Source organism: Maniola jurtina, chromosome 10 (assembly GCF_905333055.1).
Source record: "Maniola jurtina chromosome 10, ilManJurt1.1, whole genome shotgun sequence".
Classification (NCBI taxonomy): Eukaryota; Metazoa; Arthropoda; class Insecta; order Lepidoptera; family Nymphalidae; genus Maniola; species Maniola jurtina.
This window is the reverse complement of record NC_060038.1, coordinates 1,909,612-1,973,123: the sequence shown is the minus strand read 5'-3', so window position 1 is coordinate 1,973,123 and position 63,512 is coordinate 1,909,612. Positions and strand designations below refer to the sequence as shown.

General features: G+C 38.4%; 1 protein-coding gene across 1 annotated transcript; it reads left to right on the top strand.

Moving 5' to 3' along the window:
* The first annotated feature begins 20,864 nt into the window (after nt 1-20,864).
* On the top strand, nt 20,865-48,966 carry LOC123868846 (rootletin). The gene is made up of 38 exons (XM_045911491.1): nt 20,865-20,985; nt 21,179-21,286; nt 22,175-22,360; nt 22,959-23,173; nt 23,892-24,057; nt 24,487-24,696; nt 25,141-25,317; nt 26,236-26,372; nt 26,810-26,924; nt 27,121-27,226; nt 28,998-29,128; nt 29,334-29,485; nt 30,390-30,535; nt 31,297-31,427; nt 31,657-31,853; nt 32,391-32,556; nt 33,110-33,299; nt 33,946-34,115; nt 34,446-34,638; nt 34,812-34,995; nt 35,343-35,518; nt 35,973-36,158; nt 36,581-36,761; nt 37,226-37,391; nt 37,719-37,832; nt 38,116-38,323; nt 38,454-38,563; nt 38,929-39,105; nt 39,516-39,623; nt 39,702-39,786; nt 40,251-40,345; nt 41,041-41,269; nt 41,437-41,581; nt 42,116-42,375; nt 44,182-44,327; nt 45,541-45,711; nt 46,342-46,476; nt 48,857-48,966. Exons 1-38 carry the CDS (start codon nt 20,902-20,904, stop codon nt 48,962-48,964), a joined length of 5,964 nt encoding a protein of 1,987 aa, XP_045767447.1. The 5' UTR covers nt 20,865-20,901; the 3' UTR covers nt 48,965-48,966.
* Nucleotides 48,967-63,512: the final 14,546 nt, after the last annotated feature.

Below are 63,512 nucleotides of genomic sequence, written 5' to 3'. Positions count from 1 at the left end.
AATAAACGAGCCTCAATAGCTCAACCGGTACAGGAGTGGACTGAAAACCGAAAGGTCGACGGTTCAAACCCCGCCCGTTGCACTATTGTCGTACCTACTCCTAGCACAAGCCTGACGCTTAGTTGGAGAGGAAAGGGGAATATTAGTCATTTAACATGGCCAATATTCTTTTAAAAAAAATAAAAAATATAAACGGAGTTCCGAATCAGCTTAAATTATTAGGTTCCAACAGGACCTAAAATAAAATTTGCCCATTGTAAACTTTACTCATTGACTTTACCCCTTGGATGAAAGCTTTACCCATTGTAGGCATGGCCACGATTTAGAAAATTTTATTATTAACTAGCTGATACCCGCGACTTCGTTCGCGTGGATGTAGGTTTTTAAAATTCCCGTGGGAACTCTTTGATTTTCCGGGATAAAAAGTAGCCTATGTGCTAATCCAGGGTATAATCTATCTTCATTCTAAATTTCAGCCCAATCCGTCCAGTAGTTTTTGCGTGAAGGAGTAACAAACATACACACACACACACACACACACACACACACACACACACACACACACACACACACACACACACACACACACACACACACACACACATACACTTTATCTTAACTTTCTCCTTTATAATATTAGTGTGATTTTTTGTTATAGCGACAATAGAAATATAGGTACATTCTATGAAAATAATTTTCTACCTATCACGATTCACGAGATATAGCCCGCTGACAGAGTGACGGACGGACTGACAGCGAAGGTTTAGTAATACAGTACCATTGGCACTCTTCGGGTTCGGAACCCTTAACACCATTTTTTCCTTATCAGTGAGATAAATAAATAAGCTTAGCGAAGTCCGGTAAGACGGCGCAAAGTCCACCAGCGGCGTCTCAACTGCCAAACTGACAGAAATCAGAATAAAATTATAGAAGTGAAAGAAGCATGAAATTAACACCGCGCTGATGGGCAGTGAGTAGTGACCTATAGAAGTTGCCTTATTTGTATTGTGTTCCAGTTTAACTCACATTTATTTCGATTTTAGAAATTGTTCTTTCAAAATTTTTTGTACATTTCTACAAGAGCGAGTTACTCAAAATCGGCGACACGTGCACGTCGGAAAATGCACAAGATACCATTTCTATTTAATTTATTTACTTATTTAAACATCTTAGGGCCTTTGCACATCACGTTTTTTCACGCCGTGACCCGCATTTTAGAAACGCGCGTTAATATCGCGTTTGTATCGATTCAAACGCGCGACAACGGCGCGTCTGTATCGCTACACACGCGCGTCTGTATCGATTCAAACGCGTGTTAGAATTTGTACAGGTGTGCAAAGGTCCACATGCTGCGTCTGACTCACGTGCGTATCGCGACTGTATCGCTACAAACGCGCGTCAACGGTGCGTTTAAAAAACGTGGTGTGCAAAGGCTCTTACATAGAGTAAAAATACACGATATACACTTAAAAAACAAAGAGCGACCTTACCACAATTTCTATTACCTTATTTAAAATTCTGTGGGCGAGTCTGTCTGTTTTGCGATTAATGATGAAATAAATTAACTTCTTGAATAAGACGGATATCCCTAATAGATGTAATAATATGAGTAAACCTGATTGTAATATGAACTAGTAAGGCTGACCAAATGCCAAACAAAGACAGACAAACCAGTTCTTTACTAAGTAGTAAGTATTTACTTACTAAGTGCTTACTACTACCAATATTACTTACTACTTTTTAGACGACCTCCCTAGCACAGTGGTAGCCCTGTAGTCTTATTAGTAGGAGGTCCCTGGTTCGATTCCCGGCAGGGGTTTAGAATTTTATAATTTCTAAATCTCTGGTCTGGTCTGGTGGGAGGCTTCGGCCGTGGCTAGTTACACTCTACTGGCAAAGCCGTGCCGCCAAGCGATTTAGCGTTCCGGTACGATGCCGTGTAAAAACCAAAGGGGCTTGGGGGGTGGTTAGCCCGTTTCCATGTTTGACTGCATCATCACTTACCACCAAGTGAGATTGCAGTCAAGGGTGAACTTGTATCTGAATAAAAAAATACAAAAAGTACTAGATGATGCCTGCGACTTCGTCCGCGTGAATTTAGTTTGTAGAATATCCCGTGGTAACTCTTTGATTTTCTGGGATAAAAAGTAGCCTATGTCCGTCTCCGGGATGTAAGATAACTCTGCACCAAATTTTATCGAAATCGCTTAAACTGTTGGGTTAGATACATTACATAAGCATAAAGCAGGGAGAGAAATCAAGAATCCGGGTCAAGCTTTAGCCACGACCGTAGTCACGTAGACACCAGACAAGACAAACATGCGTTCACGGTCAAACTAGATAAATATAGTATACTTAATTATTATGCTATGTTATCTATTATCCAACGGACATATTAATTTGCCTATTATTTTTCCTATTTCAATGTATAAAGCTGACATAACCTCGCTTTGGAATAATGGAAACAAATATTATAATACTTATATTTAAAAAATATTAAAAAACTCAAGCATTGCCATATTTTTTTTTTCAAAAAAATTATATCACTCGGGAGAATATTAGGATTCTAACAAACCCATGATAACATATATCTAAATCTGTTCATGTGTCCATGAACAAATTAATTACTATTTTTAATTTTCAAAGTAAGATACCCTGGTGAAAGGGCTTTAGATACCTGTAAGTACATTCTAAAACAGATTATTATTTATTTTAATACATAATAGTTTTTGATTTATCGCGCAAAATGTAGAAAAAATACCCGAGTACGGAACCCTCGGTGCGCGAGTCTCACTCGCACTTTTGTTTTTTGTTTGGTACTAGGTAATTGCCATGTTATTTTATCAACGCGTAATATTTACCTAATTACGGAGAGTAGTGAGTATAATTATATTTTTGATGCAATATAACTTATCAGTAAGCAGTAGCATTGACCAGTCCAGAGTCCAAACAGATTCATCTGAACCACCAGTCTGAACTTTGTACTCTCAAATTGATACCGGAGGTCCAAAACACGCATTCCTCATGTAAGGCCAAGTGTCCACTGGCAACAAAACTTGCAGAAGTTAGCTCTGGCAAATCTCTGCACATTACTTGCACTGCGTAGAAAGGACTTCCGCAATGGTTCATATTTTTTAATGCAGTACCTATTCGGCTGAAGGGCACAATTTGCATAATACAGAGTGTAACCAGGACGCTAGCAAAAACGAAGACAGGTGATAGTACTGATGATTACTGATAAGATACCATAAATTTAAAACATCCGACTGACGCTAGAGGTCAACGAACGATCTGTAAATAGGTCACTCGAAGTCAATGCCGCGTCGTAGGTGGGGCATTGGCCCGAGTTTTGCACGCTACACAATGAGGGTTTGAAAAATATTAAAATCACTAAAACTAAAAGCTAAGACAAATGGTTATTGGCACAATAATAACGCTAAGTTTTTGCATTCTGCTTTCACACTGTATTATGTTTTGAAGTAATTACGTTCAGTAATTCAGAAGTTATAAGGCTCTGAGAGACGGACGGACGGGACGATTGCATATACTGAATATTTATACCATTGGTTCGGAATGTCCTTGCTACCGAGAACAATCAGCCAGAAACTCGGCAGTAGTACTTAGTAGGTAGGTAAACAATAAGACCACCGCGTCATATTTTTGGGTAGATCATTGACCTAAAATTATATTTATCTATGGAATATTTTCCAACATTTTTCTTATCGTAGTTCGTAACATTCATGCGTAATTTATTGTATAAATCGGGCCCTCTAGTACCAAACTTGTGAATACATGATTAAAGTAAATAAATGAATTTAATAATAACAGTTTCCACTAAAGCGAAGATGGGCAGAGATATGTTAGTATAGCTAGTAGTTATGTATTAGCAGCCCAATCAATTTCAAAGATCTCTCAAACATCTGATTTGTCTACTGAACAAATCTACAATCCGCTTTGGTGCATACTGAGCCTAAGGTTGCCCGTCCACTGAAGTGGATTGGGGCGGAGATATGTTCAGCAGAACAATCAGATTATTAAATTAAAAGGTGGCGTAATAAAATTATCTGAATATTCTCATTGGTCGGACTAAGGTAAAGCAAATCTACGCTCCGCTCCGTTTCAGTAGACATGCACACTAAAGGGACACAAAGTTACGGGACTACCTATATATAGCCCAACCATATTGCATAACGATTAGCAACATAAGTCCAACACGCAGATACTTACTACTTATCGTGAAAGAGTTTTTGATACTTGAACGTAGTTAACTTAACTCATTTGAATATGTATTAAATAACCAATCAAATTCTATAAAATTTTGAAGGCACGTTCTAAAACAAAATATTTGCGCAGTTTTCCAGACTTGTAAAATGTGTAGTTTCAAACTTGCACCAGCTGAAAGATTCTGGGGAGGGCACTAGGGTTACTTGTCATAAATTATTATTGTGAGATGGAAATAATAACCGGATCTTATCCTTCAATATAATATTTTTACACTTATATCTAAATTTTTATTTTTCGGAGCAGCCTCCATACAAACGACGTTTGATTCTTATTTGAACACTAGTTTATTCCATGGGTTGATAGATCAAAATTCAAAATATTTTTATTCAATTAAACTTTTACAAGTACTTTTGAATCATCAAGAGCATCTACCACAGTCAGTCAGTTTTTCTTTTTATATAAATACTAGAGGATGCCCGCGACTTCGTCCGCGTGGATTTATGTTTTTAAAGATCCCGTGGGAACTCTTTTATTTTCCGGGATAAAAAGGTGATAAAAAGTAGTGTCCTCCTATGTCCTCTCCCGGGATGTATCCCAAGTCTGTACCAAATTTCATTGAAATCGGTTTAGCGGTTGGGCCTTGAAAACGTAGCAGACAGACAGACATACAGACAGACAGACAGACACACTTTCGCATTTATAATCTTAGTATGGATATAGATTAGTATGGATTTAGACTAGATGACAGAATTTAATCAATTGAGATCACTCTCCGAATTCGGAAGAAACTCCTCATAATATAGATTCATCTAATTTACCCACTAACACCGTAAACAAGCGTAATCTTCGCATGATAACATTTAATATTGTTTATAATAATTATTGTATTGATTCGACTAATTAGAGACGCCGCAATTTACTACCTCTCTCATTAGGTATGTGGAAGTACCTACCATATCATGACCTGGTCACGTGCCACAAGCGTGGTCTGATGGAAAGGCATATTAAGTAAATAAGTTTATTAATAAAATAGATGTAATTAAAGTAATTATAGATCGTTTATTTATTAACGTAGTGCGTCACTAGATATCTATATTTGCGAATAGATATAAGGTTTAAAAGGTAGGTAAAGGACGCAAAACAACAAATTGTATCAAGTACTTAGTTAGGTTCGTATGTATACTAATTTAATTTGGTATTTGAATACAAGTGTAAATTAAAAATTTATAACACCCCCGACAAGTAAAGGTTACAGTTACTAGAAAAGAGCTGATAACTTTCAAACGGCTAAACCGATTTTCTTGGATTATAGCTAAGAACACTCTCGATCAAGCCACCTTTCAAATAAAACTAAATTAAAATCGGTTCATTAGTTTAGGAGCTACGATGCCACAGATACACACGTCTATCTTATAACGCCCCTCTTTTTGGGTCGGGGGTTAAAAATAGATGGTATTGGTCTCTGCTGCCTAAATTAGATTAGTTTTTCTTAATTTGAATGCTTTACATGTTATTAAAACTATTGATTTGAATAAAAACCGGCCAAGTACGAATCGGACTCGCCCGTCGAGAGTTCCGTGGCTAAACCTACGCGCGCCGACTCGAAGTTCAACCCACCATATCCTTACCGGCCTCACCCTTACTTTTTGTAATTGTAATTTTAAATTCTGTCATTTGCAATAAGGCTGAGCAAGCATTATTTAAAACGTGTTTAGAACCATCCCAAAGTTTTTTGGAGTTAGTGGAAAAAACAGGAGTTATGGACGGACTTATAGTCGCACCATAATCACCTGAGTAGTTATTAGGTATAGGGTCCTTTTGTTTCATTTTGGTAAGGACCCTGAATACAAGAAGAAAGGATAGGTATAGGTAGCTAGAAGAAAAACAAGCAAATGTAGACAGTGATTTTATTACCTATTTTCTCTACAAATCAACGTAAATAATCTTATTTAATGTTCTGCGTGCCTCATAAAAATAAAATTGATCCGAACACAGCTATAGCGGCGTTATTGCAATTTTACTGGGCGATTTTGCAATGAGTCTTTTTTTTTATTTGATCACAAAAATATATCAGTAGGACTTTAGACCATTTACCTATAGGTAGGTAAGTAGGTAGGTAGGCACTATTCTATACTCCAGGGCAAGGGGTTCTAATCAAACATTCCTCAGTTGAGATTTTGGCGGGTTCATCCCTTCTCTGAGTTCTCGCTAATTTTAGCATCAAGTATTTTACCTGAAAATTAATTCTCAGCTAAATGGTTAATGTTCTTTGTTTAATAATGAGTTAAATAAAGAACATTAACAATTAATTAATAATTTTTATATTGGATTTGCCTAAGTAGATATATGCCTATAATAGGCACATATTTACCTATTTCTTTTTACTGACGTCTCTTGTAAATAATAATAACTCAAAATTTAAAAAACCCCGACATCAAAACCTCTATAAGAAAACTAGAAAAGAGCTTTCAAACGGCTGAACCGATTTTCTTCGATTATAGCTAAGAACACTTTCGATCAAGCCACTTTTCAAACAAAAAAAAGCTAAATTAAAATCGGTTCATTCGTTTAGGAGCTACGATGCCATAGACAGATACACACGTCAAACTTATAACACCCCTCGTTTTCGGTCGGGGGTTAAAAAATTTCTATATTTTTTACCCGACATCATTGGAACAGCTAGGTAGGTAGGTACTATAACTTACCAAAGTAGTAAGTACAACTTTAGTAGTAAAGTCGTAGAGTAGTAGTTACTAGAAACAAAACAAACAAAACTTGCGCTCCACGTAACCTATCAATATCGACGCTATTCTAGTAATCGAGAGAACGATTACACACCAATTGAATAATCGAGATCGGCGGTAAGCACCAGTTGGCACAATCGATAGAGACGACTCCAATTTTTATAAGTTTGCTACGTGGAATTCGCTAAACAAAAAAAAAATTTAGGGAATTTGGACCTTATTCCGAGGACACAACGCATATGGATTTAAGGGTGTCACAGTTTGAGGGTAGGTCGGCTCGGTCGCTGAACAAAGATGGCGCCTCTGACACGTGACATAAAATGTTCTTTATGGGCGGGAAGTTCGCGAGGCGGGATGGGACATGCGAGAACGACATGAACCAAGGAAATACGGCCTTTAACGATTTTAACGAACAATTTCTATTCATGACAGTTTTATGTTGAGGATTTCGGCATAAGGAAATAGGAAATGAAAGCGAAACATTTCGCCTCTTCGCAGTTTACCGTCCAAAGTGGATAATAATAGCTCTGGGTAATGAAATGCGGGCGAATTCGATATAGCGACTCTTTTCTGATTTTCTGGTGTAGCAGCGTGGGTGCGACATCAGCACGCTCGGATATCGAAATTCCGCGTTCCGCGCCGCCTCCGCTTTCGCACATGTCCGCAGAAAATTATGCAGAGCCGACAGATTTTTTACTTCCAGTATTAATGCAACATAGGTCCATCATTTTGGTGCATCCGGGTCGGTAAAATGCTCGGCAGCTACCTGGACATGCAGGCAGTGACGCGGTAAACCATAGATAATACACTAACACCAGTATTCACAAACGTTACTATGAGGTCTCATATTGCACTCGAACGCACAGTGTAGGTTCCACCAATCAGATTACTGTATCACGTCAATTTACAATGATCTGATTGGTGGGACCTACACTATGCGTTCGAGCGCACTGTGAGACCTCATAGTAATGATTGTGAATTCGGCCATAATAACGGTAAACCAAATAAATATGTACCTTCTTCCGCTGCCGTGCTTACCGCACCAATCAGAAACGCTCCATAGAAAATATAGGGCCTTAGGGTCGACTTTACCCGCATTTCATCACCCAGAGCTATTTTATTAGCCACTTTGGACGAAGAGGCGAAATGTTTTGCTTTCATTTCGAATTGTTATTGTAAATACGGCAATTACGATTATTCGAAGTGAAAGGAGATAATAGTTGCTGGTTGTTTTTAAACAATGTGTTCACTTTGCTATTTTTAGGGTTCCGTAACTGTGACGGAAAAAAATAAACCTTATAGGCACCGAGAACCCAAGACCCTTTTTGTCAAGAAGGTATCCGGTATCACGCTGAAATTAACATCAAAAAACTACTTTGGTTTACGGTCCTAGAGTTTCTTAGTCAATAGTCGTCGTATGCAAGTCCGACTCACACTTGGCTGGTTGTTTTGAGCTCCGTACCTCAAAAGGAAAAAAGGAACGCTTAGGATCATTTCGCTGTCTGTCTGCTTGTCGTGTCTGTCCATTCGAGGGAATCAAAACCCATACTTTACTAGGTACTTTCCGTTGACCTAGAATCATGAAAGGTACCTAGATGTAATATATATAGTACAAGTAAAAGAAAAATACGAAAACCATGAATTTATGGTTATTTTACATACAAAAAAAATGTGGTCACGAACAAGAAATTGGTATCTATACTAAATTACATAATAGATGGCGCTGTCAATAATTAACTTGCAGTGTTGTTTAGAAAAGTATATCTTGTACGAAGGTGCGGAACTCTTCGTGTGCGAGTGCGATTCACACTTGGCTGTTTTTTTATCTTTGTACTTTTAATACATATCTTCATCACCCGCTGACCTTATAATAATGAATCTTTTCAAAATATTGTGGCCATGTTTATCTACTCCTACTCACACTTAATTACTTAACTACTTACTTTACTGGCTCAGTGACCCAAACACGATCTTGGCCTCTGACACTAGAAGATGCTTCATGCTTATCCTTCTCCATGTTGCAGCCATCGGCTCTTCCAAGAGCTTGTAGGTCTTTCATCCATCTTCATCCATACAGCATCCAAGTCTCACTAGTAATGTCGCTATAACGCCCCAAAATTTATTAATGTGTGACGATTAAGTGGCTACTTAAATTGATATTTTTCGGTAGGGTATTAGACTGTTGAGCACACAAGCTTACCTGCCTATCCGTTTTCTAAAATGCGAGTTATGTATTTGGGACATCACGGCAATGCGTTCCCCAATTTCTTTTTGGTAAATGCTCCCTCATCATTTTCATAATCCGCCGGTTTATCATTTAATCGTAAATGATAAACTGTTTATACTGCGACCCAGTTTGTTTATTCCCCGTGAATCGTCACGCAACGTTGGGATACAAGTGAACAGTATTAGTGCAAATTTGGGCGAACTAATTCGAAAGTTGGTCGGGTGGAAATGCGGAGTTCTGTATGAGCAATCTGGGTAATCTCTGCAATCAGTTGTAACAGCTCTACGAATTGCCTAATTATTGTGTTGCTGCCTAACTTTTCGGAGTCACGTGCGTTTTACGTTAAAATATCACCGGTTTTAACGGTTAAAACATCGTGAGATGCCTGAGACTTCTACATGACGTTTTCAAAGGTCTCAGAAGTTACTGTAGCCCGAACCATAGTAAGCATAACCCTCTCATTCGGAGAGGAGACAGGTGCTTAGTTAGCCTCTCAGAATGAGAGGAGATTCGTGCTTAGTAGTAAGCTGGCGATGGGTTGGTCATGATGAGTTGTATAAGGCTGAGATCTACTTTTATAGCGAACTTTGACTTTACTTAGACTCGTGACGTTAAAACGAGACAAATTTATATCTCTCACATAAATCTGTCTCGTTTTAAGTAAATCTTAAGTCTAAGCAAAGTCAAAGTGCGCCCTATAAAGTTCACGCTAAGGTTCTAAGCATATCTATGGATTTTTATGAAAACTGACTGTACGCTGTTAGATACCTAATTAATCGAGAAAATAAGAATTTCTACACACGTATCAAGATATGGTAGATGTTTACTTATTATTTTGGTTTAAACAATAAAAAATGGTAGTTTACCGATAAGATTGGACAGTGTCAATGACCGCGGGAAGATTTTAATGAAGCAGGCTCGCGAATTTCTAAATCTGCTATGATAAGACAAATTAATTATTGTGACATAAGTTTGGGTACTTGTGTATTGTGACATAAGTTTGGGTAATTGTGTATTGTGACATAAGTTCGGGTACTTGTGTATTATGAGTATGACATAACCTTGGCTACTTGTGTATTGTGACATAAGTTCGGGTATGTGTATTATGAGTATGACATAAGCTTGGGTACTTGTGATGTCAAGTTTGAGTATTGTATATTGGGTAAAGTGATGATAGCCTAGTTCTCAGAAGAACTATCGTTCCGAGGCCTCGTTGTTAAGATGTCGCGTCGGCATCCTACTCGGGGGGACTCGGGGTTCGATCCTGCACACGCACCTCTAACTTTGCAAAGTTAAGTACCTATGTGCGTTTTAAACAAATTAATATTACTTAATAACACGTCTCGGAAAACATCGTGAAACCTGCATACCTGAGAGCTATGCATGATGTTCTGAAAGGTGTGTGAAGTCTCCCAATTCGTACTTCGTCAGCGTGGTAGAACTTCTCATTTTAAGAAGAGACCAGTGTTAAGTAGCCAGCGGTGTTGATCATGACTAGGTAACTTAAAAGTTAAGTGATAGTTAAGTTTTGGACCCCACCGAGAAGTGACACCGGTGAACTTAAATGCGATAGTTAAGTTTGTTCGTTCAACTCACCTGATGGAATGCATTCCTGGTCAATTTTTCAAGACAGAACATTTTCAAACAAACCATGGTCTCGTACCACATAGGTAGGTGATTATTGTCATGTCCAGTAGTCCCCTGGAACTATCGTTTTCCCTCACCACCGAGGGGCCTGGTGCACTTTGACCGCCCGTTGTGCCAGATCCTTTTTTCCACGCACATGCAAACTATCATATGCATAATGCATAACTTTCTGCTATATTTCCATAAGATTACAACATGGGGTTATTCAAAGGGCGGACCAACAAATTCCCGAAAGACCGGCAACGCATTGGCGGTTCTTCTGGTACTGTAAATGTTCATGAGCAGTGGTAATCACTTAATATCAGGTGACCCGCCTGCTCGTTTGCTCGCTATTTTTTTTTAACTCGTGTGGTTCGTCCATCGTGTAGTCTCCTGAGCCCTGACGCTGTAATATCTCTGATACAAATGAGAATAAAATAAGGAATGCTATTTTCGCAAAATCTGATTTGCGAGTCCATCACAACAACGTTGCTTACGTCAGTCAATACGCAGGAACCACGATGCGTGAGGTCGTCGTCCGATACGCGATCCGTATACTGATAACTGCAAGTCTGATAGCGTTAGAAGGCGCCAGCTTACCCAGTCTATGATAGATACCTAGAAGTGTTCCTAAGAAAGAAATAAGTGATCCTATTAATATCACACTAATATTATAAAGGTGAAAGTTTGTGTGTATGTATGTGTGTGTGTATGTTTGTTACTCTTTCAAGCAAAAACTACTGGACGGATTTGGCTGAAATTTGAAATGAAGATAGATAATATCCTGGATTAGTACATAGGCTACTTTTTATCCCGGAAAACCAAACAGTTCTCTCGGGATTTCGAAAAACCTAAATCCACGTGGACGAATTCGCGGGCGTCAGCTAGTAATATCATAATGGTGAAAGTTTGTGTGTATGTATGTGTGTGTGTATGTTTGTTACTCTTTCAAGCAAAAACTACTGAACGGATTTGGCTGAAATTTGAAATGAAGATAGATAATATCCTGGATTAGTACATAGGCTACTTTTTATCCCAGAAAATCAAAAAGTTTCCGCGGGATTTTGAAAAACGTAAATCCACGTGGACGAAGTCGTGGGTATCAGCTAGTATTTTCTATAAAATAGAGTTTTCTTTAGTTTCTCTTAAAAGGTAAAGAAGTGTTAAAGTATTGTAAATTATAATTACTGAAACTACATTTTATTATGTGAGATAATTGTATTTTATACCAGAGCCATGTTTTCTAATACATTTTTATTTTGGAACTCTACATTCGAATATTGACATCTCGACATGACAATCATATTATTCTTTATTTTTATTCTTTTCTATGATACTAAACGAACCTCATTTTAACACACCTCCTTGAGTTTAGTATCATTTACATAATATTTATATTCAAGTAACCAAATTATAATTAACTATTACATTCATTATTTAAGTAACTTATTTAACAATATAAATTATAAAGCATGTTTAACAATATTGAACAAAAATGTCTTCTTCTAACAATAATTAAATAAGCATACCTACATTAAAATAATAATCAATACATCTTAATAAAATTAATCAATAAATGTTAATTAAATCTCTTAGATAACGAAATTTATTTTTTCCTAAAGCCTTTGTTAATATATCTGCTAACTGATCATCGGTATTTATCTTTGTTACACATACAATACCTTTTTTTTCGTAATCGTTTATAAAATGATAACTAACATCAATATGTTTAGAATTTACAAAATTTACCGTGTTTTGAAAGAGCTATGGCGCCGCTATTATCTTCATAAATCTTAATTGGATTTTTTTATATTTATATCTAAATCTTTTAGAACTCCTATTACTGGTAAAATCTCCGTAACACAATCAGCTAAAGCATAATATTCTGCGTGTGTTGATGCACGTGAAACAATTTTCTGTTTCTGTGTTTTCCACATCACTTGATTATTGTAAACTCTTAATATCATTCCGGTAGTTGATTTACGATCATTTTTATCAGCTGCCCAATCAGCATCCGCAAAAGCATCAAAACATTCATCATAATCAGCATTGTAGTTTAGTTTTAAATCACGAGTGTAGTATAAATATTTTAAGACTCGTAATGCGTATTTGTAATGTGTTTCGTTGTAACCATTTTGAAAACGACTAAGATAATTTACGCTATATGAAATATCTGGGCGCGTTTCACTAGCTATATACATAAGGGCTCCAATCAAATTTCTATACTTCAAATTATTATTGTTATCATTATTTATGTCTCCAAGTTCAATTGACAAGTTTTGTTCCATGGGTGTTTCATATTTCTTTGAATCCTTTATTTTATACTTTTCTGCTAAACTTTCTATATACTTACATTGACTCAAAGTCATTTTATTCATTTTCGGATTATAATCAATATCAATTCCCAAATATTGTTTCACTTTTCCTAAGTCTTTCATACGAAATCTCTTACTGAGCATTTGCTTAATATTTTTAATCGTATTTTCATTTTTAGCACATATTAAAATATCATCCACATATAGACATACATATACTTTTTCATTATTAATACATCCTGTGTATAAACAATAATCATAGTTTGACCTTTCAAAATTTATGCTCAACATAAAATCATTATAACATTCGTACCAATCTCTCGGGCTCTCTCTTAACCCATATAAAGCTTTTCTTAGCTTGCAGACTTTATTTCCAATTTCATAACCATCTGGTGGGTAAATATAAACTTCAGATTTAATAATTCCATTTAAAAAGGCTGTTTCAACATCCATACTTTCTAAATGCCAACCTCTTACACATGCAATTGACATTAAAACTTTCATAGTTATCATTCTAGCTACAGGTGAATATATTTCTTCATTTTCATCATAGATTTGTTGAAAACCTTTTGCTACAACACGTGCTTTATATCTTTCATTTGATTTTATTCTAAAAATCCATTTTACTTCAATCACATTTTTATCCATTGGTTCGTCGACAATTTCCCACGTCTCATTGAGTTTCAAACTATTTATCTCTTCATCCATTGCATTTTTCCATTTTTTCGCTTCTGAACTTTTCATTGCTTCTTCGTAAGTTTCTGGTATACTAGCATTGCATACATTCACATAAACAATTTTTCAGGCAATCTTCTTTCTCTTTTAGGTCGACTTGTTTCTCTCACCTTCTCAACTCTCAGTTTAATTCTCTCACCTACTTTATCATCTTCAATAGTATCATAAAATTCTTCATTATCATTATCACTTGTATCTCTTAATTTACTATTTTCATAGTTCTGTATTCCTTTATTATTAGTTTCATCATTAATCTTTTTTCCTTCGGATTTTTCTTCTTCAATTTCAGTCAACTTCTTTTTTTTTGACTATTTTCAGGTTTCATCTTCGTAAATTCTTTAATAACTTCTTCATGCAAAATATTTTCTTCATCATTATCTTTTTCCTTTTCTTTATACATTACTTGTTCTTCATCGAACCTGACATCCCTAGATACAATTATTTTGTTACTTTCTGGTTCCCATAGTCTATATCCATTATGTTCATATCCAACAAATCGCATTTCTTTTGCTCTACTGTTTTGTTTCAATACTGACTTAAAAGGCAATCTTGTTGACTTACCTTTCATACAAGATTCACACGGAGTTCGACTATACGGCAGTTGCAGCAGTTTCAGCTGATTCCTGTTAGCATGGCCCAACCGCTGATGCCATAAGTCATTTGACAACAAACATATATCAGTTTTAGGTTTCATTTCAATAACATACTTTCTACCTTTCAGTTTACCTACAACTTCCCTATTTGTATCACTAATTGTTACACCATCATTATAAAATTGAACTTGCAACCCTTTTTCTAGCAATTTCCTTACAGATAATAGATTGTGGGAGATCATTATTTTTGGGCCTTTTCTGAAAGTGCCGGCCAACGAAAAAAAATGGTACGGATCGTTTGAACTAGCCATTTGGAGTAATAGTTAATATGGCAGAAAAGTTGTAGGATTGCTCTGAACCAAGTTATACAAGGTCGAAGATTCGTAATTTTCATACATTTTATTGATTTCTAAAAGTGCTGGGAAACATAAAATAATGTTAGATATTGCTAGAACTAATGATTTGAAGCAATTGTCATTATGACCCGAAGGCTGTGGGGCCATTATATGTCGTGTTATACAAGTTATACAAAAAATTAATTTACTTTGTATAATTAATTGCAACTGATTTCATAATTTTGTTACTGTTCTGATTGTTTTATACGAATTTGAATACACGTACAATTATTTTGACTCCCACGAAGTGCTGGATCAGCTGCAATGTGGACAAAATTCGTTTATACATACTTGGATTGTATGCGGCCTTGTAATACTAGGTGATCTCATCCAGTCATCTCCCAAACTTCTGCCACTGGGATATCTCCGGCGAACTCAAAGCAACCTGCGTCGATTCTTCAGTGAATCTAGGAAAGTCATTGAACGGAGGATGTCGACTTCCATAGACTGGAAATGAGCTCTTCTTCTATTATAATTATTGTGTGTGATAACAAGTTCTGCTAAACTGTTTTGCGCATTGACCAGTTCATGGATTTTGTCAAGGAAATCACGTCTGTAGTACACGTTATTGTCTATCAGAACATGATAGCTGTTTAGCGATGTTACCGCGATCCTGAAATAATTGATCACGTCACTTAATGCCCGGTCACTCTGATCAATCCTGAGCAAACGAAAATCTCTTTTAAAGCAATTGTTCATCACTTCCACCATCCAGCGGCAAATGGTAACAAGCTTAGATTTATTGGTTTGGTCAGTAATTATCTGGGTTTCATTTAAATGTTTTGTTTCTAGCATTTGTGTCACATAACCGCATGCCTCAAGAAAGAAAGGCTATCTATAAAGGGCATGTACAGACAGATACAGGCATGTACATATATCTTCAGAAAAGCACTAATTACTTTTTTCAGTGAAAATCATACCCTAACCACAAGTTCCGAAACCACTAAAAGCCTTTATATTTGTTGCGATGGAACAATAATCTACACGCTGCAGCAACTTTTAATGCCTAGATTTTAAATGATACCTTAAATGATATAGAAGATTTTTACTGGATTTTTATCTTAGTCCATGGTTTTAGAGATACCATAAACAATCTTAAAGTAATCTTTCTTTCTTGAGGTGTGCGGTTATGTGGCACAAATGCCAGTAACAAAACATCAGTAAAAACCCAGCTTACTACTGACGAAGCCAAGAAATCTAGACTTTTTACCATTTGATGATTAACGACCGCTTTGGAAGAGATTTACTCAGGGTTATTCAGGATTTGTAACCGGACATTAAGTAACATGATCGATTATTTCAGGATTTTGTCAGCATTGCTGAACGGCTATCATGTTCTAATAGACAACAACGTGCATGCACGTGATTTTCTTGACGTAATCCATGAACGGCCAGTGAGCAAAACAGTTCAGCAGAACTTGTTATCACAAACAATATGTAATTATAATAGAAGGAGAGCTCATTTCCAGGCTATCGAAGCCAACATCCTCCGTTCAATGACTTTCCTAGATTCACAGAAGAATTGACGCAGGTTGCTTCAATGGGCAGCTATCGACTGAAGCAAGCCCGTAGTTACTATGGTGAACAGTACGTATAACCAAATGGTGCATTCATCACAGAGCTCGCCGGAGATATCCCAATTCCCAGTGGCAGAAGTTTGGGAGATGGCTGGATGAGATCACCTAGTATTACAAGGCCGCATACAATCCAAGTATGTATAAACGAATTTTGTCCACATTGCAGCTGATCCAGCACTTCGTGGGAGTCAAAATAATTGTACGTGTATTCAAATTCGTATAAAACAATCAGAAAAGTAACAAAATCATAAAATCGGTTGCAATTAATTATACAAAGTATATTAATTTTTTGTATAACTTGTATAACACGACATATAATGGCCCCACAGCCTTCGGGTCATAATGACAATTGCTTCAAATCATTAGTTCTAGCAATATCTAACATTATTTTATGTTTCCCAACACTTTTAGAAATCAATAAAATGTATGAAAATTACGAATCTTCGACCTTGTATAACTTGGTTCAGAGCAATCCTACAACTTTTCTGCCATATTAACTATTACTCCAAATGGCTAGTTCAAACGATCCGTACCGTTTTTTTTCGTTGGCCGGCACTTTCAGAAAAGGCCCAAAAATGTATGGAGCTAGAATGATCTCCTTTGATATAATTAACCCTTCAATATTTATTGTTATTTTATTATTATAAACTACTGTAAGTTTACCTTTCTTAAAACATGTTAGGTATTGTCCATTAGCAACATAAATCTTCATTTCCTTGTGCAGTTGTACGATATTTGTCATGTATTGTTCATATTCAGCCATTATCAAATGTTCTGTTGCGCCAGAATCTACTACAAAACGTACACTATCGTCAGTACCTTGTCTCGTTTCATTTGCTTGTTCTCGTTTGAATGTTGTGAATGTCATCTGAGTTTCATCCTCTTGTGTGTTAGCTACCCGGCTAGAATGCCATGATGCATCATAGAAGTTTCCGCCTTGACCTTGACTGTGACCTCTATTGTGACCTTGACGTCTTCTTACATAACGACCTCTATAAGTGCCTCGTGTTGATGTTGGTATATCCGTTTTGCATTGGAATGATTTGTGGCCTTTTCTACCACATTTGTAGCAGGTCATGAAACTTACTTGATCGTTGTCTACAGATGTACCAGTATTATGTGTTCCTTTAAGTTTTAGTTCAGCGTCTAATAACCTTGATTTCACAAAGTCAACTGTTAATACAGTGTCAATAGTTTCCAGTGTTGTTATTACCGTATCATATTCTGTTGGCAAGGTAAGCAACAGATGACATACCTTGTCATTGTCTTTTAATGTTGCTCCTGTAGACTCTAGACTTGCTATAATATTGTCGAATTTTAAGAAATGATCTTGTAGTTTTTCACAGAATGTCGCTTTCATTGATAATAATTTCTTTCTTAAGTACAGTTGATTGAACACGCTCTTTCTTTCAAATACTTCTTCCAGTTGTCTTATCATGTCCACTGCAGTACTACATTTTTTAATTATTTCAATATATTTGTCGTTCACACATTGCGCAAGTAGACTGCGCGCTTTAATGTCTGCTTGCAATTCTTCTTTCGTTATTGGTGTTTTTAATTCGAGTCCTCGCTCTTCCAGTAAAAGTTTTATTCTAAATTTCCATGTTGAGAAATTTCCGCCATCATTCAATTTGGGAAGCAACGCATTTGCAGCTGTACTCGCTGTAGCCGTCGACATCTCGTGTCCTTTACTTGATTTTTAATTTTTTAAATTTATAATCACTCTCATCCTTAGTTTTTTTGACGATCTGCTACCATGTTAAAGTATTGTAAATTATAATTACTGAAACTACATTTTATTATGTGAGATAATTGTATTTTATACCAGAGCCATGTTTTCTAATACATTTTTATTTTGGAACTCTACATTCGAATATTGACATCTCGACATGACAATCATATTATTCTTTATTTTTTAACCCCCGACCCAAAAAGAGGGGTGTTATAAGTTTGAAGTGTGTATCTGTGTATCTGTGTATCTGTCTGTGGCATCGTAGCTCCTAAACTAGTGAACCGATTTTAATTTAGTTTTTTTTGTTTGAAAGGTGGCTTGATCGAGAGTGTTCTTAGCTATAATCCAAGAAAATCGGTTCAGCCGTTTGAAAGTTATGAGCTCTTTTCTAGTTACTTCACTTGTCGGGGGTGTTATAAATTTTTAATTTACACTTGTATTCTTTTCTATGATACTAAACGAACCTCATTTTAACAAGAAGTACCTATTGCTTCTCGCCGAGATGCGCAAGGATTGACTTGTTACCGCAAACTGACAATGAAATTATGATACGAAGAAAACCTTACCTAACACCAGGAAGCACCGGGCAAATGGAGTCGCTTACGCCGTTCTCCAAGTAGGTCTCCGCGGTTTGTGTACCTTTTAAATAAACTAAGTAAAACTAAGGATTTCATCTGTGTTGGTGTTAGCTGGCGGGCGTGCTCTGTCTCTTTGGAGTGTTTTTTTTTTTTGTTAAAACTGACTGCTAAGCGCTCTAAGGGGGTGCCGTGCGTGTGTCGGCGAGCGCCGGCACAGACGGGGTCCATACTTGTATAGTTTAACTAACTTGTTACAAATAACTACAAACTTGACATTGGCTAATCTTTGTAAAGCCAGACGAGAGAGGAAAAAAAGGAAAACTAAAGTAGTTATACCATCAGGTGTGACTGCAATTTGCAGTCAAGCGCTGGCAATGGTTTAGTTTAACTTTTGTTAAATCTTGATAAAAAAATTGATTTACCCGTATCTCTACGGTTGCCTACTATGCATTGATTTTAGTGCATGTCTATGACACATAGCCCTTATCATCAGTATCAGTGAGCAAGGTGCACGGAGTATGGGGTTGAACCGTGTACAATATGGGGTGCTTACTCAAGCGGAACCCTTAAAAATACGGGAAAAAGCGTAAAATATTTAACAGTATCGCAACCCCTGTCTAGCATAGCGCACCACTAAAATGTATCTATCAATAATAAAATTAATCTGAATGATAAGATGTAACGTGATATTGATTTAACTTTTTGTTGCTAACTATGAAATGGTAGGCGCTTGAGTGTTAGTGTAAAATGTGTAGTGTTCAGTGACAAACAGAAATAATGAAGTTGTAAAATATTCTTTTTGGTACCTAGTCTTTCTACAGCAGGTGAGAAGTTTTCAAACATTTAACTACTAAGTGATGATATTATGCTGAAGTGTTTTACGTAGCTAGTAGGTATAGGTACCTAATGGGTAGGTACTAGCTATACCTAGAGAGTAGAGGCACTGCTGTTCCTTTAAACCCTGAACTATCTCCTACCTGCAAGATTGATACGAGAAAATTTAAAGACTTAGGAGAAAGACGTTTTCAGGAAATATACCTACCTACTTAAATCTTCCACAGCTCCATAATTTGTATTCGTGGCACTCGAAATGGACGATATACCTACTTAGTAAAATTATTTTGGACTCACTCATTAGATTTGTATTATTCGTCAAGGGAGTTTTAAATGCAATTTGTAGATTTTACCTATTACGAATGATATATTCCAAGATATTCAGTAGGTAACTAACGACGAAATCTCGACTTTGGTGTCACCTCTAACTTATCTAAAAATACTAGGTACTTAAGTAGGTATAAGCCCCTAATAAAATAAATAAGTGCTTAAACCTACCTCAAATTGTTTATAAGATAGACCGTAGCTGTAGGTACATAATCAAAGGTGGGTGGGCCTTTTGGTATCTGAATAGGTATTTTTAAATTGTTACTTTATAAACATAGCAACAATTACTTAATTATTCTGATTAAAAGCATCGAAACAAACAAGGATAAGTGAATTTCAATGAATTTTGTAGGACGTGGCGAATACGATTTGTCTTTATTAGTTTGGATGCGTTAGGTAGGTATGCCTACTCACGGAACTTATTACATACCTAATTTTTTAATTTCCATGAAACTTCATCAAGGGGTCTTTTCTACTAGAAATACTTTAGTCGATCGATTTGGCACAGACTTCAAACATTACTCGAGTAGAAAGAAGGACGTGGGATAGGTACCTATATCGTTTATTCAGGGAAAACAAAGAATTCGCGAAAACTTAAAAATATACTTAACTGAAAGTTCATGCGGTTGAGTTCAGGACCAACGCTAGTATGCAATATTTTGATTAGAATTATTAGGTACATATTTTTAATAGCTCTAAGCAGGCGGGTTTATTCACCTCACTAAATTGCATTTATTGCGATGTGGGCGGTAATTAGATGCCTAGGCCCGATATCCAGTATTCCCATTTCCCTACCGTTCCACCACCCTACGGAAACACGGGAGTCTACTTTAGTTTGTGGTTTAAACTCGGCACATTTTCATCGTTGTCTTGCAAAAAAAGGAAGAAAAGAACTAAAACCTCTTTCGGTCGCGACCTCCTTTTGTTTTTCCCGCTTTTATTGTGCACAGATTAAATCTGAGATAGTGTAAAATGTTGCAATTTAACTTTTTAAATGTCTTTTGAACTACGGCATTATCGGCACTATCTTTTAGAAGTGAAATATAAGAAAAAAGTGAAAAAGAAAGTATCATTCCAGGTAAACACGTGATTTTTTTAGACCTACTCGGCATAATGAGTAATTAGGTACTAAAAGCTACAACTACTTTACAGATAAAACAATCTCGTCCAGATTACTGACTGTATCTTTCTTTAGCTTCTTAAGCTTTCTTTCCAGCAGTGGATGTCCATCGGTTGAGACGATGGATGACGTTAATTGTAATTTGTTCCAGTTGCCATCGAGGGAAGGTTTGACGACGCCTAGGAGCGCTCGAGCTCCTATTGGCAGGAGACCAACGGGCACACTACCACATCAACGTATTAAGAAGGAGCAAAAAGAGGTCAGTTATTAGGCACCTATCCAATTACAAGGTTTCCTTTCTAAAATTTTGTAGTGCATTCTGAGTTCTCATTTAATCTGCCATGATGGATCAATAACTGCGTAGGTATTACAGTACGATCGTTGTATATATTCTTGGGCACTGGTCATATTTTGGTTGCGTGTGATACATACCTACTACCTAACTACATAGCATCAGTTACTATCAGACCTTTAGTCCTTCTGGACAATAACCAACAATTCACGTTATCTCTATGTATGATAGTAATAAATTAAGTGCAACGATCCTTCTGTCAGGCCAGACATTCTGAAATTAATCAATCTGAGAACCGAAGCGGAGGTCTCCCTTAAACGGTGCTCTCCAGGAATGCCTAGAAAAGGTTTCAAATTGTAACACGACATGATCGGTAACTATTAGTTATATGGGCCTCATAACAAAGCTCAGAGTCATTCGGCGGGCGATGAGGTTTCTCTATTTTTGATTGTGAGCAAGTCATAATAATGAGGAGATCCGTAGGAAAAACAGCGTATCGGCTTAAGTAGCTCAACGGGTTGCGAAGCTGAAGTGGCAAATAGTTCGAAAAACCGATAAGTAAACCCGATCCCAAGGTAGGTACTAAAATGGCGACCTTGCATCGGAAAGCGCAACGTTGATAGTCCCTCACTCAAAAGACATCAAACGAGTCGTAGGGAGCCGCTGAGTTCAAGCGGCGCAGGATCGTGGCGTGTGGAAGTCCCTACAAGAGAGTGCGGTTTGAACCGCCGACTTTTCGGAATTCAGTCTGCTCCTTAACCGCTGAGCTATTGAGGAACGTTTAAGTTGATAATGATGATGATGATGAAGATATTTTTCCAAAAACTCAAACTTTAAGCATATAATTTTCCATAGAAGGTGCCAGAAAGTCCGCCGGAGATGGATTCTCCAGTGGGCAGCGTGGGCAGCGACTTGCGGCGGCAGAACGAGGAGCTACGCGCCCGCCTCGCTGGCGAGAGTGCTGACCACCGGCGGCGGCTTGATGCTTACCGCAGGGCGCAGCAGGGGCAGGCGGCTTTGGTGTCCAGGCTTCAAGCGAAGGTAAAAAAATGAAATAAAGAATTTAAAAAAAAAATAGGTCGTCTATCCATAGATAATTAACTAAAATACTAGTTAGTTCAGTAGGAATAGACATATTTTTTTAATGTACCTAACTTTCTGCTTCATGCTTTCATATTATTCCTTAAGAATAAAAGTATGTAGTTACCTAGTTAGTTAGTATTTATTCCTAATAAAATATGATGGAGGTGATGATGATTTCATTCGCAGCTTTTGTTAGACATAATATTATAAGGTTTAAAAAAAATACTAAGCTTCAGAACGCAACTGTCTGCAGATTGTGACAACGTCAATGTCATTTTGGTTTGACATTGATATTTGATGTATTTGTCAATGTTTTGGCTTGCTTTTGAACTTATTTTGAAATAAAAATTATAACTTAAAATTTCCTGCAATTGTCATGAAATCTACATTAAACTGTTGTCTTTATTATTCGCTAACAGGCGTCGCACTCTACGTGACATTTCCGAAGTTAATTATGCTGTTAGCGCCTTAACAAAACCTAGTGAATTTAACTTCATTATTAACTTAGTTTTCACCAAGTTCTTAGACTTTTTACTGGATTCTTACGTTCTCCAAGGTTCTCCAATACAAGCAAAGATGTTCGGAGCTAGAGAACCAAATGTTGGAGACGACTCCTCGCAGCGAACCCAGCTACCGGCAGCCCACCGGCAAGATCGCTTTACCGGCGCCTTCTGCACTGTCCACTGTCACTCCATCGACATCCGACCGTCGGGATGAGCGTATTAATGACTTGGAAACTGCCCTGCGTAGGCTTGACGAGGAAAAACGCAAGTAGGTTCTTTTTATTGCTATCACTACCGAAAATAAATGCGGAAGTGTGTTTGTGCTTCACTCAAGCCGTAACGGTACAACGAATCGACTTGATTTTTTGCATGTATATAGTAATAAACCTAGGAAGTGCCATAGGCTACTTATATCCTGGAAAATCAAAAAGTTCCCACAGGATTTTTCAAAACATAAATCCATGCGGACACAATCGTGGGCAATAGCTAGTTTGTAGTAACTCATGAGTTTCATAGATTTTGAACAGTAATATTGCCGTCCAGGGCCTGTGCTATTCACTGTTACCACTTTCACATTTTATAATCATCATCATCTCAACCCATTGCTGGCCTACTACTGAGAATGGGTGTCCCCTTAATATGAGAAGGCTTTAACCCAATTGTAGATTTAATTGGCAGACTTCACAAACCATTGAAAACATTATGGAGAACTCAGAATGCCAGTTTCCTTACAATGTTTCTCTTCATTGTTGAAGCAATACAGTCCTTCATTGTGAATATAAACTTGCTTGAAATGCATATAATTCGGAAAAGTAAGAGGTGTATACCCAAGTTCAAACCCTGGAGTCTAGGATTAAGACTTCAGGCTCTTATTTGGGGGTCTAGGGCCTAGACTCTCAAGTCTTAACCACTGCACTACCATGGAGTCACATCTATAGTAAAAATATGTATTTCAACTTGAAGCAATAATTTTCACTGTTAAACAGATGTGAGAAGTTAGTATCTCAAAACAACCTGTTGCGAGACCAGCTGGAGGAGTCACACCAGCTGAACGAAGCCCTCACCAATGACCTGCAGAAGCTCACCAATGACTGGGAAGCCTTGAGGGATGAAATGGCCATAAAGGAGGATGAGTGGAAGGATGAGGAACAGGTAACATTTTGAATTAAAAAAAAATAAGGGCCTGTTGAATTTGAACAATATTCTAAGAAACTGTAGGATTCTGTGATCTCCAGTCAAAAGTCTAGGATTTTGGCGCCATCTCCACGGGCGAGAGAATCGCGGCGATAGTCTCCGCGCCGTGCGACAAATTCAATACAAACTCTATGGGCGATTCTATCGCGGCGATTCTTTGGTCAGTGGTGATGGCGCCTTAGTACAGAGCAACACATCATTATCATCCTTAAATAGCAGAGTAGTGAAAAAATTGATATTTTACTTAATATATTAAAGATCTGAAGAGTAACAAATGCTACTTTTCATCCTAGAAAATCAAAGAGTGACTACTTGCCTAAAACATTTTTAAAAACCTAAATGTATGCCTGTCATAATTCAAATCTAAATAAGCAAGTATTATTCTAGGCCTTCAATGACTACTATTCAAGCGAGCACAACCGTCTCCTAAACCTCTGGCGCGAGGTGGTCTCAGTCAAGCGCTTCTTCTCCGAGCTTCAGACTAACACCGAGAGAGATCTCTACAAAGTGAAGAACGACATTGACTCTGCTGCTCGGGAACTTGTTGGCACTTTGAGTGGATATGCTATAACTGCTTATGCTTCCCAAGGCTCCAAGGTAAGTAATTTTTTGCATTTAGTTATACTTCGGGACAGTACCATAGCCCAAAGAATGTCTAAGTCAATTCAAAATATGTAGCATTGTACACTTTTTGATTGTTACTTGTTGAAGTTGTAAGATAATGATGTAATGGTGACGTAGTTAACTAAACTACGTAAACTAGAACTATCAAAGCTGTTAAGCAACTCATTCCCAAGCATTCTTACCTTTTAAATAATTCTATACATTGTAATAGGATTTTTCAATTTTATGTTTATTTATTGAGAGACATCTCCAATGTATCTTCTGGGAGCTTATGATTATTACTGTATGCCATTTATAAGAAGAAATATTTTGCACACCTAAATAAAGATAAAAATATGTGTAATTATTTTAAGTTATACATGTTTTAGCAAAAAAAAAAAATCACTTCTATAATAAAAAACCTGTATATATTTTCAGCCTGACTCACAACAGCAATATTCAAGCACATGCGTTACGCAATCGACCTCAAGTTCAACAGTGGAAGTTCTTAGAGTGGAGCTGCATACGATCACTTCGCAACGCGACTCCGCAATCGCTGAGCTGCGGGAAAGAGACAACCGCATACAACGCTTGCTGGGAGAACTACAGGGCTTGGTAAGCGTTTACAGTTCTACCACTTTTATGAGTAGCATCGCCAAAATTCGTTTGCGCAGAAAAGCGCAATCGACGCTGACTAAAATCGAATGTACTATAGGAGGAGCTTTTGGATATTGATGAACTATTGTAATTTTTTAGGAAGACTATTTTTTTCATTTTTTTTTTATTCTGATACAAGTTAGCCCTTGACTGCAATATCACCTGTAAGCAGGGGCGCCGACTCCGTGGGTGCTCGGGTGCTCTAGCACCCACGAGAGGTAAATAGTGGGCTCCGAGCACCCACGACTATAAATATCTAAAATAATTCTCATCTTTTAACAAACGCGATCTAAATAATATACTTATCATACCTAAATAATTTTATATCAAAGTTAAAGACTTTTAATGAAATAAATGACGCGCAATTTTATTTATTTTGAATTGAATGTTTTAAAACAAAAGTATGTGTAGTGTGTACAGTACTGAAATAAATAAATAAAATATCAGTAGCTAGGTATGTCATTAAAAGCTGGAGCACCCACGGGAATTTTAAAAACCCGGCGCCCCTGCCTGTAAGTGATGATGCAGTCTTAAGATAGACGCAGGCTAACTTGGAAGGGGTATAGCAGTTTTTGTTAAACCCATACCCCTTTTTTGGTTTTTATACGGCATCATACCGGAACGCTAAATCGCTTGGTGGCACAGCCTTGCCGGTAGGGTGGTAACTAGCCACGGCCGAAACCTTCCACCAGACCAGACCAGTGATGACATTATAAAATTCCCAACCCTGCCGGAAATCGAACCCGGGACCTTCCACTAATAAGACCACAGCGCTTACCACTGCGCCATGGAGGTCGTCGGAGGTTTTTACTATAGGAGCAACTTCTGGATGTCGATGAACTATTGTAATTTTTATGAAGCCTATTTTCACTATAGGAGGAGCGCTGCGAATGCGCGGAGACACTGTGTTCGGAGGCAGGCATTATGCGCTCGGCTTTAGAGGAGGTTGCCCGCGCGCTCATACAGGACTCTGAGGCCGATGCGGCGCCACAACACCTGCATATATCTGAGCGGTGTGTTTCTATTTTCTTTTACTTTCTTAGAATCTCAGATCTTGTTCTTTCTTAGAAATTGCCGCGATTTGTCCGAAAAAATACAGTTCATCATCAACACTATAATATCAGTATGTGGGTGTCCATTGGTGAGTTTAGGCCTGCAATTAAGCAGATAACATAATTTATTATGTACTAGAGGGTGCTCGCGACTTCGTCCGCGTGGATGTGTAGATTTTTAAAGATCCTACGGGAACGGATTTTCTGGGATAAAAAGTTGCCTATGTCAATTACAGGTACCCAAACTACCTCGGTACCTTTCATATAAATCGGTTAAGTAGATGGGTCTTTAGGAATCCCGTGGGAACTCTTTGATTTCCGGGTTCAAAAGTAGCCTTTGTCCTAGCAGAGAGTGATAGCGATTATCGCATTGGATGTTAATGATGCTTTTCCTTTAGATCGCCTAAACGGGGAGCTCCAACCTCGGGCAACGCTACTGCATTCGCTGAGAGCACCATATCCGCAGTACAAGCCGCTTTGCACAAGTATCAAATACAGATACATGAATTGCAGGTAATTAAATTTTTTATTTTTTTTTGGGACCGCAGGATGAAATTACGAACAGATAGAAAAAATGTAAAAAAACACGCAAATCGGTCCAGCAATCTTGGAGAAATCGGGTGGTATCGACTTCGAAATCAATTTTCTTCTTTTTCAGTAGAGGTTTCAATTTCAAATCAATTCATTAAAAAAAAACTTATATTTGTAGGTAAAACTGCAAAACACCAGAGAACAACTCCTGACAAGTAGAAAGCACTGTGAAGCGGCGGACAGTAGCATAGCGTCTTTGGAAGGAAAAGTGCAAGATTTGCAAGGTATGTATGTAGGACACTAAATTAACGGCTTCAAAGTAGTGTATACATAGGCTGCACTAAAAGTATCGGGAATGGAATATTTCCACTGTCCCTGTCATATTAAAATCTTTTTAATTGAAAACTCCTTGGTTTTAAAAATCGAATACCATTTATTTATTTAAAAAAAGATTCTCGGTCTTTTCACAATGTTTTGTCAAACTTGTTTAGTCGTTGAGAAAATGGAATTGACTCGAGAAAATTCTAGAGCGATGATTTATTATGACTTTCGAAGTGGTTTAACACAAAAATAGTGTGTTGACCGGATGATTTCTGCATTTGGTGATGAAGCCCCATCCAAAACCACAATTTATCGCTGGTTTGCTGAATTTCAACGTGGACGTGTCAAGCTCAGTGATGATCCCCGTCAAGGTCGTCCAAAAACTGCAGTCACCCAAGAAAACGTTGATGCTGTGCGTAAGCTGATTGAGGAAGATCGACATGTGACATACCGCGAAATTCAGGCAACTTTAGACATTGGCATGAGTCAAATACAAATATTCTTGCATGAACAATTAGGTGTAAAAAAGTTGTTTTCCCGATGGATACCGCATTTGCTCTGTGAAGAGCAAAAAGCGGCTCGCGTTACTTGGTGCGTCAGAACTCTCGAGAGATTCCACGCAGGATCCTCAAATGCTGTATACAACATCGTATCAGGTGACGAATCCTGGATATACGCGTACGAACCGGAAAAAAAAAACCAGTCACGAGTTTGGGTGTTCGAAAATGAGTTAAAGCCAACAAAAATTGTTCGTTCACGAAGTGTTGCAAAAAAAATGGTGGCCATGTTGCGACTATTCCTCTTGAGGGACAAAGAACGGTTAATGCAGAATGGTATGCTAGCATTTGTTTGCCACAGGTCGTTTCTGAACTCCGTAAAGAGAACTGCAACCGCCGCATCATCCTCCATCACGACAATGCGAGTTCTCACACCGCGCACAGAACAAAAGAGTTTTTAGAGCAAGAAAACATAGAATTATTAGACCATCCGCCGTACAGCCCCGACTAAGCCCTAATGATTTCTGTACTATCCCTAAAATAAAGAATACATTGCGTGGTCAGAGATTTTCATCACCTGAAGAAGCTGTGGACGCCTACAAAACGGCCATTTTGAAGACCCCAACTTCCGAATGGAATGGTTGCTTCAATATTGGTTCCATCGTATGGAAAAATGTGTCAAATTTCGCGGAGAATACTTCGAAAAGCAATAAATACATTTTTAAATAGTAATGTTGTGTCACTTCCTTGATTCCCGAAATTTTCAGTGCCGCCCTCGTAGTACGTGACAGTCCCCGTGCTAACCCGGTGCGGGATAGCGTGGGCTACGTGCGGGTATGCGGACCGTCCCTCCGCCTCTTACCCCGATTGCCATCTTGACCTGTCGCGTACTATAATTTTTTCACAGTGTTCATTGATAAAACGATGGAACTTTATATTTTAACATGTATCAATTTAGCTTTAGTTAAAACATCAGCTTTAGCGTAAACACGAACGTTACTTTCATTCGTATTTGAAATGGCTGCCAAACAGAACAAATATTTTGAGACGGCCATCTTTTCAGGTATTTTATAAAGTACAAAATAGTTATTGCAAAATAATTAAAAACTGTATTTACTTACTAAAATTACCAAAAATCTTTTGTAGACTCATTTAAAAAAATATAATTCCACGCCCGTTTAGCTTTACTTCAGCTGCGCGTAAAAATGACACTCACATTTTTTTACTTTCTGCGCAGGTAAATTAGATCAAGCCAACACAGATTTGAACCAACTCCTACAAGAGAAAGATTCGATGCAGAAGACCCTCGAAGCCTTGAGAATAGATAAGAACAATCTAGAACGAAATCGCGTTGAAATCAATGCTATGGTAAGTTAATTTAGAATATTCTAGATCTCTGAATTAGTCCTGATAGGATGCCTGTCTATTGATTTTCTAAGTGTCTAACACTGAATAATTGCCACCGAGCTCATTTGATATTAATTTTTAATCCATTGAAGGTTTTCTACAAAAAAAATATTTTAGTATCACTCAGTGAAGCAACAATGTAGGACATTTTATTTATTTCATGAAGGTGGAGTCCTTAACATCGGATTACGAGAAGCTTCAAAAAATTAACAGTCGCCTGGAAAAGAACATCGAATCTCTTGAGGGCGAGAAACGCGCGCTGAACTCCGAAGTTGACCGTTTACATCGGGAGGCGTCCAGTAGAGAATCTGTTTTGAGGTATGTTATAGATTTTATCATCTTCGACATCAACCCATCGCCATCTCACTACTGAGCACGGTTCGCTCCTTAGAAAAGGTCTGACCATAGTCTACCATGCGGCCGTAATGCTGATTGGCAAACTTCACACACCGCTGAGAATGTTACGAAGAATCAGGCATGCAGGTATCTTGATGGTATTTTTTTATTTTCATACAAGTTAGCCTTTGACTGCAATCTCACCTGATAGTAAGTGATGATGCAGTCTAAGATGGAGGCGGACTAACCTGGAAGGGGTGTGGTAGTTTTATTAAACCCATAGCCCTTTGGTTTGGACACTGCATCACACCAGAACGCTAATTCACTTGGTGGCACGGGTAGAGTGGTAACTAGCCACGGCCGAATTAGACGAAATCTCGTTCTCTTAATCGGATTGTAAGCGGAAGGATCTGGGAACCCGCCGCATTACTACCCCAAGAGATATCTTACCATTATGTGATTAATGGAACACAATGAGGAATAATACTGTAAAGAAAGAATAAGATTAATATTTTAAATACTCCTTAAAAGATTTAACAGCCCAATAGTTTCAAGCAAGTCGAATTTAGATTCGATTCTTTAAACTGTAACACTATGAAAATAAGGCTACTTTCACAACAATGTGTATTATAATGTACTAGCTGACGCCCACGACTTCGTCCGCGTGTATTTAGATTTTTCGGAATCCCGTGGGAAATCTTTGTTATTCCGGGATAAAAAGTAGCCTATGTGCTAATCCAGGATATTATCTAATCTCCATTTCAAATTTCAGCCAAATCCGTCCAGTGGTTTTTGCGTGAAGGAGTAACAAACACACACACACACACACACAAACTTTCGCCTTTATAATATTAGTGTGATACATAATACACAATTGTTATTGTAGGGCCGAAGAAGAGCGTTCGTCGCGAATGCGTGCTGAACTCGTGACGCTAAGAGAGGAGCTTAACAAGATCGCTTTGGCGAGAGATTTGCTGGACCAGCAGAAGTTAGAAGCCGACGCCATACTGTCGCAGATGGAGAAAAACAGAAGTAAGTACCATAGTAATATTGATATTTCGTCATCATCAACTGGATATAATTCTTCAGGACATAAGTCGACTTTTAGGCACCACACGCTGTGGTCTTGCTTAAAATTTTCTTTAGTGTCGAAAACTTAGGGCCTCGAAAAAGTAACTGGTGTTTGGCAAAGTCCGTCCGCGGTTTTTTTTTTTAAAATATCATAAAGTGCTGAGGACAGTACTTTACTAACATTACAATCTAGCCTACGAATAGCGCTAATAAGCAATATTATATTGACCTAAACTTATAAAAGTACTTATATCTAAGAATCGGTCCATTAATTTATCTTAGTTTACAGTTAGTTTTCATTGAAAGACACTTTGTTCTTGTGTTCTTTGAAATGCACTAGCACTAAAATTTTTTTTTCTCTCTTGTCTGGCTTTACAAAAATTAGCCAATGTCAAGTTTGTAGTTATTCGTCAGCACTAAATTTTCACTTTGTTTTTTTCTAGTGTTCTTTTTCCGCGGTTTTGATTTCAGTATTGTAGGGTGAAGACAAAAGTCCTTTTTGATTCTAGATAAACCTCAAAAAACTTCCGTAGTTCAACGGTTTGGGTATGCCCAAACTGTTGAACTATTGAGGTTTTTATTTAGCGTCAATCTTAAGGAAACCACATTAAGACTGAAATCTATAGATCAGACTTTGACTTGCTCACTCTTAAGTTTCAGTTAAAAAGCCAGACAGATTTGTGCCCCTTACATAAACCCGTCTCGTTTTATAATCTGTACAGGTGAACTAGAAATTGAGTTAGAAAGAACTTTAATAGAACGCGGAGATTTCCAAGATTTAGTGGAGAAGTTGCAAAATCTAGTCCGAAATCTGGAAGCAGATAAGAAGAAGCTTCAGGAAGACGTTAAACATGTGAGTATAAGTTTCCTAGTGATATAGATTTTTGTAGTGATCATACGTTTGCAATAAGATCAGTAAAACTAGATAGTTTACGCTTATTGTCCAAAGAACTTTGACGTTCTGACAGTTTTTGTATTGGGAATCTGCCAAAATGTCACAATTCGTCGTAAAAGTTTATTTAGATTGAAAAATGAGTCCTAAATTTAATAAACAAGCCAATAAAATGTAATAATCATCGTAGCTCGAAGACGACAGATCGTCCCTGTCAAACCAGTCATCAGACCTACAGGGTGATCTGAATTCGCTCCGCAAGGAGTTGCTAGCAGCTGAGCAGAACAGGATGGAGTTGGAGGCAGATAAGGCGTCTCTGCATGAGAAGATCAAGTTCCTAGAGGGAGAGAGGGAGAAAGTTGAAATGGAGTTACGGCAAGTGATGAGGTGAGAGGTTGAAATGATATTTTACCAGAGTTTGAGGTTTGTTCAATAAGATGATATCCGCGATTGCAGCCGCGTGAATTTTGGTTTTTGGTTTCTGTACAAACTTGATTTTCACGGATAAAAAATATGCTATGCCCGTCTCCAGGATGCAAGCTATCTCTGTGCCACATTTCGCAAAGATCAATTCAACAGTTGAGTCAGAAAAGCTAACAGACACTAGACAAACAGACGCACAGAAACACTGAAACACTTTCGTGCTATATAATATTAGTATGGATTTTTAAGCCAAAGCTGAGTTAAAAAAAAAATTTACAGGGTTATAGCTTTATGGGGACAGGTATAAAAAATAGGCATCTACGTATTAGATGTAAGATAAGAATTAAGAAATTAACCAATTAATCAGCAAGAATATTGTTTCCGTCATTGTAGAAAATATTTTTTGATACTTTCTAGACTTATTTACTCTTGGTGTAAACTAGTTGTTACAGGAAATGGTTCCAGGTACTTTTATTTAGTCGAATATCTTTTTTTTTTCAGAGAGCGTGGTGAACTCAGTTCCCAATTAACGGCGATGGCTCGTAAGAAAGACACACTGAACGAAGAGATCATACGTTTGCAACAACGATTGGAGCAGGCGAACGAAACTATCGGCCGACTGAACCGGTCTCTTGATGATCATGTTAAAGATTCGGAGGAAAAACAGGCAAGTATAGGCTTGCGCCTTCGGGAAGGCCTGTGTCCAGCAATGGACGTGAGATTGATTGACAAGATTTTCGAAAAAACTGAACTTTTACTTAGATAATTGTTAAAATGAATAAAGTGAATATAATCGACATGAACTGACTCCGGTCTTTATAGACGGACTGCAAACTGACTGCAGTAACATAAGCAATTGACAACTGCATCGGTTCACACTGAGTGCCCGTATTAGAACTGCACCTTTACTGCAGTTGTGTCAATTGCATCCCAACTGCAATTCCATAGTTGGCTTGCAATTCAAATGCAGTCTATCTGTATAGACTTCCATCACTTTCCACACCATCTTTACCTCTTATTTTCAATCCAGCAACTTTTTTGAATACCTAGAAACTACTAGCCTATGTTACTAAATCCGCATGTTCATAATCCAACCCATATGTATCGCGCCATCTTAAATGATTTGATTTTCCACTGATTAGACTCTCTGACTTTATGGCCGCTACGTTCTGCTCTACGTTCCGCTATCAAAACTAAGCAAACTTTTTTTCTATCCGTAGTTATTAATAGATAATTTGGAGAAAGACAAGCAGCATTTGCAAGAGCAGCTAGCGGGAGTTAGGTCTGAGAAGGACGCGCTAGAGGCGGTGTTGTTTGATACGGCCAACATGCTGGAAGATGCGGAGAATAAAAGGAGCAAGTTGGAACATGACTTGCAGGAAACGCTTGTCCAGCAGGAGAATTATAAAGGTAGGGTTTTGACTAATATCGTGCACAGGATTTGAAGCCAGAGTAGACATTTGTTACTCATCATAATCATCAACCTATAGATGGCCACTGCTGGACATAGGTCTCTTGTAGGGACTTCCACACACCACAGTCTTACGCCACCTGTAGCCAGCGGCTCCCTACGATTCGCTTGATTCGTCTATCCACTAAGCGAGGGGGTCTTCCAACGCTGCGATTCCCGGTGCAAGGTCGCCTTTCCAGCACCTTGGGACCCCAAAGTCTTTTCGAACTATGTGCCCTGCTCATTGCCACTTCAGCTTAGCAACGCTCTGAGCTATGTCGGTTACTCTGACCCTCAGACACCTGATTCTGAAGGGTCTCATTTCTGTTTTGAGCACATAGGGAAACTCTAAACATAGCTTTCTCCATCACCCGCTGAGTGAATCTGAGCTTTCTTATGAGACCCATAGTTAGCGACCATGTCTCGGATTCATATGTTATCACTATTTGTTACGCGTAGGTAGGAAATAGAAGTCGCAAGATTTTTTATTCAAATACACTTTAACAAGTGCTTTCGAATTGTTAAGTAAATCTACTGATCCAGAATGCACGCACTACCGAAATAAACCTTTGCATTTAAAACATGGCCAGTGATTTTTGACAACAGGTCAAATCGCCCGCCTGACAAAAGATCTGGAAAACAGTGAAAAGAAACTTCGAGAGACAAGGAACAGCATGTCGCAGCAATCTGGCAAGAAAGAGGCCGAGTACCAGCAGGTCATCACAAATCTCAACCGGACCACTACGGAGAATATTACTAAACTTAAAGAGGAAAAGGTACTTAGACGTAAAAAAAACAAAAATTAATAAATATTTTTATATTTTTACTGATTAAATTTCTTAAAATACTCTATTAAAATATTACAATAAAACTTAAAGCTAGCCTTATCTAATTACTATACAAATCATGCCCGCGTGGAATGGTGCCAAGAATACTGGCTGCATTTCCGCGCTGGACAGCCAGGCTGATCCGTTGCGCAAAAAATGAGCCAGCCCTTCTGTCACCCAATGAGGCTATTAAACGCGGTGAAATGTCTCGGTGAAATACTCTATTTTAATATTTATTCTTTGTAAATCAAAAATTATTTATGTGATTTTATGTTAAAGGAACAATTGCGTCAATCATTAGAACAGAAACTTAGCCAAACAATAGCGTCACTGACGAGTGAGAGGGAAGCATTCGAGGCTGCCGCGAGAGAGAAAGAGAAGAAGCTATTGGCAGCTCGCGATCAGTTGATGTTGCAACATGACGAGGCTATGTTGAGGGCTGAGAATGATAAACAACAGGCTTTGCTTATGGGTAAGTTATAAGGATATTTCTAAATTGTTGCATCAGAGCTTAGAAAGAGATAGAGCGAGTAGGTGGAAGTGAATGTGAGAAAGAAAAGAAGTTTCTAGTACATTGCGAACGTTTTGAAATTCGTTAAATTATTTTACGGGCAAATCATCTTACTTGATTATATTTTCTTATAGCTCATCAAGAACACCAAGCCCTGATGGAGAGGCTAGAAGAAGCGAAACGCATACTCTGTTGCGAGCAGAACAAGCTAGAGCGTGTGCGGCGCGACGCGCAGGCGCGGTCGGATCAAGACAGGAATCATATCAACCAGTTGAAGGATGACTTGGCCGCTTTGAAGACCAGGCTGGAGGAAGCCAAGTTAGTATATTTATAGGGTGGAAAGTTATAAGTGTTCAAGGGGAAAATTTTCAAACGATTAAATTACTTCGTTGTCTGATAAGGGTTGTTTGAATGAATAAGAAAACAAAATTGTAATAAATCTTTAATTAATTCGAACTAAATAATATCCGCAACTTCGTGCGTGTGGACTTAGGTTTTTCCTAAATCCCGTTTGAATTGTTTGATATCTCAGTGTAAAAATAAACTATGTCACGTTTTAACTCTTAGTTCCACTACGTACCTCAGCACTAGAGACTGATAATATCATGACAATGATCTCATCAACAATCTTTTCCTGTGCGTGTAGTAATAATAGTATTCAATAGGGCCGCGGCAGAAGACGATTGCGCTCGTTTCGAGAACCGCATCAAAGAGTTGCACCTGGAGAAGGAGGCAGTCAACCGCGAGTGTCAGGAGACTCGCGCGCAACTGTCGCTCGCGGAGGACAAGTACGACGCCGCGTATGCGCAGTTGCAAGACACTTTGCGCAAACTGAAGGACTGTGAGTATAGATAGCATCATCTAGAGAAGAGGGCAGTCAATAGGACAAGCACTATGTCGCATATGTGCAGTTGCAAGACGAGGAGACGAGACGAGAGAAGGAGGCAGTCATCTGCGAATGTAAAGTATGAGACTAATTATTTTATTCATGGGGTTGTTTTATTTATATAGTAAATTTTTGATTATAATACAAAGCTGACTCATTAAAATAAAATGATACAAACACATTTTATACCGATGTGTGTACTTTTTGATTGTGGATTTTTATAATGCAAACAAAAGTTAGCTAGCTACACAAGTTGTTCTGCAAAAAAAAATTAACTGTCACAGTTTACAGTTCCTCATTTTTTATAATAATCGTGGAAGGAAATGTCTTTCATCTGCGCATAACCTAATATTATAAAAAAAGTATTCTTTCAGTCATTGGTGTGGCCTAATAAATTTTTTAATTTCAGTGGAAAACGAAACAGAAAGTCTCCGCAAAGAACTAACCGATACGCGTCGCCAACTCAGCAACTGTACGGCTGAAAGGGATAAATACAATAGCGCATGTAGGGAATTGCGCGAACATGTCAAACGCTCGGAGCATGAGAGACGAGATGCGGCCAGAGCAAGAGACGAGGCTTATCACAAGATCGCAGGTATGTCATATCATACAATGTCACATATTATCATGCCATAGTGTTGTTGTAGCTTTCCACAAGACTAAAGCGCAGAGTCTTCGTGAAGTGTATGCCAGAAAGGGATGAGTGTAGCGCATGTTGCCGTAGGAAATTGCATAAAAGTCTTATACGCGTTGTGTAGGAGAAGCGGGATGCAGCCAATACAAGGTGCGGAGTTTATAATAAGAATGCCGGTATGTGATGTCACACGATCATATCAAGTCATATCATAACATGTCTAGTCATGGCATAAAATGCTGTAGAAGCAAATCACACGCCGCTAAAGTGCAGGTAGTCGTTGTGAAGATCTATCTCCATAGCCGTGGACGTAAACAGGCTGATGCATTAATTTTGGCAAAATGTTCGTAGATTCCTTCTGAAAATTTTCCAAATTTGTTTAGGGTTGGAAGAAAATCGCACGACTCTTGAGCTGGAGCTATCGCGCGTGCAAACAATGCTGAAGGAGGCGGAGAGTGGCGGCGAACACACGGAGCGCTCTCTGCGTGCTACGGAGGCGCAGTTGAAGAGAGAGCGCGCCGCCTTGGAGCAGGCGCAGCATGACATCAAGGAGTTGCAGTCTAGGTGAGTACTGGGACACTGGAGTTTAGATGTGGCGCTTGCAAAAAATGCTGAACGAGGCGGAGAGTGGCGGTACGGGGCGTTCTCTGCGTGCTATGGAAGTGCAGATGAAGAAAGACCGCATCGCTTTGGAGCAGATTCGCATTATTTGAGTTTACAAACTGACCGAATTCTCGGCTCTCTTTGGTAAAATAAAAAAATAGTCTGAAGATCAGCAGCTCTTCAACACAATAAGTTTTCTTAGTACGTGACAGTGGAAGTAAGCAAATAAAATATTTTTATGACCTCTTGTGGCGAAGTGCGTTGTGCTGGTATTAATCAAAATAAGAAATATGACCTCTTGACAAAATTTCGCACCTTGAAGTTGGGCTTCTGAGCAATTTTACGTCCAAGAAACATTCCCTCGCTGAGTCGAGTTTTTCTCAAGCGGTCATAAAAATTTAGTAACCTTTGACGATCTTTCCAAGGTTGCAAAATGAGAGCGAGGAGCGCGAGCGTTGCGCGGGCGACGCGGCGACGGCTAAGCGTCACAGCGCTGAACTGGAGGCGATGCTAGCCGCAGCCCGCTCCGACCTGGCCGCGGCCAGGCAACGCGGCGCAGAGCTGGAGGAGGCTTGCCGGGCTAGAGATCAGGTTAGAAGTTAGCCCACATATAAAGAAAATAAACTTTTTTTACAAATAATTTAGATGTTGGGACAATGCCAATAGAAAAGTAGGAAGTAGATGCGAAGGAAGATCGGCTATGCCACAGAGAGATGAGAGATAAATCATTTCGGTTAAAATTAAATTACTTCAATAAATCACTTTCAGCAGCACTTTTGGCACGTTTTTCAGAGGGTGGTTGTTAAAATCTAGTTTAACATGATTTTCGTCCTACTTATATGTTTGCGTTTGTATGGTGGTTTGCGCTTGATGGCTGTCCTTTAATAGGTATACATTGAGAGTAAATAAAATGTGCAGGAACTGGTACTGCGTTTGGAAGACTGCAGGTCCAAAGAGCGTCGCTTGGAGGAGCTCAAACACAACTTGGAAGTATGTCTCGCTGATGCTACGCAGCAGATTCAGGAGTTGAAGGTTAGAGCGAATTCAGTCTTATATAGTTTAGTCGTACCTTAGCAAATAACTAGGACTATTGTATTTTTATGATACACCTACACTTCAAGGAAATTTCTAAATATTTTTAAATACATATCAAAAATTGCGTAACCTATGGTTCGTTTTTGTTTCATTGAACTAACTTTCAATGAAAAACACACATACAAACATAATAAGCATTTGTCGGCCGCGTATAACATCACACTGGTCGCGGCTTTCGGTGTTTGTAACAGACCACGACCTAAAAGGTTTTGTTCCATAGACACGTCTCGGCGCCAGCGAAAGCCGCTGTCGCGCGGTAGAAACAGCGCTCGCTCAGACAGAAGCGGGCAGGCGTGAAGCCGAAGCGCGCCTGTCGTCAGTAGCGCACTCGCTGCGCAGAGTGTGCGGCATCCAGCCCGACGGCAGCGTGCAGCAGGCGGCCAGGAGACGCCTCGCCAGTCCGTCCCGGCGATACAGCCCGCACAGAGGTATGCAACATAGTGTGGAGTTAACTGCGACACTACTCGAGGCCAAGGCTTGAAGACTAGCTGCAAAAACTGTGCGGCTTCCCGTATTCTTTTACCTTTGTATTTGTCCTAAGACAGTCAAATTTTGCAGGTCGTGACCACTCGGAAGATCGCAACGAGATTATAGACGTAGATCCGGAAATAATCAAGAAGGGTGTTAGGAACTTAATGCACGAGGTTTGCCAGATTGAAAGAGAAAAGGTAATTGAGCTATTTCTTTTATTTTTAACAAGTTTTTCTCTTGACTACTTTCCTAGCCGATTTCTTAAAATATCCTTGTCATGATTTTCTCAAAATGATATGAAATGAAACCGAATTGCCTTCACCTAAATGGCTTGAAAGGTTTTTTGGTGCTAGTTACTCAAATTCTATTTAACCGATTTCGATAAATGATACGTCATTAGATTTGTGTTGATGACGCCGAGTGTCACTCGGTACATAAAGTTTAAAAAAAATAAAATGGTGGATTTTATACGCTTCAATGTGCGGGCTGGATAAGATGCAAATCTAACTGAAGACGGGGGGGTTTTTTTTTCAAACTTAAAACTATTTTTCAAAAATTTAAGGATGACTTCAAGTCTCAAGTGGGCATACTCAAGAAGCAACTCAAAGAAGCGACAGAACAGCAGGGCAAAGGCGAAGGTCGCTTGCAGTCACTGAACACCAACGTACGCGGCTTGCAAGAAGAAAAGGCGCGATTGCAAGCCGCTTTGGGCCAGAAGGATGCGCAGTTGAATGGTTTGGTAAGTTTTTTTTTTTCAGTTTTGGAACTTGGAAAAGTTAGAATAAATCAGGCGTCGAATTTTAATACCTCCATCTTTTTTGAAGTTTGATAAAAGAGTACTCTTAACTTACAATCTCATCTGATAGTAAGGGCCCCTAATTGTATAAGAGCTAACATATGATGTGACGGTACAACCCGAAAGACGTAAAATATAACACTAATTTATAAACCCTTCTTTATATTTTTATGCACATGACGTTTTACAAAGAAAAAATCTGGGCTTGTGGAATGTGGCAGTTTGAAAACAGACGCAACCAAAGAGCAAATAAAAATAAAAGAAACAATAACTAAATAAGTAAAATCGCAGCCTAGTTGGCACATTTGTCTACAAAAATTGATTGTTGTAAGGATACGAGCATTCTATTTCAGAACGAGTCGGTACAGTCAAAGACTATAGAAATCAGTAATCTGAGAGACAAGATCACCAGTCTAGAAGCAACGTTGAGCTCCGTCACCGAAGAGAAAGTGCAAAATGAGGTAATTTCAATAATTTTATCGATTGGAAGTCAAAAATATGGGATCTTACAAGAAATACATCGTATTTTGGTGTTGCAGAATAAGGCTGAGAATCTTCGACTGCAGTTGGCTGAACGCGTACAGGAAGTTGGACAGTTGCGCGAAGCTTTGGCAGCTGCCGAAGGTGTGTTTATGCAGGAAAATAAGATTTATTCTTGTCTAAACAAGCTGAGAAACTTTCCCCAGTTCGCCAGTCTAATACCGAAAGCGCACTCCGCTCGCCTCGCACATAGAAAATAACCTCACTTTTTAAGAATTTATTTATTTACACTAACAACTTCCATTCAATTATGACTATTTACATGACGCGTACTGTCATAGATGAGGTTTTTATTGCGACTTCACCCGCGTCGGTTTATAAAGCAGAGTTCCCATGAACTCTTTTATTTTCTGGAATAAAAAGTGTCTTATGTGAATCTTTAGGATTCAAACTAGCTCTGCAAAATTTTGTCGAGATCGATTCAATGGTTCAGCAGCAGTTCAGCATGGTTCAAAAGTTAACAAACAGACAGACAGAGCTACTTTCTCATTTGTAATATTATTACCTATAGTCCGCGTGTTTGGTGTTATTACTTACTTATTGATTAGGTCGTGCTGCGAGGTTGGATGTGCGTAGAGCGCAGTTGGAGGGAGACGTGCAACGAGCGGCCGTTGCCGCAAGAGATCGCGATCAAGCGCTCAAGGTACTTTTTACTACTACATCTTTATAAATATGAGGGATTTTGAAAAAAATGCCACTATAGTCCATAATAATTAGAAACTGCTGCAAAGGCTTCTTATTATAGTGACATTTTTAAAGATGTCTATCTCGAGGTGCTCATAACCTATAATTTTAAATGAAATAATAATGTTTTCATTCCACCAACAAGGGTGAAAAACCTATGTGTTATTTACTTCACCTAAGATAGGACGGAATTGCCAGCACATGCACCATACAGCAGTGGTTCAAGTATTGACAGTCGAAGCTGTCAACAAATGCCGTCCGTCAGAAGCTCGATTGTGGTAGAATGACATTTACAATGCCACGATCGCAATAGGTTCTGATTAGTTGACGCTCGAACCCTATTGGCTACAATGCACTGCACAAGAATGCCATAAATTCAGCTAATCACAACAATTGCGATTGTGATAATGATTGACGCAGGTTTTCCGGAATTGACCTGCTGGTCGCTATTGGAACTGGCACGGATTCTGCGGATGAACGATGATGCGAATCACTTTCGCATAGTGTTAGTCTAAATGAGATTTTTTTGCTTTTTTGCTCACTCGGTGAAATACAGCTGTCATTATTTTGTATGGTCGGCTATAATTTATTATTATTAGTAAGTGTCATTTTTACTGTTCATTCGCTACCATGTTATTTCAATCTGCCAATCAGAAACTTCAAGAGCGCTGCGAAGGCTACACCCGTACTATCGCGTCACTAGAAGACAGATGCACATCTCTGAAGGGCACAGTCGAACAACTGTCGACATCTCTACAAAAAGCAGCCGCCGCTGAGAGCGAGCTAAGAGCTGAGTTGAGTAAGACTCAGCGCATGTTGAATGAGGCGAAGAACAATGAGGCCAATGCTATGGACAAGTTGAGGCAGATGCAGAAGTGTATCGGTGAGTTTCTCTATTTTTACTTCGCTTAAGGGCAGAGTTGAGTAGCTATAGTTGTCTCTACAAATTTGATTACATAAAACTCTTAGCTCACTCTCAGCTATAGCTATAGTAGCTATATAGCTGAGAGTGAGCTAAGAGTTTTATTTAATCAAATTGAATTATTACAGCTAACTGTGAGAACGAGCGTCGCGTCCTAACCGAAAAGCTGGAAAGCGCCAAAGCAGTGCTCGGAGAGTTGAAACGCCACAACTGCTCTCTGGAAGACCAGGTGCATCGCCTCACCAACCAGTTGGCAACCCTCGAAGCGCAGAAGTTAGTAAAAATTTGTTGTGTATTCTATATAATGCATACAGCCATACATATTTTTTGCTCTAAATGCCAATTTCATGTATGGTGTAGTCTTAGATTAAGGGGTAAAACCGTACTTTGGACATGACAATTGACGAGTTATTTCTCAAAATTCATGCATTATTATGCTATTACTGTAAAAATGCAGACTGTCTGTGAGTTAACAGGGCTGAGCGCGAGCGAGATGCGGCGTTGCGAGACTCTGCGGAGAGAGCAGGAGGGCGCATTTTGTATTAAGTGCATGTAATTCGACAGTATGTTAGTAAATCACCCACGGGGGCCGTGCCACTCTGCCGCGATGCGGTTAGATTGAGTCTGCATCAGAAAGTATTTAGGCTATTTTTTCGTCATATGGTACATCCCGGAAAAGGACATAGGCTACTTTTTATCCCGGAAAATCAAAAATTTCCTACAGGAATAAAAGAAAACCGAAATCCACGCGGGCGGAGCCGCGAGCATCCTCTAGTAAATAATAAAGTGTCTTCACTTATTCGCCAGAGCCGATTTCGAATCCCAACTCCGCATGACAACCTGGGACGGCAAGGAGAGTAACGACAGCAGCGAGTTGGAGCGCGAACTTCACGCCTTGCAACGCGACCGATCCGAACTTAAAGCGAAATGCGACGCCTTGCAAGACACCGTCCGGAAGTTAGAAGCGGAGCGGCGGATGGTGCGTCCGTCAGTCACTTCCGCGCTTCGCAGCAAAAGCCACGATCGCACTGAGAAGACTGTATACTATTCTTCGGATCTGGATTCAGGTAAATCATAATATAGAAAAGAACAAGCTGACTGACTGACTGACTGATCTATTAGCAAAGTTTTGGTTTCTTGTGCCTTTGAAACCCTCGCTACAGAATCCTTCGCCCGCTCGGGGTTCAAACTAGAGGTGTCAAATATGGTTAGATTCCTATATCATAATATTAATGTTTGTTACAGAAAAATATTGAATATTTTTTACGTTAAAATATATTAACTATCAAAAAAAAAAGCCGCAAGCAGAAACTTGCATGCAAACGATTTTCAACCTTATTGACATATTTCAGAAAACCACATATTAGCAATCTATGAATGATACTGAGCAAGAATATGACAAAATAACAACTTTCTCGTTACCGTCAATAAGGTCGAGAATCGCTTGCACCTGTTTTTCTGTTGCTTTCACCCCTAGCGAACCATTATACAGATTACCACCTTAAAAGCGACGTCTGGGAGGTGTCGGAGGAGGTTCTGTAGAAATATATTATATCACTTTAAAAAAACAAATAATTTTTATTTTGTATTTTTATACTTAAATTATTTCTTTTCATTATTTTTTTTTATAAGAATCATCAAAAACTTCTTTTTGATGATTCTTTTTGATGATTGATTAGTGCGCCGGCGATAAGTTCTCACTTCTGAGAACTTATCGCCGGCGCACTACTGAGCACGGGTCTCCATTTCAATAACACTCAAGTAATAAAAATAGTACCTAACACGATATACTAGTACCAACAAATTTCAAAGGCACTTGTAAACCTTTACTTCAATAAGTACCTACAAGCTTCACAAAAATAAAATATAATAGATTCTGTATTCCTTGTTAGCACCCTTCAGGTTCAGATACGGAACCCTAAAAAGCATGACAATAAAGAAATCCCGAAAGACGTATAGTATAATAATTTTACTCTGAATACCTAGGTACCTATACCTACCTACGTATTTATGCAAAATTAAAAACAATTGGAATGATAAAGAAATGTCAAGAAGGTACAAAAAGTAGATAAGTTTACCCAGTTACCTATTTAAAAATCGTTTTAATAACGAGTTTTTATTTTAGCCTTCATCACGGCTAAAACTAATACAAAAATCGAACAACCCAAGCTCCAAGCACGCCGGAGCTATAACAGACACTCGGTTCCTATGGCTACCTCCCAGTTCCATCATGAGACCCTGGATATAATCCACTATGCCCACCCGGTTCCATCATGAGACCACACAAACACACACATTTCCAAAAAGACCAATACAATTTACGTACCTAACCTATAATAACAAATATGCGCGTCACAAATCTACAAAATCAAGTAACTAACCTAATCTGTGATAATATCAACTCCGAATATCGAAATATGATATTATTTACATTCAGTATTCACCCACAACCAAGTTCACAAATAAATAAAACTACTGTCCTGATTGAATAGCAAAATCGAAAGAATCTATTTGATAAATGAAACTACCGAGGGGCGATATTCCAAACGAATTAAAAACCAACGCGTAGCGATAGAATATAATATTTTATCGCGTATGATATTCGCTACTGATATCGTGTGACGTAGATCGTAGGTCTATCTTTGGCAAACGCCTCGTCAAATTTAAAAGCAATTACTATTAGAAAATGTATTGCTTTAAAAAATTTATATTAAATATGGGGTTTAAGGAATATCTAATATCCTGAATATTTTTTTATATTGAATATGTATTATAGATAAATTATTTTTTGACACCACTAGTTCAAACTATAGACACTCGCAACAAAAATGAACTTTACTATCTTGTTGAATAAATAACTATTTCCCCCTCAGGACCAGATTCCACAAAAGACTCGCGCATATACAAAGAAGTTCCATGTAAAGACAAACCGTACAGTGCAGAGTTCAGTCTGCTGGAACTCGAGAATAGAGAGCTCAAGATGAAGATACGGCGTTTGGAGAAGGAACTTGCTGACAAAGTAAGTTTGTATCTCTAGATATTAAGTTTTTAATTTTTTATATTTAAATCTTCTCAGTAGAAGCTGCTTTAGTTCATTTGAATAAAAGTATTTGTATTCTAATCTCTTCTATATCTATAGGTATTAAAGGTACTTTAGTAATAAACACCTCACATACTACTAAATTTACTTTGAGTGTTATTTTTAAAGGTTAAATAGTTGAATGTAAAGTTCAGTTACGAAGTACATAATAAAGAATTCAGTTATAACTTAACAAAGTCTTTACTTTGGATGATTAGCCACGCAGGATATTAGGAGGATTAGGAATGCATCCTTATTAAATAATATTCTAAAGGATAAACAAACAAATACAGTATGGCTAACACAAGATAACGAAATCTTTGCACCGTAAAGGAAGTTAATTAAAAACCGTCAAATGAAAAAAGCTTTGATTATTTAATTTTACAGCTACCTATATTGTTCGTTGTCGTAACATGCCAAAGGGCAATGGAAAGAAGTATTCTAAATTTACGGAAAATACAGAAGGTAAAAAGTGAAGAAATAAGAAGAAAGACAAAACTAACGGACGCTCTAACACACGCTCTAAAGCTAAAATGGAAGTGGGCAGGACATGTCTCGAGAATAACGGATGACCGATGGACTTTACAAACAACTATATGGCCAGGGCCAAAAGGCAAGAGGAAAGTAGGTAGACCAAAATCGAGATGGTCTAACGATATAGTACAGATAGCAGGGAAGAATTGGCTTAAAACAGCAAAAAGCAGAGAGAAATGGCGGGAACTGGAGGAGGCCTATACCCAATGAGGGGCCCTTATCAAAACAGAATTATAAATACGATTATATATAAGTAAATATGTAAAAAAATAAATTTGTAAATAACTACTAATTAACTAACACATAAATAAACATAACTTACACACATAAATACACACGCATACTTTTATACAATACGCTTATACGCTTACACAACACACACACACACACACACACACACACACACACACACACACACACACACACACACACACACACACACACACACAACGATTAACATACTAACAAATAAAATAGGATAGACATTAGAATAGATTAAATTAATTCGAAACTATATATGTAAATACTAGTAATTGATAAGGAAAATAAAGGCTTAATAATAATAATAATAATAATATTGTTCTAGTAAAATTTAAAAAAAAAAGTTATTCTTTTGCAGGAATCTGAACTAACATTAGCTCGCAACCGCTACTTTAGCGACGCGTCTAATGGAGGCGCCAATAATAGACAAGATATAGAGCAGTACAGAATGGCGGCAATGCAAGCGGAGCGGCTCCTGGAGGCGAGAGAGGCCAGCTACAGACAACAGATCATGCGCCTTGAGAACCAGGTGAGAATAATATTGTCAAGACAGACAATACATAGACACAGGCAAGACAAGTAAGACAGACAGACGTGTCAAATAGCATTTTAAAGCATGTGGGATTATTTCAGTCTAGATGGTGTGTTTCTCTTTTTTTTATAATTTAGGTATCTATCTTTTTAATTTTCATTAAAGAAATAGGTTTTAGGGTTTGTCTTATTCCTTCCCTAGAAGATGCCCGCGACTTCGGCCGCGTGGGTTTAGGTTTTTAAAAATCCCGTAGGAACTCTTTAATTTTCCGGGATAAAAAGTAGTATATGTATCAAGCAAATTTGTCAATATGCTTGGCTCGAGCAAAAATCTATGGTTCTTGGAAGCCCAGATATGTATTTTTAACCCCCGACCCAAAAAGAGGGGTGTTATAAGTTTGACGTGTGCATCTGTGTATCGTAGCTTCTAAACTAATGAACCGATTTTAATTTTGTTTTTTTTTTTGTTTGAAAGGTGGCTTGATCGAGAGTGTTAGCTATAATCCAAGAAAATCGGTTCAGCCGTTTTAAAGTTATCAGCTCTTTTCTAGTTACTGTAACCTTTACTTGTCGGTGGTGTTATAAATTTTTAATTTACACTTGTAATTTGCATTTTTGTTCGTGGCAGCTATCGCAGCTTCGCTCGCAACTATCAGCGGAGATCCGTCGTCGCCAGGCGTACATCGCCCGCAGCGGGCGCGCCGCTCGCGACGTGCAGGGCTTACGATCTGCTCTCAGAGACTCGCTGAGGACTGTATCGCAGGTAACTATTGCGTTATTATATCGCAGCTTCGCTCGCAACTATCAGCGGAGATCCGTCGTCGCCAGGCGTACATCGCCCGCAGCGGGCGCGCCGCTCGCGACGTGCAGGGCTTACGATCTGCTCTCAGAGACTCGCTGAGGACTGTATCGCAGGTAACTATTGCGTTATTATATCGCAGCTTCGCTCGCAACTATCAGCGGAGATCCGTCGTCGCCAGGCGTACATCGCCCGCAGCGGGCGCGCCGCTCGCGACGTGCAGGGCTTACGATCTGCTCTCAGAGACTCGCTGAGGACTGTATCGCAGGTAACTATTGCGTTATTATATCGCAGCTTCGCTCGCAACTATCAGCGGAGATCCGTCGTCGCCAGGCGTACATCGCCCGCAGCGGGCGCGCCGCTCGCGACGTGCAGGGCTTACGATCTGCTCTCAGAGACTCGCTGAGGACTGTATCGCAGGTAACTATTGCGTTATTATATCGCAGCTTCGCTCGCAACTATCAGCGGAGATCCGTCGTCGCCAGGCGTACATCGCCCGCAGCGGGCGCGCCGCTCGCGACGTGCAGGGCTTACGATCTGCTCTCAGAGACTCGCTAAGGACTGTATCGCAGGTAACTATTGCGTTATTATATCGCAGCTTCGCTCGCAACTATCAGCGGAGATCCGTCGTCGCCAGGCGTACATCGCCCGCAGCGGGCGCGCCGCTCGCGACGTGCAGGGCTTACGATCTGCTCTCAGAGACTCGCTGAGGACTGTATCGCAGGTAACTATTGCGTTATTATATCGCAGCTTCGCTCGCAACTATCAGCGGAGATCCGTCGTCGCCAGGCGTACATCGCCCGCAGCGGGCGCGCCGCTCGCGACGTGCAGGGCTTACGATCTGCTCTCAGAGACTCGCTGAGGACTGTATCGCAGGTAACTATTGCGTTATTATATCGCAGCTTCGCTCGCAACTATCAGCGGAGATCCGTCGTCGCCAGGCGTACATCGCCCGCAGCGGGCGCGCCGCTCGCGACGTGCAGGGCTTACGATCTGCTCTCAGAGACTCGCTGAGGACTGTATCGCAGGTAACTATTGCGTTATTATATCGCAACTTCGCTCGCAACTATCAGCGGAGATCCGTCGTCGCCAGGCGTACATCGCCCGCAGCGGGCGCGCCGCTCGCGACGTGCAGGGCTTACGATCTGCTCTCAGAGACTCGCTGAGGACTGTATCGCAGGTAACTATTGCGTTATTATATCGCAGCTTCGCTCGCAACTATCAGCGGAGATCCGTCGTCGCCAGGCGTACATCGCCCGCAGCGGGCGCGCCGCTCGCGACGTGCAGGGCTTACGATCTGCTCTCAGAGACTCGCTGAGGACTGTATCGCAGGTAACTATTGCGTTATTATATCGCAGCTTCGCTCGCAACTATCAGCGGAGATCCGTCGTCGCCAGGCGTACATCGCCCGCAGCGGGCGCGCCGCTCGCGACGTGCAGGGCTTACGATCTGCTCTCAGAGACTCGCTGAGGACTGTATCGCAGGTAACTATTGCGTTATTATATCGCAGCTTCGCTCGCAACTATCAGCGGAGATCCGTCGTCGCCAGGCGTACATCGCCCGCAGCGGGCGCGCCGCTCGCGACGTGCAGGGCTTACGATCTGCTCTCAGAGACTCGCTGAGGACTGTATCGCAGGTAACTATTGCGTTATTATATCGCAGCTTCGCTCGCAACTATCAGCGGAGATCCGTCGTCGCCAGGCGTACATCGCCCGCAGCGGGCGCGCCGCTCGCGACGTGCAGGGCTTACGATCTGCTCTCAGAGACTCGCTGAGGACTGTATCGCAGGTAACTATTGCGTTATTATATCGCAGCTTCGCTCGCAACTATCAGCGGAGATCCGTCGTCGCCAGGCGTACATCGCCCGCAGCGGGCGCGCCGCTCGCGACGTGCAGGGCTTACGATCTGCTCTCAGAGACTCGCTGAGGACTGTATCGCAGGTAACTATTGCGTTATTATATCGCAGCTTCGCTCGCAGCAGTCGACCGAGACTTTTTAGGGTTCCGTACCTCTAAAGGAAAAACCCTTATAGGATCATTGTCTGTCTGTCCGTCTGTCGTGTCTGTCAAGAAAACCTATAGGGTACTTCCTGTTGACCTAGAATTATGAAATTTGGCAGGTAGGTAGGTCTTATAGCACAAGAAAATACCCTAAAAATTGAAAAAAAAACAAGGAAAATTCGCATCCTTCCTTCCACTTAAAAACTATCATATTATAAGAGGACAATTTAGTCTCTTATCAAATCTAACCAAATTAACCTAACAATAATTTAGATTAATCTAACAATAATTTAGATTTACTATGTGGAAGTGGATTCACCTAACAATAATTTCTTTTCCGTCAGGATCCGGCATTAGACTCCTACACGTTGGAGCACGAAGCGAGAAAGCTGGACAGCACTTTAACACACAGCCTGCCGCCTCTCAACGACAGCTATGATTCTTCCAAATAAAATAAAAAGGTTTCTGAAAGTATGGAAAATTTTACCTTCCGGTCGAATAATTTAGAACATTTTTAAAAGGTACTATGCATAGGCCCAATTACAGTTTAAAATAGACGCGTCCTTTCGAGTTTGACGCAATGTGTCTTGAGCATAACCCCATAGTCTGAAAGGTTACTGAGCGACTCGAAGTCGCATCTGTAACCAAAATAAGTAATTATTTCTGATCTCATGCCAATACCAGTATCTATAAGACGTATTTTGGATTTGTTTTTACTTTTATAATCGCCACAGACTTAAGAAAAACTATAGACGGATCTCTTGCGAACAAATTTTAAGATGAAAGTATGATTCTGTCAGTAGTAGATACACAATGGAAATAAACGTCACTGCCACGCGATAGACTTTTTTGAACAAGTTTTGAACTTTTATTGTTGAAATCGACCTTTTATTTGGCGTCCCGATTACAGTCATCGCAAAACAAGACGTAGTTCAATTTGAATTTACAACATGGCGATTTGCGCAGGTCATAGACTAAGGATAAAATATACAAGCTCAACTCTGTTTTTATACAATGTGCAGTCAATCTCCTTGTGTTTAGATTGAACTAATTGTTTTTTTTTTAAAGAATATTAGCCATTTTTAATCATGACTAACATTCCCCTTTCCCCTCCAACTAAGCGTTAAGCTTGTGCTAGGAGTGGATACGACAATAGTGCAACGGGTGGGGTTTGAACCGCCGACCTTTCGGATTTCAGTCCGCTCCTATAACCGTTGAGCTTTTGAGGCTCATAACTACATAAGGCTACTTACCGTCTATTATTTCCCCTTGTCTGAGAGTTTATACTAAAGTTATATAGAAGATATAATTTGGCAAGATACCTCTAAATATTAATACCTAGATAATTAATTTTATTTATTAATAAATAAGAAACTAGTCTAATTTATTAACATTTGTATTATGTAAGACTAAAGGACCACTTTTGCACTAGTCAATCCGTAGACTTGTAGAATAGTTATTTATTATAATATTTTTAAAGTAGGTAAATCTTCTTTAGGCGCGACTTGGGATTGAGGTTGAAATCTATAGAGTGCACTTTGACTTTGGTTAGACTTAAGTTTCGGTTAAAACGAGACAGATTCATGCCAGCGGTATAACGCTGTCTCGTTTTAACAGTGTCTTAAGTCTGAGCAAAGTCAAAGTGCGCTCTGTAGATCTCAGCCTCAGATTTCTATTTTCTACTTATTAGTCCATATTTAAAGTAGCCAAACAGAACAGCTGTTTTGAGACCGCCATCTTTTATCGTGGTGTTTTAAAGTACCAAGTAGTTAGTTATCTAGTGCCATTTATTTCACAACGTCAAAGAAGTTTTATTTCAACCGCGCGTGACGTTTACACGCACTAATGTTTTTTTTTGTTTTGTAGATGAATATAATAATAATTATACTAATAAGAAGTAACAAATAATAATATAAGTATACTTACCCATTAGGTAAATAACTATGTATGTACGTATTATAATATTATATCTAACGGCTCAAAATTAGGTTGTTGAATAGTTTGAATTCAAATATCTAAAGAACATTAAGAAACACAAAATATGGCACTTTTAGAAGAAATTAAAAGATTTGTAAGTTATGGTTCAGACCAGTTTTTAAACGAATCCGTCCTTATTTTATTTTTTAGCTAATATTGGAGCGTTTCACAATTAGAGTTCCTCAAACATGTCTTAGATTTTATCATTTTTGCAGTGTTAAAAATTATCAAAATCATTGCCTGATAACTAAGATCTTGAGTATTAAGGCTGAAATCTATAGTACATACTTGTACTTAGATTTTGCTATGACTTAACTTAGTTAAAACAAGACAAATATCAGAGACATGAATTTGTCTCTTTTTAACTGTCTTCAGTCTGAGCAAAGTTCAAGTACGATCTAATAGATCTCAACCTAAGTGACGTTTAGCCATAGAAGCGTGGCATGAGTAAATTATTATCTATCCAGCCATATTTTATTCTAGTAGTGTAGAATGGCCCCGGATATGATAGTAAATTGAAACATAAATCTCGTTTATCATTCTAAGATTTATAACAATAATATATTCCTCATGATTTTTTCTCATCAAAAACCTTTTACACCTACTAATTTTATTTATTATCTAGAATACAAAACATGTAAACAATTTTTACTAAACCCTACATCTGTATAGGACAAAGAACTTCCTCCTTTTTTTGAAGTCGGTTAAAAAAGAGAAATTTAATAAATTGTGGATGATACCTTGTCTCTTCTCAGAATGAGAAGGGTTTAGGACTTAGTCCGCCATGCTGGCCAAGAGGCAAGAGCGGATTGGTCGACTTCACACATCTTTGAGAGCATTATAAAGAACTCTCAGGTATGCATGCTTTACTCATCATTGCTTAAAATGGACATAACTCCAAAAAGTCAGAGGTGACCCGGGATCAAACGCCGACCTCCCGAGTAGGAAGCGGACGCCTTTTCCACTAGGCTATCACGGCTCCGTGCTATACTTACCTACTTATTTTTTCTTCTTTTTATTTTGTACTAGCGACCCGCCCCGGCTTCGCACGGGTGGACACTACCACGAAAAATCCTATCTATTTTCCGGGATAAAATATAGCCTATACGGATTCGGAAGAATCCCTCTAAGTAATGGTAAAATAAATTTTGAAATCGGTCCAGTAGTTTTTGAGCCTATTCAATACAAACATACAAAAATACAAAGGTTTCCTCTTTATAATATTAGTATAGATAGTATAGACTAGCTAATGCCCGCTACCTCGTTCGCGTGGATATAGTTTTTTTAAATATCCCGTGAGAACTCTTTAATTTTCTGGAATAAAAAGTAGGTAGGTATAAAAATATCGCTGATATGCTGTTTTAAAAAACTAGGGCGAGAAAGTCCGATTGAATTAATTTCATCTCACAAGGTCAAAAAGCCTAAAGGTTTGTTCACACTGGCGGCGGCAAATAATTGTTTCATATAAATGCCTATATATCTAAACATTTTGTTCATCAATCAATATATAAATAAATGTGGTAAAATACTTACATTATCTATTTAAATTCTTAATTAAGTACTTATCTTTTGAGCAGTTTAAAACCCCGTTCTATTGCAGTAGTTTGTAGTGTGTGTAGAAGGTAGGCAGGTAGTTTACCAGAATAGTAAACATACCTTACTTACTGTTTCTTACCTTACTTACTTACTATTTCATAAAACTCCGAACTATTTTCCGAACTTATTTAACTTATTTTCCACGACTGGCCCTCAACCTTCCCAAGGAATAGTTTTTTTAAGGAATGATCGACAAAAATGTTTGAGTGTAGATGTTCGTTGTTTCTTGTCAGATAGTCAGCAGTGTGAACCAATCCTAACAATGCGACCTTGTGTTCAGTTATGTATGTCACTTAGCACAAAATATGCCTAAAAATATGCAGGCGGTCATCTTCACCGGCCTTATTCAGTACCCTTAGTACGAGTTTGTACATTTCGACAGCATATTTCGAGTATCTAGTACGATAATATTAGAGTGAAAAGGACCTGAGTCCTAATTTTGTTTTATAGCTGTTGTACATTGACATTCAGTACCCACTTACCTACTGTCATTTTTACATATTTACGTACATAGATTTTGAATATCGAAACACCAGAGTAAAATTAACCTTTGTTAACATTGTTTTAAAGCCGTAGGTACCTACTCTACCGATTTTTGTTGTTTCCGTCGCTAATTCCAGATGTAGTACCTATGACAGAAGGATATTATAGATACGATGCAGAAGTATGAACAAAGTCTTATAACAAGATGATATATATCCAAATTACTTTGACGTTAGTGTTTCGATACTCGAGACCCATCACCGTTGTCGAGATGTGCAACCTTGTGCTAAGCCTACAGTTATTCACTCAAATCGTTAACGAGTTATGAACTTATGACTAAGCCAGGAATGAGTCATACTCGTAGTCTCGTAAAGTCTGTTGAGGTCAGCCGGCTAGCCGGAAGTTCTGCGGAAGTGATTTTTTTTATCAATGACTCAATAATTGTCTCGTCAGTCGTTGTCTCAAGCGATAGACTCAGCAGGCATACCTATATAGCTAGTAGCTGGCAAAAAAAAAAATATACTCGAGTACGGAACCCTCGGTGCGCGATTCTGACTCGCACTCGCTTTTTTACATACTAGGTAGGTACGTATTTGATGTGAGATGTGTGAGGTAGAATATTAAATAAAAACGTCAATAATATCAAGAAAAGAATGCTCTTGTTCTGGTTCTATCTTCATTTAGTCTAGTTTACCTTAAGAAAAAGCTTTGAAAAATTGCATCAAACTCCCTCTTCAGTCTTCATATTGTTATAACCTGTACAAAAGCGGTGCGCTTTTATCGGAATTTTTGAAGCGGTCCTCTTGGCCTCTCGCGTGGGAGGCCTTCGATGACCCTCGCCGCGCCAACACCCCTCCAATAAAGACCAATAAGGCAAATTGAGTGTGGGAAGTGTCATACCATGATCATAAACTTCATACATATTTATACGAAGTGCCTAATTGCGCCACCTACATTAAATACCATAATCCTCCTACTCTAAATAAATTAAACTGATTAAGGTGGAAGCGACGGGCCTGCCCGCGAAATTCAAATTTAATTTGGTTTTTCGCAATTTGATAACTAATACAACAACGTAGGCTTATGGTATTTTAATTGCGACAATGGCAGTATCATCCTCACAGGTTTATATAAAAATCTTTACTTGAAAGGGTCCAGTTTAAGAAATTAATTATTCTAGTATCGACTAATTTGTGAGAATAGTCGATACTAGAATTAATTAAATTAAAATATGTATCAGGAAATGTTATTATTAAAATAATTATTTTCGACATAATATGGACAACAGATTTAAGTAAATTAATTTGACCAAGATATCGTTCGACGAGTCGTAGATCGATTTCTTTATCACAAATTAAATTAATCTTAGGTACTGCTAGATACAAGGTATAATATATTATATAGCGATGGGTACATACCTTCCTAAATTATATAGATATTCTATGTACCTAATGACGTATTTGATACATTTTCTGTAACACATAGTAATATTAAATTATTGTCATTTTATGTAAAATACGACTTTTTCGTAGTAGGTAGATACTTTTCCTAGTAGATACCTACATATATTATGTTTGTTACAAGTAGGTTTTGATAAGGCACCAAAACAATGATAAATGAGAGCACATAAAAATGTAGTTTGAACAAGTGTTTCCGTCTGGTTAAATTAACGATTGCTAGTCATTTTAATAAGTATGGTAGGTATATATGGGTAGCTGAGAGGTAAAGGGTCATAAGTGTAGTTTATTTAATTTTCGAATTATGGTACAATGTCTTGATATTATTGTACCTAATCTTTGGGTGTTTTTTTTAATCAAAATATTAGATTTTATTGATTTCTGAATAAATTTGGTTAAAAGTATCACTTTCTTAGCTTTGCCTTCTGGCTAAAAAGTGACTTTTACAGGTAAAAAGTTTCTACGATTTCTGGAAAAAAGGAAAAGTGTAAATTACACTTTCTGATCCTGACTTCCTTAATTGCAATTGGTGTAAGTATTTGGTGATTGCGATCGTCGCATTTACACTGTATAATGCGTACAAAATGAGATCTTAGTCTCCATTTTAACTTTGTGTCAACTATTATGTCAAATGTACGATTTCAATCCTTATTTTAAAGGTGATTCCGGACTTCGTCTGTGTTGGTGTTAGCTGGCGGGCGTGCTCTGCCTCTCTGGAGTGTTTTTTTTTTGTTAAAACTGACTGGAAAGCGCTCTAAGGGGGTTCCATGCGTATGTCGGCTAGCGCCGGCACAGACGGGGTCCATACTTGTATAGTTTAACAAACTTGTGTTACAAATAACTACATACTTGACATTGGCTAATCTTTGCAAAGCCAGACGAAAGAGGAAAAAAAGGTGATTCCGTGCTTTTGATATGACAGTTGACACATAGAGTAAAATGGCGACTGAGTTCTCACTTTGTACGGGCTATAGCTGTCTAACTTAGGTGCAAGGTGACGGAAGTAGTCTGGCTAAATATTTTACTGATTGTGAGTTAGCACTCTTTATCTCTCAGTTATGTGGCTATGGTCTATGGAATTTATGTTAGTAGGTACTTATAGTTACCGGTAAAATTACGTCATACACCGTGTATAGAATGAGGATAATTACTCTAATTTACAGTTAATGAGTGTGTAAACGTTATAGGAATAATTTATTACGTGCGTACTTTGTTTTGATGCTCACAGGAATTTTGTAAAAAGGTAATGTACCTATTGTGGTTTTATACGTGCCTGCAAATTCCTTAATTTTACGTCCGATATTTTAGAAAATCGCCAATATTAATTTATTTTACCCTTGACCGATTTTGATGAATAACTTGCTGATAAAACGCCTTAGTCATTTAATTAAAGTTTAGCGAAGCAATTTAACTTTTAAATAAAAAATAATTTCAGTGACCGCCCAATTCAAATTACTTAAATATTTTCACGGGTTAGTCCGTGTAGTATAATCGAAATCGGTTAAGTGAAATTTGGGTAGCTATTTACTGTATATTTAAATAAACAAGTTCGCAAGCGGCAACTTAACAAAAATGCAGCAATTGAATAATATAAGGACTAGAAGGTATATTTATCAAAAGCGCGCGCCCTAGTTTAAATATCTTAAGCACACCTGCGCGTGCCTGCGCACTGCATCAACCGTGTACACAACGCATATCATAACATAATGTGGACGTGTTGGTTTGCGAGCGGTTCGAGTGCATGATCTACGAGTCACAGGCTCACAGCGTGTGTTTATGACAGTGAGAACAAACATGACGCGTTCGACGCGCGCTGCATGCAGGATTCGTGCGCGTGCGCAGGTGTGGGTCCACCTTTAGATGCCAAATTGGTATTTTTCTTTTGCACGTTATAACTACTTAGGTAATATATATTAAAAATGTTAAGGATTAAAATAATTATATATTATCGTAGGAGGGCGCGCAATTTTAACGTAGACCATCTTTACTAACATATTTTTATTGCAATGTTAATAATGAAGCGCATAAAGATAAAAAGTGCAATATTGATAAGAATTAAAATATGATTAAGTACTTACTTATATTATTATTACATGAATTATATTGAAGTATAGCCGATGATATTTAGATGAATGCCCAAAAAAGCATTTAAACTGATAAGGAGCGTGGTAACACGCCCCTTCACGATAACTGATACCAAAATAGTCATAATATTATAAACTTGTAACAAAATTGTATGCATCGATTAATTTAATAGAGTAATCATTTCATTTTTACTGTAGGAAGGTCAGAAAAGTTCAATAACGTATTAAAAATGTTTGTATTTTCAATTTACTGTAGAAAATGCAATTGTATGTAGATTTTAAATCTCTCACGCTTCTTTTCTAAATTAAATCAGTAGGTATTATGAATTATTATGATTATTAAAACGTTGATATACAAAACCCTAGATATGCTCAGTTAACGCGATAAATATTTCCAAAATATATTTAAGTAGAGACTAAAGAACAAAGAAAGGAGTGGATAGTTCCTTTGCGTTGCGCAGCCGAGTAAAAAGCCATTAAATTGACGAAAATTTCGTGTTTTCTTTAGACGATATTTTTGTACAAGAGGAAATCAGTTATAAATAGGTTTTTTTACTCTAAGGTTGCAGCCTATTGCCAGGTTCCTATTGCAATGAGAATACAATTCAGTATCAATACGAAAAAAATAATTCAGATTTTACACTTTAATGTAATTTTGTTGTTCATCCTAGGTCTTGCCTCCTTAGCAGGAGTCAGCGCCTCACTTCATTATGTTAATACGTTTTGATGAAATAAATACATATTTATTTAATGCGAGTGTGTATCTGTAGTGTTTTGTATGTCAATGTGTAAAAGTGAACTTGTTTTTCAAGTGTTGCGCGTCCCATGGTGAACTGGGTCTATGCACGAGACCTGGCTTCACGGTATGGGACGCGACTATAGATGTTTTCTGCTAAGTAACCCGACACTTGGTTTGTAATATTATAATTAGACCTAGGGTTGCCAACCGTACCTATCTAATCAGGCTTTTAATCCTACTACTTTTACCAATTCGTTTGTGGTAGCAGTGGCGTGCACAGAGTTTAAAGAAGGGTAAGCATTAAGGTATGAACTTATTTTCTGGCAAGCTATAATGGAAAATAGGTGTTGAATTGTTGATTTAGTACAACTAGGGTAGGCAGTGCTTTTATACCTCTGTGAGCTGCACGCCACTGTGTGGTAGGTATTCATTTTTGGTCTATTTACTCACTTAAGTTACGTACTTAAGTGAGTAAATAGACAACAACAGATGTTGTATAATTAGGAAAAAATACTTATCTAGGTAACTAAGACCTAATTGTCTATTACATAAAATTTTGGATTTGAAATATTTATTTTTTAAGTTTAAGGTTCTAGGCTTCTACCTACTTTCTTAATTTTTTCTGTAACATTTTTACGGTAGGTACTGAAATGAATATTTTTACTGCCTCAAAACGTTAAGTACAAAAAAATTAGCCCTAATATTATCGTTAATTTGTTATTCAACCGACGAGTTAGTTGTTTTCTCGGTAGAAGCAGCTTTCCGGACCAGTGAATTCATTATCAACTGACTGACCTTTGGCGATACGAAATACCCACCTTGATTTAATTAAGATTATTCTTGGTTGAAAGACATATTTTAAATCATATTTTAATCATATACGTTATTATTTTAAATATAGACAAGTAATAATTAGTAGGTAGGTAGATAAATACTTGTTCTTACCTACTCACCTACCTAAAAACAAAAACACCTTTCCCAAAACTTTCTGATCTGACCTAGTAAATAATCAACTTTAAATTCTGATAAACACCCTTTAATTGTTCAAAGTTTATTTATTTAGATAGGTAGTTGGAATTTTTCGTTTAGTTCATTTTCGATCTGTAATTACATACATATATTAATTGTGTCCCAAACTCCCAATTTTGATCTCCATTATATTTTAAGTAGATATCACATTTGTACCTAGTTAGGTAAACACATTGTACCCGTACCTACTCTTGTGGGGATGCACTGTCAGTTACTTGTCAGTCTTTGTGCGACCGTGGCCGGGACTATATGTGCACTGTTGACCTGTTGGACCCTATATTAATGTAGTAAGGTCACATCAGCATTATAAACAAGCTTTGTTAAACTAATATACCTAACTACGTTTTTGTAATATATTTTTTAAAATTTTAATGTTTTTTTGTGTCAGTTGGCAGCCCTAATTAGTTCGCTTGGTTTATAGGTCATAGTCGCCTGTCGAGGAGGCGTGTTGTGTTCGTTTCCATTGGACTGTGTCAATTCTTGTGTTACTAGAATGTCGACATACGCCCGCCACGTCACACTGCCATTATCTTTTACCATGCGCTGCTGTAGGTTCGGGCGGACTAAAACTGAACTAACTTTGGTGCATCTGTTTCTTTCTGTTTACATAAATTAAGATAAGGACAGAATTAATGTTTAATATCCTGTTGATATATTTTATGTATGACATTGTTTAACAGGGCTCTCTCCGCCACTCGTTTCATACAATCGTAGTTCCAATTTCATTTGAATATTAAGCAACCAAAGTCCATGAAATTTTGCAGACATATTCTAGAAACTAATATCCGTGTCTGTGGTGTTTTAGATTTTTCTAAAAATATGTAGTTTTAAAATTGCGGGGGCTCAAAGATTTGTATGAAATTTTTTTAAGACCGCGTAACTTTGAAACCGAACATTTTAACAGAAATGTGGAAAACCACAGACGTAGATATTAGTTTAGATATAGAATATGTCTGCAAAATTTCATGGACCTTGGTTGCTTAATATTCAAATGAAATTGGAATTACGATTGTATGAAACGAGTGACGGAGAGAGCCCTCTTAAAGGACAGCCAACTGGCGTCGTCGGCAGACTCCCTGGCATGGCATGTGTAGATTTTTCGTGTCTTATGACAAGTCATAACTAACTCAAGAGTTATAACATAATACCTAACATAATATAATAAACATACAACTATAAATAAACCTTCCTAAAGACTGCTAAAAGCCTCAATTACACGGTCTACGAAAAAAATGTAACTACCTAGGTTTACTTATGTAGTTACCTACCTGCATAATTTTTTATAGAAAAATTCGTAATAAATACTAAATACCAATATGGCACTCAGTTACTAACATCTACCTAGGTCCTAGTCTATTTGGTTAATTTATTTGTCATTTTACTTTAACCTAAATATAAAAGGTGTAAATTAAAAAAAAAGCAGATGCACTAAGTTTAGTTTTTGCACACCCGAATCTACACTAATGTATGCAATTATGTAGTTTTAGTTATATTGTACCTATGTGAGACACGTTTTGAAACTTTTTACACTATTTAATATTTGTCTAGTCAATAAAATAGTAGTTAGTAGTAAAATGGTTGTTTCATTTATACCCGATCCGATCCATTGTCCATACTCCATACTCATATTATAAATGCGAAAGTGTGTCTGTCTGTCTGCTACCATTTCACGGTCCAACAGTTTAACCGTTCTGGCGAAAGGTACAGGGTTAGCTTATATCCCCGGGACGGACATAGGCTACTACTTTTTATCCCGGAAAATCAGAGTTCCCACGGGATTCCCAAAAACTTATCCGCTTAACCGATTTGTATGGAATTTGGTACCGAGGTAGCTTGCGTCCCTGTAATTGACATAGGCAACTTTTTATCCCGGAAAATTAAGCAGTTCCCACGGGATCTTTATAAACCTAAATCCACGCTGACGAAGTCGCGGGCATCCTCTAGTAATTTATGAGTATTTTCTGGTAAAGGAATTTCAAACAATGACTGACTGGCAAACAAGTTGAGCAAACGAGGGATTTCTACCGCACGGGAACAGACGATTGGTTGAACTCCGCCCTCCATGAAGATAACACGGTTTGTTAAAATGCATGAGACGGCTCTGCCCGCGAAATTCAAATTTAAGTAATTTGGATTTTCGCAATTCGTAAACTAATACGACAAACAAGGCTTATCACAGGTTTATATAAAAACTAGTTTTTGCTCGGTGTGCGAGCTGCTAAAGCAGCTCACGTGACGTGGTAAGGTTAACTTTATTATATAAAACTAAATTGATTTATTAAGATACATAATTCACCCCGAAAAACCCCATAAAATGACAGCCATTTCTATTTTTTGTAGAAAATGTAAGTCCGCCATCTTGGATTTGAAAATAAATGTCATTATCAAAATCAGCACCCTGGAAACCCTGAAAACGATATCCATATAATTTTTTGTAAATTAGGATAATAATTTAGTAGGGTGCGTGGGTGCGCGGACCACTAAAGTGGTCCGCGAGCATGCAGTGTTTGTTTCACCGAGTAGACCTTCGGACTCTGATCATCTTTTTCCAAGAAACCACTCTTCCATCTTTTATATCCTCCGAGATAGACACCGACGAAATTTGTACGGCGGCCATCTTGTTTTTCCAAAATTTTACATTTTTTCTATTAATCGTTTACTACTTTCTTCAAAGATTGCGAGTTTCAACGAAATCGGTTGGAAAACAAAAGAGTTGCAAAAATCACGTCGGTCGCCATCTTGTTTTTCTGAAATGTCATAATTTTTCCCTACTTGCCTCCCCCACCCGAACATATCTCCCCTACATTATCGTATCGTTTTCCGTCTCTTTCTAGGAGAATGAGACATTCAATATTCGCCATACAAAATGTATGGGAAAATAAATTCCGCCATTTTGGATTTTTTTTCTATTCATCGAGTAGACCTTTGGATCCTGATCATCTCTTGCCAAGAAACCTCACTTCCATCTTTTATACCCTCCGAGCTGGACACCAGCGAAATTTGTATGGCGGCCATCTTTTCTTCGCCATTTTGAATTTTTTTTCAGCTTTTTGGCAATTGGATGACGTCATGAATGACATTTGCTCGAGCACCCCCCGCCTATCTTCAATACCTTAAGCGGGCCCTCCACCCGTCTCCGAAACCCTCAATCATCAGCTCTCTCCATAATTTTGGCTTACTAACTTTTTGTTTTCTATACGACACCATCAGTGAAAAAAAAAATTTTCATACAAAATTTTACAGGAGTTTCTTAGTTGAAAATCTCGAAAATCTCCCCAAAACTGGCAACACCGACTGCATATCTCTATACTGCCAGCCGAGATACACAATCGATTCATACATATTGACTTTCCAAAATGTTGCCAACTGCCTCAAAAACTTGATCAAAATTTCGAAAAGTTAAAAAAAATACAAAATGGCCGCCAGCTCGTTTCACAGAAAGATTTTACACGGTTTCATAATTTTCCTATTAACTACAGGATATGCCGCTCCCGATGACGTTTCAATCTTGCCTCTCGCTCGCACCCACGCGAAAGGGGATACCGTGAAAAAGACCGTGTCGAAAATCACTTTTACTTTGATAAATTCCAGTGTTGCCAGTCTCCGGTGACAAAAATACCCAAATGTCATTTGTACGAGCAAAACACGTAATCACTCATACTCGGATTTTGCTAAAAGTGCGTATTTCGATTTTTTACAATTTCCCGAAAATCTTGAAATTTCCCTAAAAATGGGGTAATTTTTTCCCACCGATCTATACCTCGAGCCTATACGTACAACCGCTTCATAGAAGCCGAATCGCTCCGATGTTGCCAACTTTGAGATATTTAACTTTTAAAATTGCGTTTTTTCGTACCTCGAACAAAACGGCCGCCATGACAGCCGCCATCTTGAATTTTTAAAAACCACTCCCGTTCTGTCAAAATACAGGATAATCGTGGGAGAAACCAAGAAAAATAATTATTCTCGATTACCCCGTTTCGGATCTGTGGCGCCGCGGTTCGGGGTCGAAAAATGAAAATTTTGAAAACGCTACGGCTCGGCCGCCATCTTGTTTTTCCAATTTTTTCCACATTTTCTGTTAATCATTTACTACTTTCTACAAAGTTTGCAAAATTCAACAAAATCGATTGGAAAACAACGGAGCTGCAAAAATCACATCGGCCGCCATCTTGTTTTTCTGAAATGTCATAATTTTTCCCCAGTCGAATCTCCCATCCGAACACAACTCCCCTTCATCACTATATCATTTTCCGTCTCTTTCTAGGAGAACAATTATGTCAATGAGTCAGTGAGTGAGTGGTAATTGAGCTATATATAGTATAACTAGTGTTTTTCTCGGTGCGCGAGCTGCTAAAGCAGCTCGCGTGACGTAGTTAGGTTTATAAGTTGTATTAAACCGATTTTTTTAATTAAGATACACAAATTACCCCGAAAACCCCATAAAACGACACCTATATCAATTTTTTTTTTTAAAGTGCACGCCCGCCATCTTGGATTTCAAAATAAATGACGTTATCAAAATGAGCACCCTGGAAAACTCTGAAAACGACATCCATATCATTTTTTGTAAAAACGGGGTAGTTGAGGTTAATAAAGTAGGGTGCGTGGGTGCGCGGACCACTAAAGTGGTCCGCGAGCATGCAGAGTTTGTTCTACCGAGAAGACTTTCGGACCCTGATCATCTTTTGCCAAGAAACCACTCTTCCATCTTTTATAGCCTCCGAGATAGACACCGACGAAATTTGTATGGCGGCCATCTTGTTTTTTCAAAATTTTCCACTTTTTCTATTAATCGTTTACTACATTCTTCAAAGATTGCGAGTTTCAACGAAATCGGTTGGAAAACAAAAGAGTTGCAAAAATCACGTCGGTCGCCATCTTGTTTTTCTGAAATGTCATAATTTTTCCCTACTCGCCTCCCCCACCCGAACACATCTCCCCTACATTATCGTATCGTTTTCCGTCTCTTTCTAGGAGAATGAGACATTCAATATTCGCCATACAAAATGTATGGGAAAATAAATTCCGCCATTTTGAATTTTTTTTCTATTCATCGAGTAGACCTTCGGACCCTGATCATCTCTTGCCACGAAACCACACCTCCATCTTTTATACCCTCCGAGCTGGACACCGGCGAAATTTGTATGGCGGCCATCTTTTCTTCGCCATTTTGAATTTTTTTCCAGCTATTTGGCAATTGGATGACGTCATGAATGACATTTGCTCGAGCACCCCCCACCTATCTTCAATACCTTGAGCGGACCCTTCACCCGTCTCCGACATCCTCGATCATCAGCTATTTCCAAATTTTTCCTCGATTTTTTTTTTGTTTTCTATACGAAACCATCAGTGGAAAAAAAAATTCATACAAAATTTTACAGGAGGAGTTTTTGGGGAAAATTTCGAAAAACTCCCCAAATGTGGCAACACCGTTTACATATTTCGATACTGCTGGTTGAGTCACACAATCGATTGATACATGTCGACTTTCCAAAATGTTGCCAACTGCCTCAAAAACGTGATCAAAATTTCGGAAAATTTGAAGAAAATACAAAATGGCCACCAACTCTTTTTGCAGAAGCAAATTAGATAATTTTACAACTTTCCTATTAACTACAGGATATACCGCTCC

Bases quoted from the DNA above. Each gene is read 5' to 3' on its own strand.
- LOC123868846 (XM_045911491.1), top strand. From the start codon at position 20,902: ATGTCTTTTGAACTACGGCATTATCGGCACTATCTTTTAGAAGTGAAA. The intron at 35,519-35,972 runs GTGAGTATAGAT...TTTTAATTTCAG, and splicing joins TTTGCGCAAACTGAAGGACT to TGGAAAACGAAACAGAAAGT. The intron at 40,346-41,040 runs GTACTTTTTACT...TCTGCCAATCAG, and splicing joins ATCGCGATCAAGCGCTCAAG to AAACTTCAAGAGCGCTGCGA.